The sequence below is a fragment of the Schistocerca serialis genome, chromosome 12 (assembly GCF_023864345.2).
Source record: "Schistocerca serialis cubense isolate TAMUIC-IGC-003099 chromosome 12, iqSchSeri2.2, whole genome shotgun sequence".
NCBI lineage: Eukaryota > Metazoa > Arthropoda > Insecta > Orthoptera > Acrididae > Schistocerca > Schistocerca serialis.
In genome coordinates, this window is record NC_064649.1 from 169,528,370 (window position 1) to 169,600,458 (window position 72,089).

The window sequence follows — 72,089 nt, forward strand, 5'->3', positions numbered from 1 at the left end:
GATAAGATGCGCCGACAAATCACCCTGCTAAAATCGGACGAAGGGACGCAACAAAAAGCTGTCCGAGGCTGGAGGACCGCAGCCTTGGCCGCGGCATCTGCAGCTTCGTTCCCAGGGATACCGACATGGCCAGGAACCCGCATAAAAGTAACTGGAGAACTGGAGAACCGTCGTCCGCCAGCAGCTGAAGAGAGCGTTGGATCCGGTGCACGAAAGGGTGAACCGGATATGGATCACTGAGGCTCTGGATGGCGCTCAGGGAATCGGAGCAGATGACGTAAGCAGAATGTCGGTCGTGGCAGATTTAAAGAACAGCCTGGTAGAGGGCAAAGAGCTCAGCTGTGAAGACCGAACAATGGCCACGGAGCCGGTATTTGAAACTTTGTGCCCCGACAATAAAAGAACACCTGACGCCGTCATTGGTCTTAGAACCATCTGTATAAATGAAGGTCATATTAATCAACTTCGAAAGAAGTTCGACAAACCGGGAGTGGTATACCGAACGGGGGGTAATCTCCTTTGGGAGCGAGCTGAGGTCAAGGTGAACGCGAACCTGAGCCTGGAGCCAAGGTGGCGTGTGGCTCTCGCCCACTCGAAAGGTTGCAGGGAGTGAAAAATTAAGGTGTTGAAGGAGGCGACGAAAGCGAACTCCAGGGGGTAGCAGGGCAGAGACATACAACCCGTATTGACGGTCGAGAGAGTCGTCAAAAAAGGAACGATAAGACGGGTGGTCGGGCATTGACAGTAGCCGACAGGCATACCGACACAGCAGTATATCGCACCGGTAGGTGAGTGGCAATTCACCGGCTTCAGCAGGAAGACTCTCGACGGGACTAGTATAAAATGCTCCGGTCGCAAGACGTAAACCCCGATGTTGTATGGAGTTCAGGCGGCGTAAGATGGACAGCCGTGCAGAGGAGTATACAAAGCTCCCATAATCCAGCTTTGAGCGGACGATCGACCAATATAGGCGAAGTAGGATGGTTCGATCCGCTCCCCACGACGTACCCGTTCTCTAAATGTCCTCCGTGTTCTCAGTGGCACAACGGGCAGCCAAATATGACATGTGGAGACCAGCTAAGTTTCCTGTCAAATGTAAGACCTAAAAATTTTGTTGTCTCCACGAATGGTAGAGCAAAGGGACCGAGTCGTAAGGACGGTGGGAGAAACTCTTTGTAGCGCCAGAAGTTAATACAGACCGTCTTCTCGGCAGAAAAACGGAAGCCATTGGCGACACTCCAGGAGTAAAGACGGTCAAGAGAACGCTGAAGACAGCACTCCAGGAAACACGTACGCTGCGCGCTGCAATAGATGGTAAAATCGTCCACGAAAAGGGAGCCTGATACATCAGCTGGGAGGCAATCCATTATTGGATTGATCGCTATGGCGAAGAGAGCGACGCTCAAAACTGAGCCCTGTGGCACCCCATTCTCCTGGCGAAAGGTGTCTGACAGGACAGAACCCACACGTACCCTGAACTGTCGATCCATTAAAAAGGAACGAATAAAAAGAGGAAGGCGACCGCGAAGGCCCCATGTATGCATGGTGCGGAGAATGCCCGCCCTCCAACGGGTGTCGTAAGCCTTCTCCAAATCAAAGAACAAAGCAGCGGTCGGGCGCTTCCGCAAGAAGTTATTCATAATGAAGGTCGACAAGGTAACCAGATGGCCAACAGAGGGGCGGCTACGAAATCTACATTGTACATTGGTAAGTAGGCGTCGAGATACGAGCAGCCAAACCAAACGAGAGTTAACCATCACCCTACAGACACAGCTGGTAAGCGAGATGGGTCAATAACTGGAAGGCAAGTGCTTGTCCTTCCCCGGCTTAGGAATCGGTACAACAATAGACTCGCGCCAGCATGCGGGAACATGTCCCTCAATCCAGATGCGATTATAAGTACGAAGAAGGAAACCTTTACCCGCAGGAGAAAGGTTCTTCAGCATCTGAATAGAATCTGGCCCTGGAGCAGAGGACCGTGATCGGCCAAGTGCGTTTTCGAGTTCCCGCATGGTGAATGGGGCATTATAACTTTCACGATTCGAGGAGCGGAAGTTAGGTGGCCTAGCCTCCTCTGCCTGTTTGCGGGGGAGGAAGGCAGGGTGGTAATGAGCGGAGCTCGAAACCTCGGCGAAAAAGCGGTCGAAGGCATTGGAGACATCCTCAGGGGCCACAAGGACGTCATTCGCGACCGTCAAGCCAGAAACTGGTGAGTGGACCTTAGTACCAGATAGCCGGCGCAGGCTACCCCAGACAACAGAAGGAGTAAATCTGTTGAAGGTGCTTGTGAAAGCAGCCCAGCTGGCTTTCTTGCTTTCTTTAATAATACGATGACACTGCGCACGTAATCGTTTATAATTGATACAATTTGCCACTGTAGGGTGGCGTTTAAAGGCGCGTAAAGCACGTCGACGAGCACGCGAAGCGTCTCTACATGCTGCAGTCCACCAGGGGACCGGTACGCGACGTGGAGAAGAAGTAGGGTGAGGGATGGAATATTCAGCAGCAGTGAGAATGACTTCCGTGAGGTGTGCGACCTGACGATCGCAGCTTGTATAGGTTTGATCCTGAAAGGTCGCCCTGGAAGAGAAGAGCCCCCAGTCTGCTTTGGAGATGGTCCAACTAGATGAGCACGGAGAGGGGGTATGCTGCAGGAGATGGATAACACACGGGAAGTGGTCGCTCGAATATGTATCAGAAAGTGCATACCACTCAAACCGGCGTGCAAGTTGGGTAGTACATATAGAGGGGTCTAAATGGGAATAGGTGTGAGATGTGTCCGAAAGAAAAGTAGGGGGCGCCAGTATTGAGGCAGACAAGATTGAGCTGGTTGAAAAGGTCTGCTAACAGGGAGCCCCTCGGGCAGGATGCTGGAGAGCCCCAAAGGGGATGGTGGGCATTGAAGTCTCCAGTTAACAAAAATGGTGCAGGTAGCTGAGCAACAAGTTGCATCATGTCTGCCCTGGTAATGGCAGACGATGGAGTGTAAACGGTACAAATGAAAAATATAAAAGTGGGGAGAGTAATTCGAACGGCAACTGCCTACAGGCCGGTGTGTAATGTGATGGGATCATAGTAAATATCATCCCGGACCAGCAACATAACCCCTCCATGAGCCGGAATACCTACCACAGGGGGTAGGTCAAAACGCACAGAGGTGTAGTGTGCCGAGGCAATTTGATCGCATGGGCATAGCTTCGTTTCCTGGAGGGCTACGACGAACGGAGCAGCAACTTCAAGTCCTCTCGGTTGGAGCGAATGCTGCGAATATCCCAGTGAATAAGTGCCATCGTAAGAAGAAAACTAAGATGAAAGAAGGGGTCACCTCTAAGGCCGCTGAGGGCCTGGCTTCGAGCGAGCACTGCCGCCGCTATCAGTAGGCGGACAGTCATCGTCCATTGCTTCTATAGGTGCATCGGCCATCTTGGTAAGATGGCCGGGAGGGGGAGCTTCCTCCGCCGGTGAACGGCCACATGGTCGGCTACCAGCGGTGCGGCCAGGCGAAACGGATGACGGCCTGGGGCGGCAACCGCTGGGTGGCGCAGGAGAAGAAATGCGCCGTGCCGGAGAAGGAGAACTGTGCTTCCTATGCGCCTTTTTGGAAGGACGTGTAGTGGAAGTACCGGTCGAAGGCTGGGAGGTCGAGGTACGGAGGAAGTCTGCACGGGACGGTTCCTTCTTGAAGGCCTGACTTCTGGGTCTTCGTCTTGGCAGAAGCTGATGAAGGTGCTTGTGTCTGAGGGGTGATGGGAGGAAGAGGAGACGTCGACCGCGCGATCTTAGCACTGGCCGAACGGACGACCGTGGTGCTGAAGGTCAGATCGCATGTCTGGGTTGCCACCTCCCTGGTAGTCCGAGGAGAGGCGAGGACACTACTGTATTTCCTCGCTGGGAGCAGCGTGGGCTTCCTACTAGCCAATAGCTTGCGAGCATCCGAGGTGGACACTTTCTCTTTGACCCGAATTTCCTGTATACAGCGTTCTTCCTTGTAGATGGGGCAGTCGCGGGAGGACGCTGCATGGTCACCCTGACAGTTCACACAACGAGGAGACGGAGGTGGACAGTCACCCTCATGGGCATCCCTGCCACGAGTGACACATTTAGACGCATTGGAACAAGACTGGCGAGTGTGATTAAAACAATGACACTGGTAGCAGCGCATAGGTGTCGGGACATAGGGGTGAACAGAAATAACCTCTTAGCCCGTTTTGATGCGCGACGGGGACTGTATACTATCAAAGGTCAAGAAAAGTGTCCGGGTCACTACAAGGTCATTGGTGACCTTTTTCATGACCCTATGGACAGCCGTCGCGCCCTGCTCAGCGAGAAAAGACTGAATCTCCTCGTCAGTCAATCCGTCGAGTGATCTAGTGTATACCACACCACGAGACGAATTCAAAGTGCGGTGAGCCTCCACCCGGACAGGGAACGTGTACAGGAGTGTGGCCCGAAGCAGTTTTTGTGCCTGAAAGGCGCTCTCAGTTTCTATTAACAAGGTACCATTACGCAACCTGGTACAAGACTTGACAAATCCGGGTATGGCATCTACGCCCTTCTGGATAACGAAAGGGTTGACAGAAGAAAAATCCTTTCTGTCCTCAGATCGAGAAACTGTGAGGAACGGTGGGGCAGGCGGTAGTACTTTTGTCACTGGTGGCTGGTCAAGTTTCCGTTTGTGGGCGGACGTCGAGAGAGGAGAAGAGAAATCCACTGCGGAGGAATCCCCCATGATTGCCAGCGTCTCCGATAGCGCGCTCCTTCCTTGTGGGGACCCTATCAGAGGGCGCTCCCGCCTTAGGTGAATGTTTACACCTCAGGTCACACCTCCCGAGAAACAGACGGAGGGACCAATCGGCATGGTCAGAAGGTATCAGCTCAGGCAATCACCCCTCCCTGGGCCTGGCCTTTACCAGGGGGTACGTGCGTGCCTTACATGTCTACCCAGGGCGGGGAATTACGTGTTACCCCGTCACCGGCTACACATGGAAGTGCGTGGGTCGGCCTTCAGGCACGCACAGGGAGGAAGGAAGAAGAGGAAAAAGAAGAGAGAGAGGGAGAGGGAGAGAGAGGACAGACTGTCTCAAACGCCGAGGCGGAGACCAGAGAAGGCAAGGAGGAGGCAAGGAGAAGGAGGCAAGTAAGACAGTGAGATGGAGAAGAACAAAGAAAGGAACCAACCAAAGGAAGGAAGAAACCAGAAGTGAAAAACCAAATTGTCCGCAAATATAGGTCGTGGAACCGTCCGTCTCCGGACGCAGGCGCTAACTACCCCTTGAGGGGGAGGGACTCCTTTTAGTCGCCTCTAACGACAGGCAGGAATACCTCGGGCCTATTCTAACCCCCGGACCCGCAGGGGGGGGGGGGGGATAGAGCGGCAAGTCAAATAATCTGATGGGGTCTGTACCGAAGGTCTTACAGTACGCACACCACATCCATACAATTGGCGTCGTCCATGTGTTGCATAATTATATTTTGCTTTTATGTATTCAAGTATTTATGTGAAGGGACCGGTTGGTAGGACATGTTCTGAGGCATCAAGGGATCACCAATTTAGTATTGGAGGGCAGCGTGGAGGGTAAAAATCGTACAGGGAGACCAAGAAATGAATACACTAAGCAGATTCAGAAGGATGTAGGCTGCAGTAAGTACTGGGAGATGAAGCTTGCACAGGATAGAGTAGCGTGCAGAGCTGCATCAAACCAGTGTCAAGACTGAAGACAACAACAACATAATGGTAATAAAATAATAATTACAGTGATAATACTCAGGATTTCGTAGTTTTGTACATGCACTGAATGCCGCTTATGAAATACCGAGTAGAAGGACTGTAACAAACGTGATGTTGCCAGCAGCACATGCATCTTTTTTTGTACTTTCTCATTTGCTTCTGCAAGGCATAAAGACAATCTGTCTCATTAGAAGCTGACATCCAGAAATCTGTCAAGTCACAGCCGAGTAACTTTAACAACACTTCATAAATGAACAATTCAGATTATAGTCTGAGCTGGTATCGGCACCACTGAAATGACTGCATTCCAGCAGTACAAATTTGTACACAGCTTTAAAATTACAAATTTAATCAGTCTTGGTGACAAAATTTTAATGGTGGTCACAGCATTTTTCATATTTGGTGCATTGTCTGTTTCCACCATTCTCAAATGGAAACATTTTGGTTGTTATGCTCGTACTCTTAATTTAGTTGTGCAGGATGCACTTACAAATGTTCAGAAAGTCACAACAGTTGTTTTTTTTTTTTAAAGGAGGAGCAGCAGTGCAACAGCACGGCTCTTAACATGCCGACAGAACAGTGGCAAAGTAAACATCAAGAAACTGATCCAGGACTTGCCCACAAGGTGGAATTCAACCCTGTTATGTTGGAACGTATTGTTGAATTGTCAGAGGCAGTGAAAAATACAGTTGCCCTTAGTGACGGAAGTTCTGTGGGCCTGTTACAGTCAAATGATGAGTGGGAAATCTGCTCCGCACTCTGTTCGATTTTGAAACCGTTTGAGCAGGTTTCGAGGCAGCTCAGTGCAGAGGAGTACCCAACTGGCAGCTTGGTAAGTTAATAATTTACTTTATTTGGCTCATGTACGTTCAATGTCATTTTATTGTGTACTTTTCTTATGTGTTGTGTAGTTAGCATATTTGTCTAAATTTTCAGGTTATAGTCCTGACACGTGGCCTTCTGGCAGTGTGTGACGAAATAGCCGAAATGCAGTTGCATGAAGTTTCAATGAAAGATGTTGATGCACTGAAAGAGGGCCTTACAAACCGGTTTTCGAATCTTGAGCAGAGCAAATCCATTGCCCTTGCTACCCTGGTTCTGAAATGCCAGCAATTTGAAACGTGGATCCAGCAGACAACACGAAGAAACAGTTAATATTGTTGCCCAGAAACTGGAAAAATGTAGGCCAGTAGGTATTCAGCGTTCACAATCTGTTGAGCCAAATAATTTGGCAACTGAGTCCTCTGTGTGGGGCATATTTGATAAGTTAGTGAAACATGCACAGTCATGTGCTATTGTAGAGGTTCAAAGGCATGTTGACAGCTCAGTCACCAGTAGAAATGAAGATCCTTGGGCATATTTACTGATTTTGTTACCACCACGCCAAACCATTGCAAAAGTAGTCCAAGAGAGATTTAATGTTGTAGCAACTTCAGTTTTTGCGAAGACCCTCTCACAAGGCACAGGACATTTAATAAAAGACAGAAGAACCCACCTCAAGCCATCGAATACAGAAAAACTAATATTTCTGAATGCCAATGGTACCTGTGATTAGACACTGTTGCTGGTAAGTGATACATCATTAGAACGCAGTACATTGTTAAACTGCTCATAATCAGAATAGTTGTACATGAACAAGAATAATTATCCTCTTCAATATGTTTCTTACATGCGTACACTCTGTTGCAGAAAATTCTGGACCTGTGTGAGGTTTGGTTGTGTTGAAAGTGCCTAGTTACCTCTATGAAAGCAAACAAGACCACGTAACTTTATGATGATTATGAAACACCAAAATGCTCACATATTTTACATTTTGCTAAATTCATGCTAAGAATAATTTTGCCAGAATAAGTTATTTAGGACGTATGGGATATGACTAGGAACATGAATCGGAGCCCAAACATTTTATTTCATTCACTTTGTAACTGTGCAAAGTTAAGTGTTATAGTATATGTTGATCTGTCAAAACAATATTGAAGAATGATATGTTAGTGCAATACATTATAACAGAGCATAATCCTTACTAAAATTTACTTTTTTTGTGAGCCTTTATAGTGTAAGCCCACAGTGTATGACAAACAAGTCATTTATCTTTTGTTGCAGATACTTTTCACTTACTGCAAGTATTTCACTGTGTTTTCTTTGTCAATCTTTTGATGCTAGAGATGTAACTCACATTTATGCCAGTCTTGGAAGTGATATCAATGGTCTTTGTTATCATGTTAGTTTCTGTTTGTTGGAAACACAGATTTAGTTTTGTTGATACATGCACAGTAATTAACAATTTAATGCTTCAGAGACCACATTTTTAACCAGAATTTCATCATCACCCACTACTACATTTAAATCTTATAGATCGTCAACTATTTGTTCATTCATTTGTCTACAGAAAGGTGACAGAGGAACAGGTCATACTGGTAGCAATATGTCTGTGACTTGGATGGAGCACAGTTACTGATTTGATACCATTAAGGCACAAAGCTTTGTAATGATTAAAATGGTGAGTGAATGTAAGTTATTTCTGAAACATAGCATTTCTTTATACTAAAACCTACTTTAAATACTGGAAGTATTATCTTTATCACCTCGACTTGGATTATCATTGACTGACTGTCCTCACTTGAAAAATAACAGGCATACTATCTAGAATATTACATGAGCTTAGGCTGAAGGAAAAAAAAATGCTATGTATGTAATAACAGTTGATTATGTGTGATGATGTAGACATACTATAATCTGTTGTGTGATATCTTTTACATAATAAACTTTGTGAAAACATGTTGATCAAAACTGGAATGAGCAAAGAATACCAACCAAATTTAAGACCAAAAAACCAGAAAGAGCCATGACCAGCGGTGGAACCCATGCAAGTTTGGTAGTTTGAAAAATTTGTTCCAAATGCAGTGATTATTTTCGTTTTTTGTTGTTGATTGTAGATATATGTACATGTACGTTCCTGTCTCCTGCTAAAAATGAACCATCCCAACTAGCAAATTTTGCTCTGTTATTTAGAACTTTTAATTAATGCAATTAAAAGAGCCACCTGCACTTTGAGAGGACTAAAACTGTTGAGAATTTATTACTCATCCAATAGTATGTGGGGCATGTGAAATGTTGTACAAGTATGAGCAAAACAAACATGTACAAATGTTTCATGTAACCTGACGAGGCGAACCCAAGATTCAAGGAGGAGGGGAAGGATCCCTCAAGACTGCAACATAAAATATTTTACATGTAGCAAAACAACTGCACACAGTTTTGAGGAGCTGGTTTTCGTTCAGACCGTGGGCCAATGCCAGAATGCAAGAGAAGTTTCCAGCTCAGCAAATGCTCATTTTTATGAATTTGTCAGTAAAATATTGTAGATAAATACCAAAAGGAAAATGCTTCCTATAACACAGATCTTTTATTAAAAATGTGTCGTAATAATGCAAGTTGTAACTTTTTTAAATATTTGCAGTCTGTGTAACTTTAAACACTGAATTAAGTATGTGGAAGAAACAGCTTGTCTACATAACAATGTAACTGTATTTACACCAACATTATATGATTTAATATTTACTGGCAATGCCACATGTAAAACCATAGATAAATCTATTTGAATTTCAACAGAATACAGTAGCTTCCACCACATATTTGCACACTTATAATTTACTGAATTCAGAAGGATGTAGGCTTTAGTAGGTACTGGGAGATGAAGCAGCTTGCACAGGATAGAGTAGCATGGAGAGCTGCATCAAACCAGTCTCAGGACTGAAGACCACAACAACAATTTACTGAACAGCTTCAGGAAATGCCATCTGACTGTGACCATGAGCACATATCCCCTGCAATAGCCACTCACTGCTCACTGTACGCACTAGCATTTCCCGAGACCACTTGCTAAGGCTCTTACAAAGCTAAAACTGAAGAATTTAATGAAGTTTGTTCCTGCAGTTGCAGGTAAGTTCACAGGGTGAGAATGTACCTTTCCAACACCCAGTGTCTTTCTTTGAACCAAATTAAGAGCAAGGGCTGCAGACAAGTTTATTAGAAAGATTAAATTTGGAGATGAAGTTTAACATTTCAACTTGGGTAAAGACTCCCATTTCAATGTGAAAAAATTTAATATCTGTTTTATGCATATGTTATTCCCTAAATGTAGCTGTATTTTGAAGGAGGTGGTGACACAAAACCGCTGTGAATTGTTCAACTTGCTTGCTCCAATCCAGTCACTTGTTACATAGGGCCTATACATTTTAAACTTAGTTGCAATTCCTTTTCCAGTGCCTGAGACTTCATACTGGCCTCACGATCTAGGTGTTCGCCCTTAAACTTTATCTCGGCAGGATTACTGAAGTATTAGTTGGTCTTTATGTTAACTACACTATATTTAAAACCAACTCCAATAACCTCACACTCAAAGTTATTAGCAACTTACTTTACGTATTAAAAAATAAATCTGCCTGAGTGGTTTTAACACTTGTAATATGCCTCAGCTTGGGACTTTTTTTTGGTGGTTTTAGGGCGCAAAACTATGGTCATTAGCGCCCAGCCCGTGACTTAGGAAACAGGAAAAAACCGAAATTTAAAACCTGCAGCAATGGGAACAGTCATAAAATTTGAGAAACTAAAAGCAGAAGGAATGCTTAAAAATCCACTACAGAAAGGGGTTGGTTGTCCCCAAAAAAAAAAGCTTCAAATGACTGACGTCATTTCACTGTCACTAATAAACTGGAGAACGCGGTCGGCTGAGCGCGTGTCATCTGCTAAAATCGACGATGGATCAGGCGATAGCTGTAGACGGGAGCGTAACGGATTAAAATAGGGGCATTCAATTAAAAGGTGTCTGACCGTCCACAGCTGAGAGCAGTGGGGACAGAGTGGGGTAGGATCGCCGCTTAAAAGATGTCGATGGCTAAAAAGACAGTGCCCTATCCGGAGTCTAGCTAAAATTACCTCCTCCCGACGACGCGTTCGGGAGGAAGAGGTCCAAGCGCAAGGAAGGGCTTTCACTTCCCGCACTTTATTATGGGGAAGTGTTGACCAATGCGCATGCCATAAATGAGCAACTTGGCGACATAAACCGCTCCATAGGTCGGTGAAGGGAAGCGACTGAGTAGCTGGCCGAGGAAGAGAGACTGCAGCCTTGGCCGCTATATCGGCCGCCTCATTCCCACAGATACCAGCGTGTCCCGGGAGCCAGAGGAACGCCACCGAACCGCGCGACCACTACGGATGCAGGTTCGACTCCTGCCTCGGGCATGGATGTGTGTGATGTCTTTAGGTTAGAACTAGTTAAATCTAAGTTCTAGGGGACTGATGACCTCAGAAGTTAAGTACCATAGTGCTCAGAGACCTTTGAACCATTTTTGAACTTAATGCTTTATTAAGATAGACTACCGTCGTGATGTTTCTGTAGTAAGCTGAATTTAATTTGTATTGGAAAATGCAAATAAAATATTCACTTTACTATTAGTTTAATTTCTCTTTGACGATTACTGTTGCGTTTAGTAATCAGCAGCTGAATTTTCTTTCACGATATCTACAACAATCTGACAATGCAACGGTTCACAAATTCTACGCCAGTAGAAACCTACTTGTTTTAACGATGTCATTAAACCATAGTAGTTGCAAGGAATTGTCGTCTAGAAATGAATTGCCTTGACGGTTGATCGATCAAGAGCGGGAAAGGTAATATTTTACGAATGTATGACGAGAGTGACAAGTGCTTGAGAGAGGACTTCCGTATCAATACAAGTGTCTGATAGCAAAGTAGTCTCTCGATCTCCTGGATAGTTTTGTTTCTCAAGTCAACAGAATGAGTTATCATGCAGTAGCACAGGTGATGTAGTTTTGTTGCTCGACTTTCTTACACTGCGACCAAAAGGTGTCTCAGTTGTTGACAACAAATTCCAGCTGTGTTGCGCACACCCCTTGGGGCAGAATTCGTAGTCCATAACACACTTATGGAGCTCTGAAATGTAAAATATTATGTTCACAATACTCTTTGCTCTAGTCTACGTCTTTTGGTGGGGCTCAGCCTTTCATTTCTTCGTAGGAAGTCAGCGATAAAGGCATCATAACGCGTCACCAGTAACAGTACTGCGTAGGAATGCTCAATGAGCGACCTGATGACGTTCAATAATAGGCACTACGTTGATTTTTGTTGTTTCGAATTAGAGCATGCAGTACTCGTACACCAGACTTCTGAACTTTGCCTGTTGAATGCAAATGTCGCATGATGGTAAATTGGTAATCTGTCACATACATCAGTAGTCGAGACTTCCTTAATGTGGAAAATCATTCATGCCAGAACGATCTTTGGGAAAAATACGCCAGAAAAAGATATTCTTGTTTCAACAAAGGCACTCGCTCCACGCACAGTTCACATCTTTCTAGCTGCCTCCTCTACATTCACCCCTCTGTTACACCAAAAGTAAGCATTGTAAAATTGAGTTGCAAGTGGAAAAAGGAGTAACATCTGCAACACAACGTTTAACTGTAGTTCATGATTTTCAGGTATGCAAAATCCTATGCTTAACTGCAAGATGATAACTAGAACTTCAAATTCGAAAATGACAGTTGATATATACACTGAGAGCGTGGCGCCGCGTTCACCTGGGCGGCGCCGAATTTCGGGCGGCGGGTGGCGTCTGGCCGGTGGCCGCTGCAGCGCCAGGAAACGCCCGAGCGTAAGCTGTTGTGATCGCGACGCAGCCACGAGCTGTACTGCGGAATTGTTTCTGGAATACTTGTTACTGCGGGTGGTAGAATCTTAAGCGAATTGTCTTCGATGTTCAATCACTCATAACTTTAGACCGAAATGTGATTAAAAAAAATCAGTTGGACGCGAACATGCGACCCTGAAGTTTACAATGCACGACGGTTAGCGCAAGACCACGGGCTTACTCCAGCCGTATCGACTCGGAAGTAGACAACACTTCCTCCCAACTCTTCCTCATCTTACAGTGTTGCCAGATTGTGCAGATGGCCGGACTTGGTTGTCAGGGGCGGTCAGTTTTATTGGCCACCTTAACTGAACGACTCGGACTTAGTCTCTGTGGCGGGCGGCTGGCGGTCAGTTTTTATGTCAGACTGTACATAGAACTTAATGAATCCATTTCCTAATACCAGTTGGAAGAACGCAGTAGCGCGCGAATACCAGAAGACTGTATTCCGTGCAGAGCGAAGAAGACTTCGTTCAATGCTGGAAGGTTTGTGTTATCAGCAAAGATCGAGGCATCCCACTCTTATCATAGCCAGGACTCTCACGGACACTGAATTCAATCCCGTCGATTAATAGGAACACTGTTGGCAACGAAACTGTCCTCCACAATACTTGAAACTTCCCTACACCCAGAGCAAATCCCGTGGATATGGTCACCCTCAGGCAATTTGGATTACCCTCTGTTGTGGCTTACCAACAGAAGTACAAGGATAGCGTACCAATAGCGACAAGAAAGGACGATTATTATTTCTGTTTTTGGCGCCCTTCATGCCTCCATTTATTGCACCATTACACACGCACATCATGATATATGAGACATTATAATTGCCATATTGAAATTGTTATGACAATATGTATCACAAAGGGCACACACAATGGAGTTTAAGAAATTACAATGGCACATCAACTCCGCTATGACAAACGGTGTGCACAATGAAGGCCGCATAATGCTACCAATGTAAGAAATTAATATACTAGCATAAAATTAACTAAAAAGCCTAGAAGGAAATGTTTATGAGAAGAACACAATGGGGCCGCAAGGGAGGAGGCAACACAATACTTAACTCAGGTGCACCAAAACAAACAACGGACACCAGGCCGCGCCAGCAACGGACACGTAACGCACGCAACTACTCTCTCCGGTGCGGTTCCGCGTGTTCCACCCAAGTAACAGCTACCTGAAACATTTTAATACTTTGAACACTACACCAGTGACCGGCAAATTAAAAAACAATAACATGACAAAAATACAGTAATTTAAGAAAATCACATATGACAACGAGCTTAAGGTCTTTCGGTAATTAACAGACTACGAAACAGGTAAAGGGGAATGTGCTACTATTAAATCTTCCGTAATTACACTACTAAATTTGTCAGTACCCAAGTTGCAATTAACGCAACAAGAATTAAATCATTTAAGTGATAATGGTACTTCAAAATAATAAAATCATTGCATGATACAGAGGACCTAGAATGGCCCGATTAGTGCTCCCCAGTGAAGCAGTTCACACAAACGGTGTACTACCAGAACCACCAGGCAGTCAACCAAAATCGTACTAAGCCAAAACAAGGACAGACTTTTAAAATAACGAGACCTAGCCCGGGCCGGACAACAGACCAAATGCCGGGAAATCCATAAGAAACCTCAGCCAACTTAATACCAAAAGAACAATTTATGAACAATATGCAAAACACGAGACCTCTCAGTCCAAAGGCTTCCCTTTAGTCGCGAAGGTGGCTCCGACCCGCCTGCTGAGGTGCCAAGCGTCGTACGGAGTGCCGAAACGAGCTTAACCTTCGTTAACGGAAAGCGGAAGCACCGCAAGACAAAATAAACCCCAATGTAACTGAACAAGGCAAACTAAGGAGTGCCACTTTAAGAGTATGCATTTGAAGATCAAACATTAAGCACCCAGACTAACGTGCCACTGAACGACGCACTTCCATCACCGGCGTCTCGTAGAGTACGGAGAGCAGCGTAGCCCATCGATATACATCCGTGGGACGGTCAACGAGGATAGCAATCCCAGCGACGGAGAGAGAGGAGGACGAAATGACATCCCGCCGCACATAGAAGGTATTTCAAACTCAGGCTCGACAAAGTACAACAGGCGAGATTTTGCTCCCCTTGCGAATCAAGTTAAACGGCTCACCACGCTGCTGTCCACACTGTTAACCGCAAAATCACGGTCCGGCCTTCCCACTCTGCGTCCAGACGCAAACAACCCCAGCCGAGCCGAACTGTCTCCACGCCAAGGCAGCCACCTCTTCCCTCCTCACACGCCTCCAGCTAAGATCCGACCACAAAACACACCCAGGGGGATGTGTCCAGAAACGTATATATATATATATATATATATATATATATATATATATATATATATATATATATATATATATATATATATATATATATATATGGGATATCACCCTCAACAGCATCGCAACAGGCCGAGGAAGATGTGGTGTCTGCTCAAGTGGGGCAAATCTGTGACTGGTGCGGAAACACAGACAGGCATATGTGGCACCTGTTGATACGACGTGTGCAAGTATCAGCGTCCCTTCGAAACACAACAGTTACCAAATACACTCTGGAGAGATGACGTAGATGGCAATACATATACGAAGGTTACAAAACTACTACACATCTACACACGTAAGTGCCTGGCAGAGGGGTCATCGAACCACCTCCACAATAATTCGTGTTTTCGGTGCTCTGTTCGAGATTGCAGTAGTAAAGAACACCTATATCTTGCCGTGCGAGCTCTGATTTCCCTTATTTCATTCTAACGACCTTTTTCTCCCAATGCTGACGTAGTGGCTGCGAGGTTAGAGGCGCCATGACACGAATCGCGTGGCCCTTTCCGCCGGAGGTTCGGGTGTTTGTTGTCCATACTGATCCGAGCACGGGGTTCACAACCCGAACCACACGCCACTGTTAAGCACTAATGAAGGACTGGGTCCCTTACTTCGACTGCACGTAATTCATTAAGGTCAATCCAACACATTTATGTCAAACAACATAAATGAAGTTACATCTGAATCTGTCTTTTTTTAATCTGTTTGATATCAATTTCAATATCAGCTGATTTAGTGCGCGAAGCGCGAGTTAAGCCAGTAACCAGATAAACTAAACAATTCTCCATAATTCAAAAGAAACAAACAAAATGAATCAATACACCCCACTGACAAATATCCAAAAAACCTTACAATACTACTAAAAAGAATATACACTGAAGTGGGGAGCAGTCTTCACCTGACAGAACACTTCAAAATGAGTTCAATAACATGCGTGCCCCAGAAAACAGCGAGACATTAAATAAACTTCATTTCATGAATAACAAATACTCATTAACATTACGCCACTCCTGTTTGAACTGCAGTGTCCCAAAGAAACAGGTGCTAATTCTGAAAGAATATATAAAAAAGAAATTGTTTAAATTACAGCATTAAGGAATTCCAAAAGATGTCCAATCGAACACAGCCCCCTTTACAGTTGAGCTACAAATCTTCCCCCTTTCTAGGCTGAGCCAGAAACACAGAATGCCACAGAAATCTTACAGGACACCCGGAAGCAGTAACAGACAAGGGGGTCGGCACCCACAAATAACACAGGCTAAGAGTCGGGCTGGGAGCACATCCTACGAGTACTCGTCCACACTACGCTCACCACAAACTGCAGACATTCCGGCCGAACATCCGCTCGCGGTGGCTGCCAGAAGGAAGAAGCAACCTACCTTACGCCCGAGCCTCCACTCCGCCAGTCTCACCGGCCGCCCCAAACCGACTGCCTCTCGCCGACTGCCTCTCGCCGTCCCGCGCGCCCCAGCCGAAAAACCAAAGATGCTCATACCCGGGGACGCGCCAAAGATAAGCCGATCGCTGATCGACCAGCCATCAGGCTCACGTACACAAAATTACGCTAAGTAGTGTGTAAGACTAGCGACCCATGACCTCAGCAGTTTGTGTGTGAATTCCTAAGGGACGACATTGATCAATATAGGGATGTTCAAGAGTCAACACAACATCCCAGTGGAACTCTGAAATTGACACTAACACATTTTCAATCAGCAGATGACTACATTTGGTTACAGAGTATTATCCAACTCGTTCTCCCCCAGACATTCGCCTTACTGGTGTGACACTTCCTATTACAACAGATAAAAGTATTTGTGCATTATGTGTTTGTATCATGACTGTCATCCAATTTCACTGACATCCCTCAGTTATGAAATTATACGATGCACTCTGCCATAGGTCTTGAGCTGGACAGACTACATCATTGTATGCATACTCTATGCTAGGCAACCAACGATTCAAACTCCCTGCGTGTGCACTGTGTACTCATTGACGATTTAAAGCAACACCTTTGTTGGCACATGGCCGCTAAACCTAACGAGAACTAGATCAAGATGAAATGCTTGTGTGAAAAACCAGCGTACTGTGAGTCGCCTATTGGCTTGAGGGAGATACGCACTGAATTTGTTGCATGTCAAAAAGCTGTATTTGGTAAATACTGTACACGTAATTAGAAGAACGGAATCCTTTTGCTTATTCAGGGGGAGGGATATCACATACACGACATTCAGTGAAAGCGGTAGCACCGTCTTCATATTTGACGATGTTACCGTGGAAAACAAAGACCAGATTCGAAAATATTTCTGTTTCGGTCGTCATATGGGTGCTGATTTATTTTCTCTAAGTCATATTCCAGAATCACCAAACAGCTTTTTAGGGATAACACAAACCTCATTATAGCCTTCAAATAAGACAACTTCAATTTAAAACACATTTACCTAGCACATGTCGGAACGAACGTGTCGTTCAATGACTTTGTAAAGATATGCTCAGATTACTGGAACCATTTACAGTATGGGTGTCTCACTGATAAAACAAGAAAACCTGAGTGACAGTAGAACAGGTGAAACTTTCAAAAGAACAGGGAATCAGCGATCATAAATCGGTTACTGCATCGATGATTTCAGCCGTAAATAGAAATATTAAGAAAGGTAGGAAGATTTTTCCGTTTAGCAAAAGTGACAAAAAGCAGATTTCAGAGTACGTGATGTCTCAACACAAAAGTTTTGTCTCAAGTACAGATAGTGTTGAGGATCTGTGGACAAAGTTCAAAACCATCGTACAATATGCATTAGATGAGTATGTGCCAAGCAAGATCGTAATAGATGGAAAAGAGCCACCGTGGTACAATAACCGAGTTAGAAAACTGGAACTTCACACCAAACAAACATAGCCAAAGCCTTGCAGACAAACGAAAATTACGCGAAACGAAATTTAGTGTGAGCAGGGCTATGCGAGAGGCGTTCAATGAATTCGAAAGTTCTATGTGCTGACTTGGCAGAAAATCCTAAGAAATTTTGGTCTTCTATCAAAGCGGTAGGTGGATCAAAACAAAATGTCCAGACACCGTGACCAAAATGCTACTGAATCAGAGGATGACAGACTAAAGGCCGAAATACTAAATGTCTTTTTCCAAAGCTGTTTCACAGAGGAAGATTGCACTGTAGTTCCTTCTCTAGATTGTCGCACACATGACAAAATGGTAGATATCTAAATACACGACAGAGGGATAGAGAAACAAACTCGCTCAAAAGAGGAAAGGCCGCTGGACCTTATGGGATACCAGTTCGATTTTACACAGAGTACGCGAAGCAACTTGCCCCCCTTCTTGCAGCGGTGTACCGTGGGTCTCTAGAAGAGCGTAGCGTTCCAGAGGATTGGAAAAGGGCATAGGTCATCCCCGTTTTGAAGAAGGGACGTCGAACAGATGTGCAGAACTGTAGACCTATATCTCTAACGTCGATCTGTTGTAGAATTTTGGAACACGTATTATGTTCGAGTATAATGACTTTTCTGGAGATTAGAAATCTACTCTGTAGGAATCAGCATGGGTTTCGAAAAAGACGATCGTGTGAAACCCAGCTCGCACTATTCGTCCACGAGACTCAGAGGGCCATATAAACGGGTTCACAGGTAGATGCCGTTTTTCTTGACTTCCGCAAGGTGTTCGATAGTTCCCCACAGTCGTTTAATGAACAAAATAAGAGCTTATGGGCTATTAGACCAATAGTGTGATTGGAGTGAAGAGTTCCTAGACAACAGAACGCAGCATGTCATTCTTACTTCGGAAGATTTCTCTCAATTGAGAGTGATTTTAGGTGTGCCACAGGGGAGTGTCGTAGGACCGTTGCTATTCACAATATACATAAATGACCTTGTGGATAACATCGGAAGTTCACTGAGGCTTTTGCGGATGATACTGTAATATATCGAGAGGCTGTAACAATGGAAAATTGTACTGAAATGCAGGAGGATCTGCAGCGAATTGACGCACGGTGCAGGGAATGGCAATTGAATCTCAATGTAAACAAGTGTAATGTGCTGCAAATAGATAGAAAGATAGATCCCTTATCATTTAGCTACGAAATAGTAGGCCAGCAACTGGAAGCAGTTAATTCCATAAATTATCTGGGCGTAGGCATTAGGAGTGCTTTAAAATGCAATGACCGTATAAAATTAATCGATGGTAAAGACGAAAACAAAGGAAGTGGGTTACAGTACACTTGTTCGCCCTCTACTTGAATACTGTTCAGCAGTGTGGGATCCGTACCAGATAGGGTTGATAGAGGGGGGGAGAGAGAGAGAGAGAGAGAGAGAGAGCCAACAGAGAGCAGCGCGCATCGTTACAGGATCATTTGGTAATCGCGAAAGTGTTACGGAGATGATGGATAAACTCCAGTGGAAGACTCTGCAGGAGAGACGCTTAGTTGCTCGGTACGGGCTTCTGTTGACTCTTCGGTGAAGGTATGTTCTCGAAACTTTAAGCAGTATATTGTTCCCTCCTACGTAGGTCTCGTGAAGAGACCGTGAGGACAAAAACCAGGGATTAGAGCCCACACAGAGGCATACCGACAATCTTTCTTTCCACAAACAATAGGAGACTGGAATAGAAGGGAGGACCGATAGAGGTACTCAAGGTACCCTCCCCCACACACCGTCAGGTGGCTTGCAGCGTATGGATGCAGATAACCATTGCCCGACTCCAGATGTCCAGGGTGACTTGCCTCCCCACGTATGCCAGGGAATAGATGCATCAGCAGAGTGATCCCTGTGTGGTCAGCGGACCACAACTAAGAGGGTACTTGTGGCCCCACCACAACGGACTGGCTACCTTGCTCGATATCAGGTGCAAGCAAGCAAACAGGTCGATTATCAGAATAGAAAGTGATACCGCACAGGTGATGGAAATGTACACACCCAGGAGGGTGACTGCAAAACAGTTGGAGAACGAGCAGAAGTGCAGATCCACATTGACGAAGGACATGATTGGTCTCAGTGCATGATGGACACAATGCACCTTGAAAGGTCCCCTTCCCCAGTTGGCTCGCTCTTCAGGAAAAATGGAGGTGAGACCATCACACAGACCATCACACAGACCATCACACAGACCATCACACAGACCATCACACAGACCATCACACAGACCATCACACAGACCATCACACAGACCATCACACAGACCATCACACAGACCATCACACAGACCATCACACAGACCATCACACAGACCATCACACAGACCATCACACAGACCATCACACAGACCATCACACAGACCATCACACAGACCATCACACAGACCATCACACAGACCATCACACAGACCATCACACAGACCATCACACAGACCATCACACAGACCATCACACAGACCATCACACAGACCATCACACAGACCATCACACAGACCATCACACAGACCATCACACAGACCATCACACAGACCATCACACAGACCATCACACAGACCATCACACAGACCATCACACAGACCATCACACAGACCATCACACAGACCATCACACAGACCATCACACAGACCATCACACAGACCATCACACAGACCATCACACAGACCATCACACAGACCATCACACAGACCATCACACAGACCATCACACAGACCATCACACAGACCATCACACAGACCATCACACAGACCATCACACAGACCATCACACAGACCATCACACAGACCATCACACAGACCATCACACAGACCATCACACAGACCATCACACAGACCATCACACAGACCATCACACAGACCATCACACAGACCATCACACAGACCATCACACAGACCATCACACAGACCATCACACAGACCAAAATGGGTGAGGCTCCTTTCAGTCGCATCTTAAGACAGGCAGGTATAGCTCAGGCCTATTTTAATCCCTGGACCCACAGGGGGTGCAGTCCATGTTAAACGGCAAGGGGTAGCCATGTGCCAGGATGGAGGAAGGCTGTGGGGATTCCCAGTGTGACAGTCACCAAGAACTGCAGGGACACACCAAGTACTTTGTCACTGTAAGCTCTGTGTCTGGCTCTTGCACTGGGGTACGAGAAAGTTTCTTATCTATTTTAGTGGGCTCTGTGACTTTATTCTTGTAGTGAAAGGGGCCACATTATTACACTAAGTAATGAAATGTGTTTAAATCGACTCTGTTTACAGAATTTAGAGAATGTTAGAGGTGTATTGCGATTTCAGAAATAACTTTCTTAATACAATTGTTTAAACAATGCCGGCCGGGTGTGGCCGAGCGGTTCTAGGCGCTACAGTCTGGAGCCGCGTGACTGCTACGGTCGCAAGTTCGAATCCTGCGTCGGGCATGGATGTGTGTGATGTCCTTAGAACTACTTAAACCTAACTAACCTAAGTTCTAGGGGACTGATGACCACAGATGTTAAGTCCCATAGTGCTCAGAGCCATTTGAACTATTTTTTGTTTAAACAATGTGTGACATACGCTATATTAGCCTACCATTGTGAGACACTCCCACTCCATCAGCTCGACAGACTGAGCGAATTTCGCACCAATTTCAAGATTCGGGAAGGCAGGGGCTGGATGAGGTCGTGGTTGTGTGAACTAGGTTAGTTCGTCTCTGGATCTCAACGTGAGCACGCGAAATCCGATATTTCCACCAATAAATTTGAATTTTCCGCAGTTTTCACGGTTGGGGGACGGTTGGAGTTAAATCTATTGAGCTAACGCTGTTAACCTATTTTCCCACCATGACGTCGGTGTCACATTGCCACTTCTATGGCCTCAATCTTGAATAAATTTGGCAACAACGCAGAAAGGGTGAAGCTGGCATCACAATGTCTGCCATGTTGTCAATTTATTATAAACTTTGTTTCGTTTTTTCGAAAAATGACTTTGTGAAACACAAGAATAATTGTTTTTAAAAGTAATCAAATAGGGTTTTGTATTATTTATAGTATCCATTAATCTCACCAGTACTCTAATTATGAATAGTAATTTCTCTGCTTTTGTATCCAGAATACCTTGGAAGAATACTCAATTGAAAACTCGGGATATATCTGAACTTGGTGGCAGATAAACCTGTGCAAGTACCCTAGTCTGTCACTAAGCCATGTGTCCACAACATCCCTTTTTTTGGGATTTGCGATGTAACAAAATAAAAATGATGTTATTCAATGCAAAAGTTAGAATTTGAGATTTCGCTTACTGTTTCATCAATCACAATGGTCAATCTATGATTCCTATGACAATTGGCGTAAGATATTGGATTATGAAATTTGAATAGTCTTTACTTGCAGTTTCGCGTGGCTTGAAGCAAATTGCATTATCGTCTTTTTAATTACTTCATGATCGTAGACACGATCATACCCGGTCGTGAAGTTATTGCTATGACAAAAAATTTCCTAAGGGATCAGAAAGTTCTTGAGGGCGCAAAAACAACTAACATGACAAAAAAGGGAAATTCAATATTAAAGCTGATGCAAGAAGACGATAAAACAGTTTTTTTTTCAATCTAACACGCACGTTGGACTGCTGATCTTGGTGTCTGTAATCTTAGTATTATTTACATTTTAATTATGCGTTTTGCTGAGGAGATAATAGGAATAAGCGCTGCTAACTGATTCAATATTTCCAGAACATTTATTATAACTAAAACGTATCGTACATTGTGTTTTGACATAAAAATCTACCGTCATTGTAGTACAGTTTCATGTCCATTGAGCGCTCTTTTATGTAGCCATTGTCCTCTTGAGTCACCCGTGAGTCGTCACGATAAGTTGTAACAGTTATTTTTACACTTCACTCAGACGGAACACGTTTTTATACATTTAGTAAAAAATTAGATCAGACCGCCATAAATCTGCGTCCGTCTTACGTAAGAGAAACAGTACAAGTGTTTAGCGCTCAAGGCTTCATTTGTTCCCCAGCCAACAAGGTGCTAATGAGAAATGAGAGACATAGCGTGATGAAATAGGTTTAATAATGAATAAAAAAATAGGAGTGCGGGTTGGCCACAATAATGCGTTCACTATGCTGTTTGTAGTAGCTAAGATAGGCACGAAGCCCATGCCTACTACAGTAGTATAAGTTTATATGGCAACTAGCTCTGCAGATGAAGAAATTGATTAAATGTATGACGAGATAAAGGAAATTATTCAGGTAGTGAAGGGAGACGAAACTTTAATAGTCATGGGTGACGAATTCGTCAGTAGGAAAAGGAAGAGAAGGAAACGTAGTAGGTTTTTTTTTTTTTTTTTGTGGTTTTAGGGCGCACAACTTCAATGGTCATTAGCGCCCTGACTACTCTAAGAATACACCGCGAGGCACAAGTTGACCACAACAACTAAAAGGGAAAACACGATAAAAGACAGACTGACAGGCATAGGATTAAAAAACAGCATCATCAAATGTCCTTAGCGAGGTTTGTCAAATTGATAAAACGAAGAACACGAGCAGCTGCTCGTGGGTCATCCGCTAAAATGGCATCGAAAGTATTTGGCAGGTTAAGATCGAGGCGCAGTGTGTTAAGATCTGGACAGGACAGTAAAATGTGTCTAACCGTCAGCAAGTGCCCACATGGGCAGAACGGCGCCGGCGCAGCCGTCAGCAGATGGCGATGGCTGAACCGGCAGTGTCCAATTCTTAACCGGGCTAAAATGACCTCCTCCCGCCGAGAAGGGCGTGAGGAGGACGTCCAAGCCACGGGAAGAGGTTTTAAGGCCCGAAGCTTGTTGTCGGTAAGTGCAGCCCAATCGGCATGCCACAGAGATAAGATGCGCCGACAAATCACCCTGCTAAAATCGGACGAAGGGACGCAACAAAAAGCTGTCCGAGGCTGGAGGACCACAGCCTTGGCCGCGGCATCTGCAGCTTCGTTCCCAGGGATACCGACATGGCCAGGAACCCACATAAAGCGAACTGGAGAACCGACGTCCACCAGCTGCTGAAGAGAGCGTTGGATCCGGTGTACGAAAGGGTGAACTGGGTACGGATCACTGAGGCTCTGGATGGCGCTCAGGGAATCTGAGCAGATGACATAAGCAGAATGTCGGTGGCGGCAGATGTAAAGAACAGCCTGGTAGAGGGCAAAGAGCTCAGCTGTGAAGACAGAACAATGGTCATGGAGCCGGTATTTGAAACTTTGTGCCTCGACAATAAAGGAACACCCGACCCCGTCATTGGTCTTAGAGCCATCTGTATAAATGAATGTCATGTCGATGAACTTCGAACGAAGTTCCAAAAAACGGGAGTGGTAGACCGAACCGGGGGTGACCTCTTTTGGAAGCGAGCTGAGGTCAAGGTGAACGCGGACCTGAGCCTGGAGCCAAGGTGGCGTGCGGCTCTCGCCCACTCGAAAGGTTGCAGGGAGTGAAAAATTAAGGTGTTGAAGGAGGCGACGAAAGCGAACTCCAGGGGGTAGCAGGGCAGAGACATACAACCCGTATTGACGGTCAAGAGAGTCGTCAAAAAAGGAACGATAAGACGGATGGTCGGGCATTGACAGTAGCCGACAGGCATACCGACAAAGCAGTATATCGCGCCGGTAGGTGAGTGGCAATTCGCCAGCGTCAACATGAAGACTCTCTACGGGACTGGTATAAAATGCTCCGATCGCAAGTCGTAAACCCCGATGTTGTATGGAGTTGAGGCGGCGTAAGATGGATGGCCGTGCAGAGGAGTATACGAAGCTCCCATAATCCAGCTTGGAGCGGACGATCGACCGATATAGACGAAGTAGGACGGTTCGATCCGCTCCCCACGACAGACCACTGAGAACACGGAGGACATTTAAAGAACGGGTACAACGGGCGGCCAAATAGGACATATGTGGAGACCAGCTAAGTTTCCTGTCAAATGTAAGGCCTAAAAATTTGGTTGTCTCCACGATTGGGAGAGCAACGGGACCGAGTCGTAAGGACGGTGGGAGAAACTCTTTGTAGCGCCAGAAGTTAATACAGACCGTCTTCTCGGCAGAAAAACGGAAGCCATTGGCGACACTCCAGGAGTAAAGACGGTCAAGAGAACGCTGAAGACAGCGCTCCAGGACACGTGTACACTGCGCGCTGCAATAGATGGTAAAATCGTCCACGAAAAGGGAGCCTGATACATCAGCTGGGAGGCAATCCATTATTGGATTGATCGCGATGGCGAAGAGAGCGACGCTCAAGACTGAGCCCTGTGGCACCCCATTCTCCTGGCGAAAGGTGTCGGACAGGACAGAACCCACACGTACCCTGAACTGTCGATCCATTAAAAAGGAACGAATAAAAAGAGGGAGGCGACCGCGAAGGCCCCATGTATGCATGGTGCGGAGGATGCCCGCCTTCCAACAGGTGTCGTAAGCCTTCTCCAAATCAAAGAACACAGCCGCGGTCGGGCGCTTCCGCAAGAAGTTATTCATAATGAAGGTCGACAAGGTAACCAGATGGTCAACAGCAGAGCGGCGCCTACGAAATCCACATTGTACAATGGTAAGTAGGCGTCGAGACTCGAGCAGCCAAACCAATCGAGAGTTAACCATTCGCTCCATCACTTTACAGACACAGCTGGTAAGCGAGATAGGTCGATAACTGGAAGGCAAGTGCTTGTCCTTCCCCGGCTTAGGAATCGGGACAATAGACTCGCGCCAGCATGCGGGAACATGTCCCTCAATCCAGATGCGATTGTATGTACGAAGAAGAAAACCTTTACCCGCAGGAGAAAGGTTCTTCAGCATCTGAATATGAATAGAATCTGGCCCTGGAGCAGAGGACCGTGATCGGCCAAGTGCGTTTTCGAGTTCGCGCATGGTGAATGGGGCATTATAACTTTCACAATTCGAGGAGCGGAAGTTAGGAGGCCTAGCCTCCTCTGCCTGTTTGCGGGGGAGGAAGGCAGGGTGGTAATGAGCGGAGCTCGAAACCTCTGCGAAAAAGCGGCCGAAGGCATTGGAGACAGCCTCAGGGGCTACAAGGACGTCATTCGCGACCTTCAAGCCAGAAACTGGTGATTTTTTTTTTTTTTGTTTGTGGTTTTAGGGCGCAAAACTTCTATGGTCATTAGCGCCCAGCCCGTGACGTAGAAAACAGGAAAAAAACGAAATTTAAAATCAGCAGCAATGGAAACATAGTCAGAAAATTGGAGAAACTAAAGGCAGAAGGAATGCTTAAAAGTCCACTATAGAAAGGGGTTGGTTGTCCACAAAAAAAAAAAACTTCAAATGACTGACGTCATTTCACTGTCACTAATAAACTGTAGAACGCGGTCAGCTGAGCGCGTGTCATCTGCTAAAATCGACGATAGATCAGGCGATAGCTGTAGACGGGAGCGTAACGGATTAAAATAGGGGCATTCAATTAAAAGGTGTCTGACCGTCCACAGCTGAGAGCAGTGGGGACAGAGTGGGGCAGGATCACCGCTTAAAAGATGTTGATGACTAAAAAGACAGTGCCCTATCCGGAGTCGAGCTAAAATTACCTCCTCCCGACGACGCGTTCGGGAGGAAGAGGTCCAAGCGCAAGGAAGGGCTTTCACTTCCCGCAATTTATTGTGGGGAAGTGTTGACCAATGCGCATGCCATAAATGAGCAGCTTGGCGGCATAAAACGCTCCGTAGATCGGTAAACGGAAGAGACTGAATAGCTGGCCGAGGAAGAGAGACTGCAGCCTTGGCCGCTATATCGGCCGCCTCATTTCCACAGATACCAGCGTGTCCCGGGAGCCAGAGGAACGCCACTGAGACGCCCCCCAGGTGGAGCAAGCGCAGACAGTCCTGAATCCGGTGGACCAGAGGGTGCACAGGGTAAAGAGCTTCGAGACTTATGAGAGAGCTGAGAGAATCGGAGCAGATTACGTACTGTATCCGCTGATGGCGGCGGATGTAGTGGACAGCCTGGAGAACAGCGTAAAGCTCCGCAGTATAAACCGAACACTGGTCGGGAAGCCGAAAGTGATTTGGGGTGTCGCCAACAATATAGGCACTCCCTACACCTAACGATGTTTTCGAGCCATCGGTGTAAATAAATGTGGCTTCCGTCATTTGTGCACATAGAGCAGCAAATGCCCGACGGTAAACAAGTGGAGGGGTACCATCCTTGGGAAATTGACATAGGTCTCTGAGCAAGTCGATCCGGGGACGGTGCCAAGGCGGTGCTGTACCCCAAGTTGTCAAGAAGGTTTTAGGAAAGCGGAAGGAAAGAGAATGGAGCAGTTGACGGAAGCGGACTCCCGGGGGTAGTAGGGAGGAGGAGCGGCCTGAATACCAGACATCAAAGGAGGCGTCGAAAAAAAGGTTATGGGCTGGATTAGCAGGCATGGAAGACAGATGGCTAGCATAACGACTCAGAAGGACTGCCCGCCGATTGGACAGCGGAGGTTCAGCAGTCTCAGCATAAAGGCTTTCCACAGGGCTGGTGTAAAAAGCTCCAGACACTAAACGTAATCCACGGTGGTGGATAGAGTCGAGTCGCCGAAGAATAGACGGCCGAGCAGAGGAGTAGACTATGCTTCCATAATCCAATTTCGAGCGCACTAAGGCGCGATAGAGGCGGAGAAGGACCACTCGGTCCGCTCCCCAAGAGGTACCATTCAGGACACGGAGGGTGTTAAGGGAACGCAGACAGCGAGCCGAAAGATAGGAAACGTGGGAGGACCAGCACAGTTTTCTGTCAAACATAAGACCCAAGAATTTAGCGACGTCGGAAAACGGAAGGTTGACAGGGCCTAGATGTAAGGAGGGCGGAAGAAACTCCTTACGTCGCCAAAAATTAACACAAACGGTCTTACTGGGTGAGAAACGGAAGCCGGTTTCGATGCTCCACGAGTGGAGGCGATCGAGACATCCTTGAAGACGTCTTTCAAGAAGGCTGGTCCGTTGAGAGCTGTAGTAGATCGCAAAATCGTCCACAAAGAGGGAGCCCGAGACATCAGGAAGGAGACAATCCATAATTGGATTAATGGCGATGGCAAACAGTACAACACTCAGCACGGAGCCCTGGGGTACCCCGTTTTCTTGGGAGAAAGTACGGGAGAGAGTAGTGTTCACCCGCACCCTAAATGTGCGCTCTGCCATAAATTCGCGAAGAAAAAGGGGCAGCCGGCCTCTAAAGCCCCAAGAGAACAGTGTACGGAGGATGCCTGTCCTCCAACAGGTATCGTACGCTCTCTCCAGATCAAAAAATATTGCTACCGTTTGGCGTTTCCGGAGAAAATTGTTCATGATATAAGTGGAGAGAGCAACAAGATGGTCAACAGCAGAACGATGCTTTCGGAATCCGCATTGGGCAGGTGTTAAAAGACTGCGGGACTCCAGCCACCAAGCTAAACGGTAATTCACCATACGCTCCAAAACCTTACAGACACTACTCGTGAGAGAAATGGGGCGATAGCTAGAGGGGAGATGTTTGTCCTTTCCAGGTTTCGGAACGGGAACGACAATAGCTTCCCGCCATCGCCTGGGAAAGGTACTGTCGGTCCAAATTCGATTATAAAGGCGAAGGAGGTAACGCAGGCTATGGGTTGATAAATGCAGCAACATTTGGACATGGATACCATCCGGTCCTGGGGCGGAGGAGCGAGAAGAAGAGAGTGCATGTTGGAGTTCGCGCATGGAGAAAAGAGTATTGTAGCTTTCGCGATTTTGAGAGGAGAAAGCAAGATGTCGCACTTCCGCTGCACGTTTCTTCGGGAGAAACGCCGGCGGGTAATGTGAAGAGCTCGAAATCTCAGCAAAGTGCTGACCCAATGAGTTAGAAATTGCGACGGGGTCCACTAAGGTATCATGCGCGACAGTGAGCCCAGAGACCGGGGAGAAACTAGGCGCTCCTGAGAACCGTCGAAGCCGACTCCAAACTTCCGAGGAGGGAGTGAAGTTGTTAAATGAGCTAGTAAAGAATTTCCAGCTTGCCTTCTTGCTATCGCGGATGACGCGACGGCATCGCGCACGGAGCTGCTTATATCGGATACAGTTGGCCAAAGTTGGATGGTGACGGAAAATGCGAAGAGCACGTCGCCGCTCACGTATTGCGTCACGGCAGGCCTCGTTCCACCAAGGAACTGGAGGGCGCCGGGGCAATTCGGAGGTGCGTGGTATTGAACGTTCCGCAGCTGTGAGAATAACGTCGGTAAAATGTGTGACCTCATCGTCGACGCTGGGAAAGCGACGGTCATCGAATGTCGCTAGAGACGAAAAAAGTGTCCAATCGGCTTGGGCAAACTTCCAGCGTCGCGAGCGCATATATGGCAGTTGAGGCTGCAGTCGAAGAACACATGGAAAGTGGTCACTCGAGTGTGTATCATCAAGGGCGAACCATTCGAAGCGCCGAGCTAGCGGAACAGTACCGACCGCAAGGTCCAAATGGGATAAATTTGCCGTGGAGGCAGACAAAAATGTAGGGACCCCAGTGTTGAGGCAGACTAGATCCACTTGGTGGAAGACGTCTAGCAATAGTGAGCCACGTGGACAAGGATGTGGAGATCCCCAAAGCGGGTGGTGGGCATTGAAGTCCCCAACCAGCAAATAGGGGGGTGGAAGCTGATCAAGAAGATGAAGGAGATCAGCTCGTGCCATTGGTGTAGACGATGGAATGTATACCGTACAAAGAGAGAACGTGTATCCAGAAAGGGAAAGACGGACGGCGACAGCTTGGAAGGAAGTGTTTAAGGGGATTGGGTGATAATGGAGAGTATCATGGAGCAGAATCATGAGTCCTCCATGGGCTGGAGTGCCTTCAACTGAGGGGAGGTCATATCGGACGGACTGAAAATGAGGGAGAACAAAGCGGTCATGGGGACGCAGCTTTGTTTCCTGAAGACAGAAGATGACCGGCGAGTAGGATCGTAAGAGGATCGACAATTCCTCCCGATTGGCGCGAATGCCGCGGATATTCCAGTGGATAATGGACATAGGGTGAACAGAAAATGGAGGAACGGCACCAAGGGTGCTGTCAACTCAACGACTGCTCAGAGCTTGCGACCGACAGCATGGAATGGCATTCAGTCGAAGGCAGAAGATCCTGATCCATAGGTTGGTCAGGAGCAGCTCCTGCCACCAACGATCGGCCAGTTGACCGGCCACCAACAGTGCGCCTCGGCGACACAGAAGATGGCCGAGGGCGATTTCCGCCAGGTGGTACTGTAGATGGGACACGCCTTGGCGGAGAAGGAGAGGACTGTGTTTCTTCGTAGCCTTCTTGGAGGTATGTTTAGATGAAGGAGGAACCGATGGTTGTGAAGTTGCAGTACGTAAAAACTCTTCACGAGAATGCTCTTTTTTTGTAGACTTGGCGTCTGACTTTTGGGCTCGAGATTTAGCAGAACCCGACGAAGGGTGAGCCATAGAGTGGGCAGGCGAAAGAGGTGAGGTTGAACGGGCGATCTTTGCGCTGGCCGATCTGACGACCGTGGTACTAAATGTGAGGTCGCAAGTCTGCGTGGCCGCCTCCTTTGTTGGCCGAGAAGAAGCAAGGACAGCGCTGTATTTTCCTTTCTGAGGCACGGTGGGCTGTCGACTGGCGAGTAACTTTCGAGCAGCAAAGGTCGACACCTTTTCCTTCACTCTTATTTCCTGGATCAGCTTTTCGTCCTTAAAAACAGGGCAATCTCGAGAGGAAGCAGCGTGGTCACCCATACAGTTGATGCAGCGAGGGGATGGAGGTGGACAAGCACCCTCATGGGCATCCCTGCCACACGTAACACATTTGGCCGGATTGGAACAGGACTGGCTGGTGTGATTAAACCGCTGACATCGATAGCAACGCGTAGGGTTTGGGACATAAGGGCGAACGGAAATTATCTCATAGCCTGCTTTGATTTTTGATGGGAGTTGAACTTTGTCAAAAGTCAAGAAGACAGTGCGGGTTGGAATGATGTTCGAGTCAACCCTTTTCATAACCCGATGAACAGCGGTGACGCCCTGGTCAGACAGGTAGTGCTGAATTTCTTCGTCAGACAATCCATCGAGGGAGCGTGTATAAACGACTCCACGCGAGGAATTTAAGGTACGGTGCGGTTCCACCCGGACAGGGAAGGTGTGGAGCAGAGAAGTACGCAGCAATTTTTGAGCCTGGAGGGCACTGTGTGTTTCTAACAACAGGGTACCATTCCGTAATCTGGAACAAGACTTTACAGGACCCGCAATTGCGTCGACACCTTTCTGAATAATGAAAGGGTTGACCGTGGAAAAGTCGTGACCTTCGTCAGACCGAGAAACAAGGAACTGTGGCAACGATGGAAGAACCGTCTGTGGCTGAGACTCAGAGAACTTACGTTTGTGAGCAGACATAGTGGAAGGTGAGGAAACCATTGCGGAAGAATCCCCCATGATTACCGGCGTCTCCGATGGCGCGCTCCTCCCTTGTGGGGGCCCTCACCGAGGGCACACCCGCCTTAGGTGATTGTTCACACCTCAGGTCACACCTCCCGACATACGGACGGAGGGACCAATCGGCACTTTCGGAAGGTATCAGCTCGGGTAATCACCCCTCCCTGGGCCTGGCCTTTACCAGGGGGTACGTACGTGTCCTACCTGTCTACCCGGGGCGGGGAATTACGCGTTACCCCGTCACCGGCTACGCATGGAAGTGCGTGGGTCGGCCTTCAGACACGCACAGGGAGGAAGAAAGAGAAAGGGAAAGGAAAGAAGAGGGGGTCTCAAACGCCGCAGCGGAGAAAAGGGTAAAGAGAAGAGGTAAGGAAAGGAGATGGACAAAGGAAGGAAGAAGACATACAAGCAAGGAAGAAGAAGAATGCGGTACATTTACAAGCGTCCGTCTCCGGACGTAGGCGCAAACCATACTCCCAGAGGGGGAGAAAGTGAAGGAAAGAGCAAGAGGTGAGGGGGGGGGGGGGGGGTGAAGACAGGGGATGGGGAAGGATGCGGAAAGGGAAGGTATGCAGCCCGGAAAGGAAGGAAGGCCACATTAGCTCGGGGCCCCGTGCTCGCTACGCACGTATCCACAAAAGAGTTGTGGATCCCCTGGGGGGAGAAACTGGTGAGTGGACCTTAGTGCCAGATAGCCGGCGCAGGCTACCCCAGACAACAGAAGAAGGAGTAAAACTGTTGAAGGTGCTTGTGAAAGCAGCCCAGCTGGCTTTCTTGCTTTCTTTGATAATACGACGACACTGAGCACGTAATCGTTTATAATTGATACAATTCGCCACTGTAGGGTGGCGTTTAAATGTGCGTAAAGCACGTCGACGAGCACGTAAAGCGTCTCTACATGCCGCGGTCCACCAGGTGACCGGTACGCGACGTGGAGAAAAAGGAGGGTGAGGGATGGAATATTCAGCAGCAGCGCGAATGACTTCCGTGAGGTGTGCGACCTGACGATCGCAACTTGTAAAGGTTTGATCCTGAAAGGTCGCCCTGGAAGAGAAGAGCCCCCAGTCTGCCTTGGAGATGGTCCAATTAGAGAAGCACGGAGAGGGGGTATGCTGCAGGAGATGGATAACACACAGGAAGTGGTCGCTCGAATATGTATCAGAAAGTGCATACCACTCAAACCGGCGTGCAAGTTGGGGAGTACATATAGAGAGGTCTAAATGGGAATAGGTGTGAGATGTGTCCGAAAGAAAGGTAGGGGCGCCAGTATTGAGGCAGACAAGATCGAGCTGGTTGAAAAGGTCTGCTAACAAGGAGCCCCTCGGGCAGGATGCTGGAGAGCCCCAAAGGGGATGGTGGGCATTGAAGTCTCCAGTTAACAAAAATGGTGTAGGTAGCTGAGCAATAAGTTGCATCACGTCTGCCCTGGTAACGGCAGATGACGGAGTGTAAACAGTACAAAAGGAAAACGTAAAAGTGGGGAGAGTAATGCGGATGGCAACTGCCTGCAGGCCGGTGTGCAACGTGATGGGATCGTAGTAAATATCATCCCGGACCAGCAACATAACCCCTCCATGAGCTGGGATACCTACCACAGGGGGTAGGTCAAAACGCACAGAGGTGTAGTGTGCCAAGGCAATTTGATCGCATGGGCGTAGCTTCGTTTCCTGGAGGGCTACGACGAGCGGACGGTGCAAGCGGAGCAGCAACTTCAAGTCCTCTCGGTTGGAGCGAATGCTGCGAATATTCCAGTGAATAAGTGCCATCGTAAGAAAAGGAAGATGAGAGAAGTGATCACCTCGAAGGCCGCTTAGGGCCTGGCTTCGAGCGAGCACTGCCGCCGCTATCAGTAGGCGGACAGTCATCGTCCATGTGGTCTATAGGGTCATCGGCCATCTCGGGAGTATGGCCGGGAGGGGGAGCTGCCTCCGCCAGTGAACGGCCAGATGTACGGCTACCAGCGGTGCGGCCAGGCGAAACAGATGACGGCCTGGGGCGGCAACCGCTGGGTGGCGCAGGAGAAGGAATGCGCCGTGGCGGAGAAGGAGAACTGTGCTTCCTATGCGCCTTTTTGGAAGGACGTGTAGTGGAAGTACCGGTCGAAGGCTGGGAGGTCGAGGTACGGAGGAAGTCTGCACGGGATGGTTCCTTCTTGAAGGCCCGTGCATCTGACTTCGATGGCTTCGTCTTAGCAGAAGCTGAGGAAGGTGCTCGTGTCTGTGGGGTGATGGGAGGAAGAGGAGACGTCGACCGCGCGAACGGACGACCGTGGTGCTGAAGGTCAGATCGCATGTCTGGGTTGCTACCTCCCGGGTAGTCCGAGGAGAGGCGAGGACAGTACTGTATTTCCCCGCTGGGAGCAGCGTGGGCTTCCTACTAGCAAATAGCTTGCGAGCAGCCGAGGTGGACACTTTCTCTTTGACCCGAATTTCTTGGATACAGCGTTCTTCCTTATAGACAGGACAGTCGCGGGAGGATGCGGCATGGTCACCCTGACAGTTCACACAACGAGGAGACGGAGGTGGACAGTCACCCTCATGGGCATCCCTGCCACAAGTGACACATTTAGCCGCATTGGAACAAGACTGTCTAGTGTGATTGAAACGCTGACACTGGTAGCAGCGCGTAGGTGTCGGGACATAGGGGCGAACAGAAATAACCTCGTAGCCCGCCTTGATGCGCGATGGCAGCTTAACACTATCGAAGGTCAAGAAAATTGTCCGGGTCGGTACAAGGTCATTGTTGACCTTTTTCATGACCCTATGGACAGCCGTCACGCCCTGCTCAGCGAGGAATGATTGAAGCTCCTCATCAGTCAATCCGTCGAGGGAGCTAGTATACACTACACCACGAGACGAGTTCAAAGTTCGGTGGGCCTCCACCCGGACAGGGAACGTGTACAGGAGGGTGGCCCGAAGCAGTTTTTGTGCCTGAAAGGCACTCTCAGTTTCTAGTAATAAGGTGCCGTTTCGCAACCTGGTACAAGATTTGACAGATCCGGCTATGGCATCTACGCCCTTCTGAATGACGAAAGGGTTGACAGAGGAAAAATCCTTTCCGTCCTCAGATCGAGAAACTACGAGGAACTGTGGGGCAGGCGGTAGTACTTTTGTCACTGTTGGCTGGTCACGTTTCCGTTTTTGAGTCGAAGTCGAAAGAGATGGAGTAGAATCCATTGCGGAGGAATCCCCCATGATTGCCAGCGTCTCCGATGGCGCGCTCCTTCCTTGTGGGGACCCTCTCAGAGGGCACTCCCGCCTTAGGTGAATGTTTACACCTCAGGTCACACCTCCCGAGAAACAGACGGAGGGACCAATCGGCATGGTCAGAAGGTATCAGCTCAGGCAATCACCCCTCCCCGGGCCTGGCCTTTACCAGGGGGTACGCGCGTGCCTTACATGTCTACCCAGGGCGGGGAATTACGCGTTACCCCGTCACCGGCTACGCGTGCGAACGCGTGGGTCGGCCTTCAGGCACGCACAGGGAGGAAGGAAGAAGATGAAAAAGAGAGAGAGGGAGAAAGAGGACAGACTGTCTCAAACGCCGAGGCGGAGACCAGAGAAGGCAAGGAGAAGAAGGCAAGGAGAAAAAGGCAAGGAGAAAAAGGCAAGGAGAAAAAGGCAAGGAGAAAAAGGCAAGGAGAAAAAGGCAAGGAGAAAAAGGCAAGGAGAAAAAGGCAAGGAGAAAAAGGCAAGGAGAAAAAGGCAAGGAGAAAAAGGCAAGGAGAAAAAGGCAAGGAGAAAAAGGCAAGGAGAAAAAGGCAAGGAGAAAAAGGCAAGGAGAAAAAGGCAAGGAGAAAAAGGCAAGGAGAAAAAGGCAAGGAGAAAAAGGCAAGGAGAAAAAGGCAAGGAGAAAAAGGCAAGGAGAAAAAGGCAAGGAGAAAAAGGCAAGGAGAAAAAGGCAAGGAGAAAAAGGCAAGGAGAAAAAGGCAAGGAGAAAAAGGCAAGGAGAAAAAGGCAAGGAGAAAAAGGCAAGGAGAAAAAGGCAAGGAGAAAAAGGCAAGGAGAAAAAGGCAAGGAGAAAAAGGCAAGGAGAAAAAGGCAAGGAGAAAAAGGCAAGGAGAAAAAGGCAAGGAGAAAAAGGCAAGGAGAAAAAGGCAAGGAGAAAAAGGCAAGGAGAAAAAGGCAAGGAGAAGGCAAGGAAAAAAAGGCAAGGAGAAGGCAAGGAAAAAAAGGCAATGAGAGGGCAAGGAGAAAAAGGCAATGAGAAGGAAAGGAGAAAAAGGCAATGAGAAGGAAAGGAGAAAAAGGCAATGAGAAGGAAAGGAGAAAAAGGCAATGAGAAGGAAAGGAGAAAAAGGCAATGAGAAGGCAAGGAGAAGTCAAGGGAATGAGTAAGGAAGACAGTGAGGTCGAGAAGAGCAAGGAAAGGAACCAACAAAAGGAAGGAAGAAACGAGAAGTGAAAACCAAAAAGACCACGATTATAGGTCGTGGAACCGTCCGTCTCCGGACGCAGGCGCTAACTACCCCCGTGAGGGGGATGGACTCCTTTTAGTCGCCTCTTACGACAGGCAGGAATACCGTGGGCCTATTCTAATCCCCGGACCCGCAGGGGGGACGTAGTAGGTGAATATGGATTGGCGGAAAGAAATGAAAGAGGAAGCCATCTGGTACAATTTTGCACAGAGCATAACTTAATCATAGCTAACACTTGGTTCAGGAATCATAAAAGAAGGTTGTATACATGGAAGAATCCTGGAGATACTAAAAGGTGTCAGATAGATTATATAATGGTAAGACAGATTTAGGAACCAGGTTTTAAATCTTAAGACATTTCCAGGGGCAGATGTGGATTCTGACCACAATATATTGGTTATGAACTGCAGATTGAAACTGAAGAAACTGCAAAAAGGCGGGAATTTAAGGAGATGGGACCTGGATAAACTGAAAGAACCAGAGGTTGTACAGAGTTTCAGGGAAAGCATAAGGGAACAATTGACAGGAATGGGGGAAAGACATACAGTAGAAGAAGAATGGGTAGCTCTGAGGGATGAAGTAGTGAAGGCAGCAGACGATCAAGTAGGTAAAAAGGCGAGGGCTAATAGAAATCCTTGGCTAACAGAAATATTGAATTTAATTGATGAAAGAAAATATAAAAATGCAGTAAATGAAGCAGGCAAAAATGAATACAAACGTCTCAAAAATGACATCGACAGGAAGTGCAAAATGGCTAAGCAGGGATGGCTAGAGGACAAATGTAAGGATGTAGAGGCTTGTCTCACTAGGGGTAAGATAGATACTGCCTACAGGAAAATTAAAGAGATCTTTGGAGAGAAGAGAACCACTTGTATGAATATCAAGAGCTCAGATGGCAACCCAGTTCTAAGTAAAGAACGGAAGGCAGAAAGGTGGAAGGAGTATATAGAGGGTTTATACAAGGGCGATGTACTTGATGACAGTATTATGGAAATGGAAGAGGATTTAGATGAAGATGAAATGGGAGATATAATGCGTGAAGAGTTTGACAGCACTGAAAGACCTGAGTCGAAACAAGGCCCCGGGAGTAGACAACATTCCATTAGAACTACTGATGGCCTTGGGAGAGCCATTCCTGACAAAACTCTACCATCTGGTGAGCAAAATGTACGAGACAGGCGAAATACCCACAGACTTCAAGAAGAATATAATAATTCCAATCCCAAAGAAAGCAGGAGTTGACAGATGTGAAAATTACCGAACTATCAGTTTAATAAGTCACAGCTGCAAAATACTAACGCGAATTCTTTACAGACGAATGGAAAAACTGGTAGAAGCGGACATCGGGGAAGATCAGTTTGCATTCCGTAGAAATGTTGGAACACGTGAGGCAATACTAACTTTACGACTTATCTCAGAAGAAAGATTAAGTCTACAAATGCTAGAAACGTAGGTCTGCCTTTTCTTAGAGTCTTCCAGTTAACGTTGTCAAAAGCTTTCTCTATTTCAAATTTTGAAGGTGGCAGGGGTAAAATACAGGGAGCGAAAGGCTATTTACAATTTGTACAGAAACCAGATGGCAGTTTTAAGAGTCGAGGGCCATGAAAGGGAATCAGTGGTTGGGAAAGGAGTGAGACAGGGTTGTAGCCTCTCCCCGATGTTATTCAATCTGTATATTGAGCAAGCAGTAAAGGAAACAAAAGAAAAATTCGGAGTAGGTATTAAAATTCATGGAGAATAAATAAAAACCTCGAGGTTCGCCGATGACATTGTAATTCTGTGAGAGACAGCGAAGGACTTGGAAGAGCAGTTGAACTGAATGGATAGTGTCTTGAAAGGAGGGTATAAGATGAACATCAACAAAAGCAAAACGAGGATAATGGAATGTAGTCGAATTAAGTCAGGTGATGCTGAGGGACTTAGATTAGGAAATGAGACACTTAAAGTAGTAATGCAGTTTTGCTATTTAGGGAGCAAAATAACTGATGACGGTCGCAGTAGAGAGGATAGAAAATCTAAACTGGCAATGGCAAGGAAAGCGTTTCTGAAGCAGAGAAATTTGTTAACATCGAGTATAGATTTAAGTGTCAGGAAGTCTTTTCTGAAAGTATTTGTATGGAGTGTAGCCATGTATGGAAGTGAAACATGGACGATAACCAGTTTGGACAAGAAGAGAATAGAAGCTTTCGTAATGTGGTGCTACAGAAGAATGCTGAAGATATGGTGGGTATATCACGTAACTAATGAGGAGGTATTGAATAGGATTGAGGAGAAGAGAAGTTTGTGGCACAACTTGACTAGAAGAAGGGATCAGTTGGTAGGACATGTTTTGAGGCATCTAGGGATCACAAATTTAGCATTGGAGGGCAGCGTGGAGGGTAAAAATCTTAGAGGGAGACCAAGAGATGAATACACTAAGCAGATTCAGAAGGATGTAGGCTGCAGTAGGTACTGGGAGATGATGCTTGCACAGGATAGAGTAGCATGGAGAGCTGCATCAAACCAGTCTCAGGACTGAAGACCACAACAACAGCATGATGAGCTATGTTTATGCAACCTGTCGATAACAAACATTACCGAAGCTATCCCAGTGAAATGAGGGTAATTCCATTTATGCGAAAAATAGACACATGTTACCCCATTTTTTTTATACAGAGAACGATTGCAGAGTACATGAAGCGAAGAGGGAGACCTATTCTTATCCAGTCTGCCCTCAAATATAAAAATTTTGGCAAGCACCAGCGAAAAGCACCAGCGAAAAGCACCAGCGAAAAGCACCAGCGAAAAGCACCAGCGAAAAGCACCAGCGAAAAGCACCAGCGAAAAGCACCAGCGAAAAGCACCAGCGAAAAGCACCAGCGAAAAGCACCAGCGAAAAGCACCAGCGAAAAGCACCAGCGAAAAGCACCAGCGAAAAGCACCAGCGAAAAGCACCAGCGAAAAGCACCAGCGAAAAGCACCAGCGAAAAGCACCAGCGAAAAGCACCAGCGAAAAGCACCAGCGAAAAGCACCAGCGAAAAGCACCAGCGAAAAGCACCAGCGAAAAGCACCAGCGAAAAGCACCAGCGAAAAGCACCAGCGAAAAGCACCAGCGAAAAGCACCAGCGAAAAGCACCAGCGAAAAGCACCAGCGAAAAGCACCAGCGAAAAGCACCAGCGAAAAGCACCAGCGAAAAGCACCAGCGAAAAGCACCAGCGAAAAGCACCAGCGAAAAGCACCAGCGAAAAGCACCAGCGAAAAGCACCAGCGAAAAGCACCAGCGAAAAGCACCAGCGAAAAGCACCAGCGAAAAGCACCAGCGAAAAGCACCAGCGAAAAGCACCAGCGAAAAGCACCAGCGAAAAGCACCAGCGAAAAGCACCAGCGAAAAGCACCAGCGAAAAGCACCAGCGAAAAGCACCAGCGAAAAGCACCAGCGAAAAGCACCAGCGAAAAGCACCAGCGAAAAGCACCAGCGAAAAGCACCAGCGAAAAGCACCAGCGAAAAGCACCAGCGAAAAGCACCAGCGAAAAGCACCAGCGAAAAGCACCAGCGAAAAGCACCAGCGAAAAGCACCAGCGAAAAGCACCAGCGAAAAGCACCAGCGAAAAGCACCAGCGAAAAGCACCAGCGAAAAGCACCAGCGAAAAGCACCAGCGAAAAGCACCAGCGAAAAGCACCAGCGAAAAGCACCAGCGAAAAGCACCAGCGAAAAGCACCAGCGAAAAGCACCAGCGAAAAGCACCAGCGAAAAGCACCAGCGAAAAGCACCAGCGAAAAGCACCAGCGAAAAGCACCAGCGAAAAGCACCAGCGAAAAGCACCAGCGAAAAGCACCAGCGAAAAGCACCAGCGAAAAGCACCAGCGAAAAGCACCAGCGAAAAGCACCAGCGAAAAGCACCAGCGAAAAGCACCAGCGAAAAGCACCAGCGAAAAGCACCAGCGAAAAGCACCAGCGAAAAGCACCAGCGAAAAGCACCAGCGAAAAGCACCAGCGAAAAGCACCAGCGAAAAGCACCAGCGAAAAGCACCAGCGAAAAGCACCAGCGAAAAGCACCAGCGAAAAGCACCAGCGAAAAGCACCAGCGAAAAGCACCAGCGAAAAGCACCAGCGAAAAGCACCAGCGAAAAGCACCAGCGAAAAGCACCAGCGAAAAGCACCAGCGAAAAGCACCAGCGAAAAGCACCAGCGAAAAGCACCAGCGAAAAGCACCAGCGAAAAGCACCAGCGAAAAGCACCAGCGAAAAGCACCAGCGAAAAGCACCAGCGAAAAGCACCAGCGAAAAGCACCAGCGAAAAGCACCAGCGAAAAGCACCAGCGAAAAGCACCAGCGAAAAGCACCAGCGAAAAGCACCAGCGAAAAGCACCAGCGAAAAGCACCAGCGAAAAGCACCAGCGAAAAGCACCAGCGAAAAGCACCAGCGAAAAGCACCAGCGAAAAGCACCAGCGAAAAGCACCAGCGAAAAGCACCAGCGAAAAGCACCAGCGAAAAGCACCAGCGAAAAGCACCAGCGAAAAGCACCAGCGAAAAGCACCAGCGAAAAGCACCAGCGAAAAGCACCAGCGAAAAGCACCAGCGAAAAGCACCAGCGAAAAGCACCAGCGAAAAGCACCAGCGAAAAGCACCAGCGAAAAGCACCAGCGAAAAGCACCAGCGAAAAGCACCAGCGAAAAGCACCAGCGAAAAGCACCAGCGAAAAGCACCAGCGAAAAGCACCAGCGAAAAGCACCAGCGAAAAGCACCAGCGAAAAGCACCAGCGAAAAGCACCAGCGAAAAGCACCAGCGAAAAGCACCAGCGAAAAGCACCAGCGAAAAGCACCAGCGAAAAGCACCAGCGAAAAGCACCAGCGAAAAGCACCAGCGAAAAGCACCAGCGAAAAGCACCAGCGAAAAGCACCAGCGAAAAGCACCAGCGAAAAGCACCAGCGAAAAGCACCAGCGAAAAGCACCAGCGAAAAGCACCAGCGAAAAGCACCAGCGAAAAGCACCAGCGAAAAGCACCAGCGAAAAGCACCAGCGAAAAGCACCAGCGAAAAGCACCAGCGAAAAGCACCAGCGAAAAGCACCAGCGAAAAGCACCAGCGAAAAGCACCAGCGAAAAGCACCAGCGAAAAGCACCAGCGAAAAGCACCAGCGAAAAGCACCAGCGAAAAGCACCAGCGAAAAGCACCAGCGAAAAGCACCAGCGAAAAGCACCAGCGAAAAGCACCAGCGAAAAGCACCAGCGAAAAGCACCAGCGAAAAGCACCAGCGAAAAGCACCAGCGAAAAGCACCAGCGAAAAGCACCAGCGAAAAGCACCAGCGAAAAGCACCAGCGAAAAGCACCAGCGAAAAGCACCAGCGAAAAGCACCAGCGAAAAGCACCAGCGAAAAGCACCAGCGAAAAGCACCAGCGAAAAGCACCAGCGAAAAGCACCAGCGAAAAGCACCAGCGAAAAGCACCAGCGAAAAGCACCAGCGAAAAGCACCAGCGAAAAGCACCAGCGAAAAGCACCAGCGAAAAGCACCAGCGAAAAGCACCAGCGAAAAGCACCAGCGAAAAGCACCAGCGAAAAGCACCAGCGAAAAGCACCAGCGAAAAGCACCAGCGAAAAGCACCAGCGAAAAGCACCAGCGAAAAGCACCAGCGAAAAGCACCAGCGAAAAGCACCAGCGAAAAGCACCAGCGAAAAGCACCAGCGAAAAGCACCAGCGAAAAGCACCAGCGAAAAGCACCAGCGAAAAGCACCAGCGAAAAGCACCAGCGAAAAGCACCAGCGAAAAGCACCAGCGAAAAGCACCAGCGAAAAGCACCAGCGAAAAGCACCAGCGAAAAGCACCAGCGAAAAGCACCAGCGAAAAGCACCAGCGAAAAGCACCAGCGAAAAGCACCAGCGAAAAGCACCAGCGAAAAGCACCAGCGAAAAGCACCAGCGAAAAGCACCAGCGAAAAGCACCAGCGAAAAGCACCAGCGAAAAGCACCAGCGAAAAGCACCAGCGAAAAGCACCAGCGAAAAGCACCAGCGAAAAGCTTCAGCATTACCTGCGTACTCGTTAAGTAGTAGGATATGCTACGTGGTAGCAGAAAATGATCTTCATGCAGTAAGCAATGAATGCAACGAGTGCTGCGAAATCTATAGTTTTCCTAATGAGGAGAAAGTTTGAAAGAATATGTATCTTTATTTTTAGGTTCACTAGTGAAAGTAGAGTCAATTCATAAAGCAGTTGAGTCCCATAAGATTTCACACACATTTTTGCACACTACTGCTAAGGTCATCAGTCCCTAAGCTTACACACTACCTAACCTAAATTATCCTAAGGACGAACACACACACACCCATGCCCGAGGGAGGACTCTACTACAGTTATGGACTGTGCGGCTGGTCCCGGCGGAGGTTAAAGCAGTTCACTGGACTTGACCAAAGGAGTGACCATTAATTGTAAATATTAGCTCGTAAGTGATCAACTATTTACAAAAGAATACAAGTCTTTCTGCAGGAAACCTGCAAATTTGACTGTTTTGTAAATGAACGCTATCAACGAAGGAACTGAGCACGAATGCTGTGTGAAGATGCACACCAAAGTGCAACGTGCATTATAAGAATATCACTAATACACACTGAACAGTTAGTGTTACACTGCACGTGTAAAAACACGTCAAGGCTACGACAATAGGTGCAACGCAAAGTTCAGTGTTGTTCTAAATGCAGCGACAGCTAAAACATTCGTCGTCACTTACCTGTGAGTCTCACGGGAGGCAGTTGACAGGGAAGTATGGAGGCAGCTCCAGGGGCCGGCTCCTCCGTTGGAAAACGCGTGCGAGGCGTGTGTACCGGTGCACTCGCGTGATACGAAGTTCACAAGGGAAAAACAAAAAAAAAAAAGAAACCGAGCGAGGTGGCGCAGTGGTTAGACACTGGACTCTCATTCGGGAGGACGACGGTTCAATCCCGCGTCCGGCCATCCCGATTTAGGGTTTCCGTGATTTCCCTAAATCACTCTGGGCAAATGCCGGGATGGTTCCCTTCAAAGGGCACGGCCGACTTCCTTCCCCGTCCTTCCCTAATCCGATGAGACCGATGACCTCGCTGTCTGGTCTCCTTTCCCAAACAAACCAACCAACCGGAAAAAAAGGGGGCAATGTACGACCGGCAGCTCTGTTACAGGCTGAGCGCGGACGGATACTGAGTACTGGAGCTCACGCAACACTGTCCAGCCGCTGCGAGTGGCTGACGCGTGGGTGACGAAACAGTCCTAACTTTAAACTGCTAACCGCCATGACTTCCATCGTACATACTGGAGGAAAGACATTTGCACACTTGTGTGACTACATTTTCATACGTAAATTAAGCAAATTTCTTGAGTCAAAGTTAAGATGAGTGAGAAATAGATTGTCAGATTACTCAGACCTTAAATCCATTAATACCGGCACTCGTGAACACTGCTAAAATTAATTATAATCCTGTCTCTCGATGGACAAAGAAAATGGAGTTGTCTTCCATAGTGCACATTCAGACAAGTCCTGATCCTTAATCAATGTATCCAATAGGTTGTAAGTTATACTAATAATTTCCCACTTCTGTTTCAATTGTAAATAAAAACCCGGGAAGGCACTTTAATCCCTGGCACCACAGTGGAAAGGACGATGTACTGCTTGATGAACGCCGCAGACAGCTAACACAGAAAGTGAAAGCATCACGAAGTGTAGTGCTACGTTATTAAACTGTAATTGAACCACAATGAGTCAACAGAGGCTCTAACATTGTCCGCTTCAGTTAAGTTAAAATAAACACTCACTGTACTCATGTATTAGTTGTTAGAATTTACATTCTCTTGAGTATGAGTTCTATCCCCCGAAGTGAGAAATGAACGTTCTCTTATTGTTATAAGCAAATATGTACCAAACTTAACTATGCACATAAATGTGAATCTTGCTATTAAGAAATGAAGTAACTGATGAACAAAGAGTGAAAAACTATTTTGAAAAATGATATCACATATATGTTTATGTAATTTCAATTTATGTACTTCGTACGCCAGTAACATTGTGTCATGTCATGATCCTCATACCAAAAATCGCGAATAGATCGAGTTAATCCTTCGACATTCCCTCTCTCCTCATGGAAGGCGGTGTGATCGCTATTTTTGACTTCATTAATACAACAAATAGATAACACTTTCAGCCAGAAGGCAGATACTTGTTTATAAAAAATGATTAATGTATAGTAGGATGTCGCATAACGACGGTGGAATATCCTAAATAATGGTATTCGTTGTCTTTGGGCGGCAATATAAACAGAAGAATACGGATCGATATGCGATCCTTCACTATTTTTGAAATGGGTTTTCGCGGTTTGTTAATACCACCCAAGGGTGAATGACGGAAGGTGTGGACCAAAGGGATTTGAGGCATTTCATTCACTGTTTCCTTTTAAAAGTATTATCAATGTTATTAATAAAGGAGTGTTGTAAAAAAAAAAATAACTACAGGCCTTGTAAATCGCCTAACTGCATAAGTGAACTACTAAAAATAATCGTTAATATGTTTATTGTGTTCCTAAACTTCAACTCACAAATAGCATTCAGTTATTTACTAATTAATTAAATGTCTGTTCAAAGCAATTTCCCCACATAATCAACAAAACTTGAAACCAGAACTCAGTACAGTTCCTTGCTATTAAATGTCTGCGTAAGTTAATGGCCATACATAGTAACGTCTGAACAACAATTCAATTGTCCCTAAAAAAAACAACCATCTATGCATTTCTTTCCCATAATTCTGTAAACATGTTTATACACCTGTAGCAAATGGCAATTACGGAAGCGTCCGATCCCGCCCATCTGCTTTGATCCATGACGTCACAAATATGGTGGAAACGACCATAAACCACGATTCCAATATGGCGCATATAAAGTCGTTACGTACACATTATGAGGACGAAAATACATCGAAAAACACACACACTTTCCACAAAGCGCCTAATGACACTAACGGGACAAGCGCGGGAAATAGGGTGTTTTTGGGTGGGGCAAACTAAATATAAAATTTAGACATCCACCCCCATACAAAACCACACAAAACGACGAAAAAAAGCGACATCACAAAACTCCCCAAATACCACTAAACACAATATTATCCGGAATCGGACACTTCCCTTGACCTATATTGGATCGGGAGCTGCTGTTGAGCTATAAATTACGATCAAACACTTCCCTTGGCCTATATAGCTCAAAAACATCTCCCGATACCAATACCAACATACACAGCCACACTTTGGGATCGAACACTTCCCTTGACCTGCGCACTGTTTGTTCAGGAATGGATATGACGGATAAAATTAACAAACAACAACCGATTAATTTTACTAAAATTACCAAACGATGTACAGCGAACACTAAATTAACCTTCACACAAAATCGTTAAAACTCACTGAAGCGAATTCCACTACAAACACGGCCGACACTAACAATTCTGGATAACGAGCAAAAGCAAACTGAGCCCATTACACCACACAAATGAAGACCCTGAACATACCACCAGAGAGCACAACAAGTCACAACACGACGACATCTACAAACACGTCACACTCGCATACCAAACTCCGCGCCGTCATGACGCCACACGACAACACCCTTACGTCACGGATCAAAGCCGACGCCTGGGATCGGACGCTTCTGTCGACCCAGCAAATGAACCACTTTCGGCCTGAGCCACCAACAACATAAGTCGTTCTCATTACCCAAAGAGCCACTCCGAGGTACTGGAAGGAAAACGTAAGCCTTCCACGTGTAAACCAAAGGCACGGTTTCCCAGACTGCAAGCCGTAAGAAACCAGTCAACACGCTCCCGCCTCCAAACACAGGAAGGCGGGCTAGTAAACAACGCCCGCTACGGTGGGCAAGCGCGACTACGTAACTGCTTGCCACAGTGGGTCGGTTCCTCCCGCAGCCTCTGCCAAGACCGGTGGCGAAATTAATGAAATTAGCACCACCTGTGGCACAAAGGGCAAGCAACTCAACAACGTAATAAGGACATAAATTATCTGCATATACAACGTGTCCAAAACAGCTGTCTACCCACTACTTTCAGCACCTCAGAGGACACCACTTAGCACACTGCGCGGTATGTTTAGATGACACTGAATTCAATCTGCGCAAAACCACAAACTACCTGTGCATGAGCACACTACGCTTAAACTAAAGAGTATTAACTTAACACAACGTACAACTTGTAAATCTCCTGGTGACCGGCCTGGACTCGTGAAATGGATCTACCAACACATCACGGCCAATAAACCACCTCCGCTCTCCACTTGCGAGGCACAAATAGGATATGTCATGCAACACACTTATTAAAATATCTAAAACAGTGTTCGTTACAAGATTAACACTCAATGTCACAGGGAAAGAATCAGGAACATATCGGTTCGTTACAATAAACGCACAAATTACGTGGCTGAAAAACACAACCAAGTCAGTGGCACACAAGAAGGGTAGTAATAGTTAGGCCCTTTATCATTTTCCCATTCAGAGGGGCGTAAAACAATAACACTGACTTGCTCAAATGCATTCATACTTCTCTGCTTAAGTGACTGACAACTACTAAGTTTTTAAATGCAGAACAAGTCCTCACAGGATAAACGCGGCCTTACGCAATGGACTCCTAATAGCAATGTCAAGCGTCCAAAGCACATTGCTTGCCGTTGTGGTGTATTTATTGAGCACACTCAGTAAACGCCAGAATGATGGACACTGATGTGATGCCATTGCGAGCACAGTTGGTTTGGATATAAGCAGCATTTTGTTCTGTCACAGAGCCATAGAGACGAGAATGTAGTCACAAGAAGCAAACGGTAAATCGATCAAAAGAAGGAAGCAGCATGCTCCAGACAGCATCGGCGCCTCTACCCACCTAGTCCGCCGCAAGCGCCCAAACACAATCAGGTAGCGTGGCGAACTTGCTCTCGCCGCCACCCACGGCTTCACGCTCCGCGCACTAACGCCCATCCCACTGCTTCTGCTCGCCCTCCAAAATCCAACTACTCGACTCTCCCAGGTGCCTCGCCGACTTCCCCCGCGAGGGGGCGCCACTTCTCCCTTTCCTCCGCGATACGGCGATAATATTACACGCGGTACGTTCGATAGATCAAACCCGAGCCGTCACGGCTCAATTTGTTCGCTGGAGAAGAAAAACAGTACAAGTGTTTAGCGCTCAGGGCTTCATTTGTTAACTAAGACCAGATTTATGGCGGTCTGATCTAATTCTTTACTAAAAAATAAAAACGTGTTATGTGTAAGTTTGAGTGAAGTGTAAAAAGAAGAAGAACTGTTATAACTTATCGTGACGAGTCACGGGTGACTCGAGAGGACAATGGCTATCTATATAAAAGAGCGCTCAATGGACATGAAACGGACATAAAAATCTACCGTCATTGTAGTACTAAGCATAAGGTACGATATATGTTTTAGTTATAATAAATGTTCTGGAAATATAGGAATGAGCACCGCTAACTGATCCAATATCTCCTCAGGAAAAAGCATAAGTAAAGTGAAAATAATACTAAGATAACAGACTCCAAGATCAGCAGTCCAATGTGCGTGTTACATTGACAAAAAAAAACTGTTTTATCGTCTTCTTGCGTCAGCTTTAATATTGAATTTCCCTTTTGTGTGATGTTACAGTTGTTTTTGCGCCCTTAAAACAATTTCCTAAGGGACCAGAAAGTTCTTGTCGTAACAAGAACTTCAAGATCGTAGATACGATCACACCCGGTCGTGAAGTAATTAGCTAGCGTGCTATTTATTAACAAATTGCATTATCGTCTTTCTGTGACTACTTCAAGCCACGCGAAACTGCAAGTAAAGACTATTCACATTTCGTAATGCAATATTTTAGGATAATGGTCAACCCATGATTCTTACGCCAATTGTGACTGATGTTCAATGGAAAAGTTGTAACAAAATAAGAGTGATAAAACATTAAGTGAAATCTCAAATTACATCAGAGTGCTGCTTTCGCAAGGTGTGATGGACAATAATGGAAGTTGGGAGATGAAGTACTGGCGGACGTAAACCTCTGAAGGTGGCCCGTGAGTCGTGATGGGATGGCTCAATGGCTGGAGCATTTGCCCACGTAGGGCAAAAGTCCCAGTCTGGCATACAGTGCGCCAATTTAAAACTTGCTGTCAGATTAGAACACTTTGCTACAGAGCGAAAATGCATTCTGGAAACTTAACGAATCGTTTATGGGTGCAATTTCATTTTTGTTTTATTATACATTAGTGGTAGTTGTTGTGGTCTTGAGTCCTGAGACTGGTTTGATGCAGCTCTCCATGCTACTCTATCCTGTGCAAGCTTATTCATCTCCCAGTACCTACTGCGGCCTACATCCTTCTGAATCTGCTCAGTGTATTCATCTCTTGGTCTCCCTCTACAATTTTTACCCTCCACGGTGCCCTCCAGTACTAAATTTGTGATCCGTTGATGCCTCAGAACATGTCCTACCAACCGATCCCTTCTTCTAGCCAAGTTGTGCCACAAACTCCTCCCCAATTCTATTCAATACCTCCTCATTAGTTATGTGACCTACCCAGATATAAATAAAGACATTTGAATATTGTCAATGCAGCTAACACCTGATCGGTGGAAATTTTAGCATAGTTTGGAAATCTAATGATCCCAAAAATTTGCATTTATTCGTACACTCTTAGCAGCGTATTTTCTCGTGTTCTGCAGTAGGAAGTCCTACAATGAGTGAAGCTGAGTTAGTGAAGAGCTCAAACTAACTGACATGAAGTGTTCTGGCACCTGCTTTCAAATTTACAAAGGGTGTAGTAACAATGATAAACAATCGGTCTGTGGAAAACGTTGTCGTTCTGACGTCAGAGTATATACAGAGCAGACCGCTATGACCTAGGCCGCCTTCCAATCTATAAAAAGGGTAGAAAAATCGGACACACATAATTACCAGCATATTTCACTGACATCGATTGGCTGTAGAATCATGGAACATATTTTGGGTTCAGACATTGTGACCTTTCTAGACTCTGCTGTTTCCTGAAACAAACCATGCTGGTTTCTGTAGATGAGCTTCTCAGTCATGCGAGACACAGCTGGCCCTGTTTGTGCATGATATACAACAGGCTCTAGATATTAGTTCCCAGGTTGGTGGCATATTCCTCCACTTTTTGGAGCAAGCGACAGTGCGGAATTGAGTCAAACGCCTTTCAAAAGTGCGCGCTTACAGTGTATCCGATGACATACGTTGTTGGATAGAAAGTTTTTTAACAGACAGAGAGCAGTATGTCGTTCTGAATGGGGTGACTCAAAACAAGCAATCAGGTGAGCCCCAGGGCAGCGTAATAGTTCCGGTGCTTGTTACGATTTACATAAACAATCTGGTTGGTGGTATTGACAGCGGCGTTAGACTGTTTGCCTTTGATGTTTTATTCTACAGGAAAGTAGTATCACACGAAAGTTGTGAACAAATCAATGAGGATTTGCAGAAAATAAGTGTGTGGTGTAATCACTGGCAGTTGTCTCTCGATAAGCGTAACCTACTGCGTATAACAAGGCGAAAACCCACATTGATGTAAGAGTACAAAATAAATGCCCAGTCTTAGGAAGCGGTAACATCTGTCAAGTACCTGGCTGTGACTGTTCGAAATGATCTCAAATGGAATGATCAGATTACACAGGTAATGGGCACAAAGCAGCGCGGAGCAGACGGCACACCACAAGAGAAGCGGTACTTATAAAATTGTCTTAAGAGTATTGTACCTTTATAGTGTAAAGTGTTGACATAGTTAAGATGCCCCAAACTAATGAAGTTGCGTCATCCTCCGCTAATGGTAAGACGTCAGTGAAGGAAGCCTTACGTATTGTTTCAAAAGTGTTCGAAGGGAATAAAAAGGATTTAAGGGAATCTACTAGTTCAAATGCCGCATGTACATTTTCGATAAAGCCAGAGGAACACGAAACGTTACTGAAGTTCGTTAAAGCAAAGATAACCGGTGAGGCCAGGTCGAGACTGCAAGTGCACGAGCGTACCGGGACGTGGCAAGAGGTGAAACGCGTTCTAGAACAAAACTGTGCGAGTAAGCGTACCATAGACTACTTCGCATGTAAGACTTTCCAAGCAAGACAGGGACAGGGGGAATCAATTGCATTTCGTCTATTCGGCTTGCCCAGATTCCAGAGAGATTTTCGAGAAGCAGTAAACAGAGTTACGGCTAGAGAAAACTTGAAGGGTGCGATAGAACTGGTTGATTCCTTAGGAAGAGCCTGCTTTATACAGGGATTAAGCAATGATAGAATACAGACAATAGTGAGAAGCAGAGGCGACGAAATTACGTTGGCAGCAGCAGTGGAGCTGGCACTGCAGGAAGAGAGTGCGATATTGTCCGTGAAAGAGCTGGGACTAGCCCCGAGGGTAACGAACACTCGAAATGAGGAAGCGGTAAAAAACGATAACGGAACAAGTATTACAATTAGCGGCAGTGTTTGGCCAAATCGAAGAGGAATACGAGCAGATGATAAACGTCATTGTAAATGCTCAAAAGGGAATACTGCAGCCTCACATAATTAATCCAGTCCAGATTGTGAAATATCTAAGTTTAATACGAGACGAACTAAAAGACGGGAAGTTTCCTGTTCCTCTCGCCGAGTCGCCTCTTGTTAAGAATAATTGATTTAGATGTTTTCATTTCCGGTAGCATACTAGGGTACCTAATTAAAATTATTATTATCTATTACAGGAATGTTAATCTCCCATTACCAAAAGAGATCCCAGATTTGAAAGGAAGGTACGTATACATACAGCCAGAGAAAGAATTTCTACTGATAGTACGCGAAACTTTCTACGGATGACCTAAAATGTAACGAACTGCCTTTTGGATTCATCTGAGTAAGAATAGGCGACTGTGCAGACAGTCATTCGCATTGCTATCGACATTCGACCATGAGGAATGCGAAGCCAAATTGTTACAACCGGTAAGAGAAATTCCAGAAGATTGATTCAGTGCGACTATTTTTCGCACACAGAGCCTTTGGATCCATCTAAACAGTAACGAATGGCTATATGTAGCTCCGAAGGGAGAAGGACTAACACAAACAGTATTATGTGGAAAGGAACCCCCAAAGGACTTATTAATGAAAGGGGTAGGAAAAATAAGTTTTTATAGTAAATGTAAAGGGCATGGAACGAGAGTGTTCATACAAACAGATAGAGAAATTCATAGCAACGTAACAAAGAAAGATATAATACCTCAAATTAATTTAGAATTTGACTGTTGTGTTGTAAACGAAGAAAATTCTAATGTTAGCATTGAGACATTTTTCTTACCATTGGATCAGGTAGTAACACAATTAGACGATTTGAAAATCGCTGGGAAAAGACTGGATGATGTCCAGCGAATGGCAGAAAGGCAGGAGGAAGAACTAAAATATTCCAGATATTTTACACATTACTCAATAACTGCATATGTTATTATAATAAAAATGACTATCGCTTAGCTACATGTTTCTGTAAAAACTGTAGATGCTGTAAAGAATGCTTGAAAAGCTTATGGAAGTACTTTGACGATAGTAACTGTTGTGGTAAAGTATGTATAAGAAACACCATAGTAAATCAGTACCCAGAGAATAGCTTAAGTAGAAGACAAGCTAATAAAGAAACTGAAGGTGCAGTAATATATGAAAGATGTGCGAAAAACCAAGAAGAGTCAGTTCTGTTCAGAAACAGGCGTTAAGTAAAATCAAAAGATAAAATATATTAAAAGTGTCTTATGGAAAAAACACTAAAATTGATTTCACCTTTTTATGTGTTATGAAACTGTACCTACTATGTAACTGTAATGACCAACGTTGAATGAAAATTGTATTTTGTATCAATGCTTTAACAATGTACGTTGATAAACGTATGTTTGTTAATTGTAATCGTATCAATGATTTGTAAAAAAAGGTACCTTGATAAATGTATGTATAAAATAATTGTGTCTAACAAAGAACTTAATGGAATTAAGTGTACCGAATGTGTATGAAAGAAAAAAAAAACATGTGGAGTGTTGATGTAAGCAAATAACCCAAATAAAATGAGAGAATCACAATTGACGCTACTCTGAGGAGTAACGCCAATTTCCCTGGCGGGGGAGGTGTTGTAATTAGACTTGGCTTGTTCCTGCGGTTACAATCGTTTCAGGCAGTACGCTGAGAATAGTACGTAGGAAGGAGTTAAAATTGTAGCGCTGGACGCCTGGCGTGGCCGAAGGGTCGGCCGAGGCGGAACTCAAACTGTTTGTTGGGCAGCGGCGCTTCATGAGTCAGCAAACAGCCAGCAGATACAAACGAAGGTCTGTGCTTATCACGAGTCCCTACAATCAGTTAAGGAGTATAAACAGAAAGCATTTCTGGCTAGAGAGAGGTCTGGGAGTGGAGAGAGGAAAAAAAAGAGGGCCCTTGGTGGCGACGGCGCTACGTCGTGAGGAGCCAATGAAGGGCTCAGGACGCAGTGCGTGACGTGACCATATAGGGAGAGGCGCCTCTATCCCTCCACCCAGCCTCTGAAGAACAGTAGCAACAACAATACTTTAAGGATACCAAATACGGACAAGTTGCCTTCGACGCCTCGTCATGCGAAGCGCTGGCGGGGTCGAAGGGGGAACGCTAACAAAACTCGAGAGCACGCAGCTCTGCGGCCGTCTTGTCGGGAGATTGTCGAGGAGTCGGCGTGATAGCAGCAGCCGACTTGGGCTGGGGAACGGGCTGTAGGCAGGCAGCCGGAGATAGTCGCTGGAGCGCGTCAGGGCGTAGCTGCGGGACTCGAGCGTAGGGCGCTGGGAAATATTGCTGAGCTTCTAGTGGGCAGTCGGAACGGTGGAGTCAGTCACCGTCTCTGTGTCAGACTTGGCCTTCCTGTGAATACAGCTCACCCTGACTGCGTGGTGGTTGCAATCATTCAGAATAAACTGCAATGTATTAAAGTTAGCAAGACTTTAATTCTACCCGCTTCCTGTCTCCCTCTCACTAAGGTCAACCGGCTAAATCCCTTTCACGAACCGTGCCGCTCAATCCCTCGCAATACCCACGCTTGGGAAGCGACAGTGGGCTCATGAACTAACAGCTCGAAATAATTTTCAGAGAATGCGTTTAGCACAATTTTGGAAGATATTTTATGCGTACCTCCGGAATTGAACATTAATTTACCCTCGATATGTTGGCGAAAATACGTCACCAACTATTATTGTACGTGTTTGAAATTAAAGATTTCTTTGAACCTTTCAGCAACTGTATCATTTGCACTGGGAGGTCGGTAAAAGGATCCAATTATTAATTTATTCCGGTTGCCAACAATGGCCCATACTAACTAACAGGAAGTATCTAACTCGACGCTAAATTGAAGTAAACTACTTCTGACAGGCTAAACATGGTTGTCGGTGACGTGTTTGTTGCTATCTTTTCGGAACACCTTTAGGTTCTTCGCAAAAATTTCGGCTGGGCTTATATCCGGCTTTAGCCAGCTTAGAAAGCACTGATGCTCAAAACGTTATATTAGCGCTTGGAGCTCTGGTACTTTCCCAACACAGCTACGACAATTTACGACTGTTATACCGATGGTTCCTGTATCTACGTTCTTCCTGTGTTCAGCCTGCACTCCTTGTGACTGAAGCACTTCTTGTGTTTTCCCTAGTTCTCTAACCTAAACAACCGCCCAGTCCATGCCACACAGACTCTGCTACCCGTGTAACTGCCTCCTGCGTATAGTAGACACCTGACATATTCAGCAGAACCCGAAACCCAACCACCCTTTGGCACAAGTCGGGGAATCTGCAGCCTACACGGTCGCAGAACCGTCTGAGCCTACGATTCAGACCCTCCACTTGGCTCTGTACCAGAGGTCCGCAATCGGTCCTGTCGACTATGCTGCAAATGGTCAGCTCTACTTTCATCTTACAAGCGAGACAGGCAGCCTTTACCACTTCTGTTAGCCGCACGAAACCAGAGAGAATGTCTTCTGATCCTAAGTGACAGATTAGAGATTAGATTAATACTAGTTCGATGGATCATGAATACGATATTTCGTAATGATGTGGAACGAGTCAAATTTTCCAATACATGTCATAATTAAGTTATATTAACTTAATTATGTTGTTAAATTAACAACTTTTTTGTTTTTTTAATTTTTTTATAATTTTTTGTTTTTTTCTTTTTTTCTTAATTTATATCTAAAAATTCCTCTATGGAGTAAAAGGAGTTGTCATTCAGAAATTCTTTTAATTTCTTCTTAAATACTTGCTGGTTATCTGTCAGACTTTTGATACTATTTGGTAAGTGACCAAAGGCTTTAGTGGCAGTATAATTCACCCCTTTCTGTGCCAAAGTTAGATTTAATCTTGAATAGTGAGGATCATCCTTTCTCCTAGTATTGTAGTTATGCACACTGCTATTACTTTTGAATTGGGTTTGGTTGTTAATAACAAATTTCATAAGAGAGTATATATACTGAGAAGCTACTGTGAATATCACTAGATCATTAAATAAATGTCTGCAGGATGATGTTGGGTGGACAACTATTATTCTGATTACACGCTTTTGTGCAATAAATACTTTATTCCTCAGTGATGAATTGCTTGCATATGGCATCATATTTTGGGGTAATGAGAGTAAATTAGCTTACTACGCCTATTTTCAAACATGCAATAGGGTCATTGCAAATTTTGGTGATAAACATAAGTAGCTGAACTCAAATGTTTCAGCAGATCATCAATGTGTTTCTTCCAATTTAGTCTCTCATCAATGGACACACCTAAAAATTGTGAATATTCTACCTTAGCTATATGCTTCTGATTGAGGTCTATATTTATGAATGGTTTTGTGGCGACGTCATTTATCCACTGCGCCAAAAACAGCAGGTGAAAGCTGCAGTTGATAGATATTTATCTTTGCCGTAGTCAGCTTGGTTACGAGTTGTTTATTCTTGTTAGTTTTTGATCTGTGCTTGGAAAATAAAATGTTTTCTCATATTATGAAAAAAGCTGTTACTTCATAAAATATAAAGGCTCCCAAAGTTTCACTGAATTTTGATAAGTCACAGTACATACAGTTCTGTACAGTAAATGGTATGAGAGTCCGTTTACAAGGAACCACTTAGTAATTTTCTGAAAGACATTATTGACAATTTCATCAGTTAATTCTTGTTTGTCAGGTGTGATTACTATACTTGTATCATCAGCAAAGAGAACTAACTTTGTTGTTGTTAATATATAGTAATGACTTGCCGTTCTATATTCATGAAGAGGCAAAGGACCCAAGACCAACCCTTGTGGAACCCCATTCCTGACAGTTCCCCAGTTTGAGGAATGTGCTGATCTTTGCATATTATGAGAACTGCTCATTTCAACTTTTTGCACTCTTCCAGTTTGCGACAGTGCACAAATGGTTTAATTCGTACCTCTCATGCCACAATACTCGAGCTTGTCTAGCAGAATTTCACGATTTACACAATCAAAAGCCTTTGGGATTTTTTGTGATCTCTCAATGGGTGGTGTTCGGTTATTCAGATCATTCAAAATTTGATTGGTGAAAGCGTATATGGCATTTTCTGATGAAAAACCTCTCTGGAAACCAAACTGTAAAAATGAAGTACTAACAAAATGTCAGATATGTGAAGCTACTCTTGAATACATTACTTTCTCAAAAATATTGGATAAAGCTGTTATAAGGGAGATTGGACGGTAATTGTTGGCATCAGATCTACCCCATTTTTTATGCATAGATATAACAATAGCATATTTCAGTGTATCAGGGAAAATGCCCTGTTCCAGAGAGCTATTACACATCATTAGTACCGATGTGACCAACCACCTGCAGTTGGCTGCACCCTGTGCTCTTCATGGCATCTGGGAGGACCCTTTCCACATCTGGAATGACTCCAGTGCTAGCAGTAACTGGGTTTGCCACCGGTGAGGAATGATTGGAGGACTCTGACATGCTGAACTTGCGTCAGATCCCCACGGCTGGCCCACAACAGTGGCGCCAATCCACTGCAGCCTCAAGCTGTGAAACCGAAGCCATCACAACCTGAAGCTGAGAGCGAAGTGTCACCAACTCGCCTCGCATCAGCACACAACACTCGCAGTCCCTGACCGTGGAAAACTAAACTATTCACATAAACGGACTATCGGTACGTCCTGCGCAACTCTACTGTAGACCCTGACTAAAACGCACGAACTGTGTCTAGTAATAGGCAGATATTCAAAAACCTAATTACCGAAGCACTCAAGTGAAACTAATAGATATAAAATTTACACGCAGAAACTCATGAAACAAAACTAATACCCACAGTTCTCGCATCTTCGTTTGCGTCAGAAAGTAAAACGATAATGTGACATATTACCAGTTCCTTATCAGGGGCAAATTATTTAAAGCACACAGATGGTACAATAAAATTCGCTCCTGGTTAGGAACTCTTAAATGACACAAAAGTGGTTTACTTACCTTTTGCTGCGTCTGTCTCGATCAGCTACCGCTGCCTGACACACTGGTTGTAGCGTTAACTCCGAAGAATGGTATGATGTATCATGCAGTGTAACTTGCTGTGACAGTGCGAGAGAGAGAGAGAGAGAGAGAGAGAGAGAGAGAGACAAAGATATTGTTTATTACTCTGTGGCGGTCAGTGCTCACATAATTATTCTTAGGAGATAGAACTTTTGTTCTTCTTAAGAGTAAAAATTTTAGGAGAGGAGAGCCATTCTTGTGATGTAAAAATCGACACCATTGCGAGTTTTTTATTCACATTGTAAAATATACGTGTATATGGAAGGAAATCAGCTAATAGAACAAATAAAATATTGTTCATTTCAAGAAGGTACGTGTTATTATACACCCAGCGATATACTGCTATTGTGATTTACTAATAAACACCAGCTTGAGAACAGTTCCGACGGGAGCGTTCAGTTCTAGTGAAATAGTTCGATGTTTTCTTCGGAAAAGAAGTCACTTCATGGATCATTCAAATCCACAATAGATTGTTACATAGCAATCAGTACCTGGACATTTCTCAGAACTGAAAGCAGAGCCCCGAAGAATATTTCTCCGTACTTTGGTTACCACTTTCAGCTCGACACGGTATCTACAGCATCTGGAGCAGATTTCTACAACAGCGGAAGCGTGTAATCGCTATCAGTTTCACACACCGCCCTGTATGTATTTACCCACAACAGTGAACATACAGTTACTCACACACATAGAAAGACAATACAAGGTGGTGTGGGGAAACACCTGTAGAGCTAAACAGTAGTTAGCCTAGTAGTAGTAGTGGCAAACAAAAAAATTTTTCTTTTTTTCAGAGGCGTCTTTATAATGGCTAGTAGAGAGAAGCATTCTGTATGATCTCACGAATGTGTTAGATGATGTTCCTGGCAACCCCTACTCATGTCACTAGCTGCTTAACACAAACTAACAAGTGTTGCAATTAGACGAGAAGCTTTTTATAGCTTATTTCGTAATTATTTTACTTACTCAGAAGAGTTGTGTAAGATGAGTAACAACTGGCTGTAACCTTAACTGTTAGGATTAGGACTTGAAATTACGGCAACGACACGTGTTTAACGAACAACTTTGTTCTCTGTCTGTGTGTGTTCCTTGTTCAGTGTGCGGTCCTTTTATGAATAAACACTGGTAGGACAACTGTGTACATAACATCATCTGTGGACACCAACGATATTATTTGGTGGTAAAATGTGAGTCTCCACACGCCCCCTCAATTTATACGCACCGGTATAAATCGATGAACTCGAGTCCTTAAGTTTGTGGTTCTAGGTTCGCAGTCAGGGTCCAACAACACACATCTCATGCTTCGGCGCAGGAAGGGCCTTCGTCAGCACGTCTGCTACCACGTTTTCTGTTGACCGATATTCCAGTTTCAGTGGATAAACTTGCAGGGCCTGGCGAATGAAGTCGTACTTTATGTGAATGTGTTTCGTCTTTGAGTGGGAAACTGTACTGTTCAATGACAACCAGTCAGCTGGAAAATTGGCAAATAATCCAATGCATGGCAGCTCCGCTAAAGCCAACTCCTTCACGAAGGTTGATAGGTGAACTGCCTCCTTTGCTGCTTTAGAGATACTCATATGCTCAGCCTCACTTGATGAGAGAGCGACTATCCTCTGCTTGTGCGAACACCATGAGATTGCTGACTTGCTGACAGGAAGTCGTATACTGGTTACAACTTCATCTTGTGCATCAGAATTTCCCCAGTCAGCATCTGCAAAACCGAATATTCCCTCTTTATCCTTGATGTAGGTTAGATACCTCAAGGGAACAATTGGCAAGAAACTAAGGATTCGTTTTGCTGCCTGCCAGTGAACAAGATTATGGCTGTTGTTGTATTGGCTTAGCTTGTTGACCGCATGGCATATATCAGGGCGAGTGCCAATGGCGATGTACATGAGTATCCGTTCAGGGAACTGCTCGGAGCGTTGAGTCCTATCTGATGTACTTGCAGCTGCAACATCCAGTTTGATCCTGGTCGCCAACGGGGTTCTTACGGGCTTGCAGTCATCCATTCGGAATCGGTGTAAAACTTCTCTGATGTAGCCACTTTGACGCAGCGTGAGTTTGTTAACAGACTGATTTACGTCAGTGCCCAGGTAGCATTTCACAGGACCAAGATCCTTGACGTCGAATCTGGCAGATAACTTGTCCTGGCTCTGCCTTGTCCTTTCCGGGTCTGATGACGAAATTATGATGTCGTTAATATAAGTGAGCAGGAAGACTTGAGAATTTCCCACACTGTCCACATATACACAAGGATCTGCACTACTGCAATCCGATTGACATCAATGTGGCGTTTAATTTGGCATGACACTGTCTGCCAGCTTGGCACAACCTGTAGATGGTTTTTGTAAGCTTGCACACTTTGTCACCAGATTATAACTTCTGGAGCATATCATGTCCCTTTTTGGCTATGTGATGGTCCTCCTCTACATCTCTCATCTTCTGTAAGAACTTGGCTAATGAGTCCGGCTGTTCCATGAAGATTTCAGTATCAATTTCACCGTTGAGGAATGCAGTGGTGATATCCAGCTGTGAGACATGCAAGTTAAACCTCACTGCCAGAGCCATGAGGAGTCTGAATGATTCGATTCTTGCAACTGGAGAGAATGTTTCCACAAAGTCAACTCCAGGTCTCTGGTTAAATCCTCGTGCAACTATTCTGACCTTTCATCGTAGCAAGGATCCATCACTGCCGTATTTGTTTCTTAAGACAGAAAAATAATTGACTGCAGAACTGTTTGCTGGTCTGTCCACGAGTCCCAGGTTTCATTCTTGACTAGCGACTTGACTTCATCGTATATAGCGCAAAACCATTCTTGACTATCTGTACCGTTCAATGCATCCTCAACATTGCTGCTAATGCAACAGAAATCAGTATTGATGTCATGACTTGAAACTTCTGGTGCAAGCTGTGGAGCAGATCTGACACTTGAGGAATTGCTGTCCTCGTCACATGATAAGTTATCATCTGAAATGATATCGTGTGGTAGCGAGGTGACTTCTTCTTCAAAACCGTAAAGTGGCTCTTCATCAGAGAATGATTCTGACTCGCAGCTTCTGTTGTCACTCAGGTCACCTGGTGAAAACTCCGTGCAGATGCTTCTTCTTTGGCAATAATGTTGTTCATCTACGGAGAGGTCTACATAGGTTTGCTTGGGTTCAAAACTGTTATGATCAAGGAACCTGACATCTTGTGATGTGTGTATCTTGTGGTCTTTTGGCACCCACACAAGATAGGTACTTGAACAATCTGATCCGAGAGGCAAGCAAGGAATCTTCGTAGGCTACTCAAACTTCCCCTTGTTTGGCGATTTGTCCAGGATGACGACACTTTCACCGAATATACGAATGTGTGACAGGTCTGGTTTCTTCTTCATCCACTTTTCATATGGACTTCCCCCTGAAAGTCCTTTGGTTAGCCAGCGACTTCGGATGTGGGCCGAAGCTACTAACACAGCCAACCAAAGTGATGTTGGCTGTCCAGACTCCAGCATCATGCAGAGAGCCACTTCAACCACGGATCGGTTCCTTCGTTCAGCAACACCATTCTGTTGTCGTGTATAAGGAACTGTTCGACGTCGCTGTATTCCTGCCGCTCGGAAGATGGAGTCCATTATTCCTTGCCGTTACCTGACTGCTGAAAATCAGACTGGAATTCAAAAACTTTGGATGTAGAATCAAATCTTTCAACAAATCTGTCCATAACTTCCCCCTTGCGTCGAAGAAAGTTGACGTGACACCATCTGCTGTGCTCATATATGAAGGTTACAAAATATCTTGAACCACCTAGAGATTTTTCTCTCATTGGCCCACAGACATCTGAATGTACAAACTACAGAAGGTCACTTTTTTCATCCCGCCTGGTGAAGGGGGTGGATGCGATCTTTCCTTCAAGACATATGGTGCACTTGGTGAAATCTGAATTTTAAGCGTGTCACATACTCAGCCTTGAGCATTCTAATCATATCTCCAGTGATGCAGAGTTCAGGTGTCCTAATCGAGCATGCCAGATTTGCGTGTCACTTTTCGTAATTTTTGTCTCGCCAACTGTACAGGCCTTTGGGCTGTTTTCATGCAAGTGAAACAGGTTACCAACTCTGAGAAAAATCGTGCAGTTATAAGGGACATTAACCTTTGTTTGCAACCACCTTAACTTTATCGTTACAGTGTATGCTGTCCACAACCTTTGTGATTGCGACTGAGATTAGACTGGTTCCGAGTTTTGTCACAAAGTGTTTTTCAGCGTAATGAAGTTGGTATCACTGGCTGAGGTTTTGATGCGTACGTCACCTTCAGTTGTCACTTGCGTAGCACTGTTGTCTGCAAGCGTTAAACTTTCTTGTGCTTTGGTTACGCTTGTGAACACTTCAGGGTCGTTACACATGCGTGATGTGCAACCACTGTCTATACACGACAAAACGTTTGGTTCACGAGACTTCGGAGTACGTTCGTTAATGGAAAAATAGCAATGAGCTTCATCAACTTTGTTTCTTCAAAAGCAAGCTAATTTAGCAAGCTGCAAATACTCTTCTGCTTTGTGGCCTTTCTTGTTGCGAAAACTGCACCTCAATGATGATTTTCCCGCCCTTGTTCCAAATCGGAACAAAAATCAAAACAAAAGCAGTCACTTAATGCACCTTTTGGTTTGTTTACGACATGTTTAGGCCTGACCGGTCTGACAAACGTCGCAGCACTCGCATTTTCACTATCTTTCTGAACTCTCGCGTTGTTTTCTTCCAAGATTTTCACTTTTAGTGTCTCGACATTGGGTAGGTTATCACGAGATTCGACTGCACACCTAAAATTACCGTAACTGTCTGGCAAACTTTAGAGCAACATTATCGACAATAAATCACCGTTTATATCGGCGTCCATTGCTTGTAATTTGTCCGCTGCATCGAAGAATTGATTAAGATGCCGTGTTACATCGTCACTAGGCTGCGCCCTGTGGAGAGTAAGACGTTAGGGTAGCGCTGCCCTGCGAGCACGTCCTTTGGACGCGGAAAGTGAGTCAAGTTTGAGCCCTGCCTGGCGCGTCGTGCTGCAGTTCTTCACTCGCTTCAGTTCCGTGGCGCTGATGGACACAGAGAGGACTGCCTTCGCCCTCCTGTCTGCAGCGCCTTCACCAGTCACTGCAGGTTGCGGCATGTCTCCAGATACATTTATTTATTTTGTTTATTTATTTATTTATTTCGTGTTCCACAGATCCATATGCGAACATATCCCTGAATATAGAACGAGTCAAGGTTTTTACAGATTATTGTTTTGTGCACAGATACATTGATCTTATCATTAGATTAAAGAAAGTGTGAAGTTTAGCATATACCCTTACATATTAGTTAAGAACAATACCCAAATTTATATATGACTGTATATTCTGTCAGATGTCCTGTATCTTAAGTTATACAGGTGTCATATACAGACATACATTAATTTGGGTATTGTATTAAGTTACACTGTACTTACTGTGTGACCTCTACAATTGATTAATCATACTCTGTAAGGTTTAAGCACACACAAGAGATTCTATGCATTTTTGGTTAGAAATTCATCAATACTGTAAAGAAAATCTGAAGCAGTTCCTTTCAGATGAATCATGTTAAAGAACTGGTTGGAAACATGCCAAAGTTTAATGTGCAATGGGAGGGCATTAACACTCTTGGTGCCACTGTACAAAACCCACTTCTGGACCATGCTTCTCGCATTTAGCTCATAATGGATATCCAGTTTCCTTTGGGTGGTATAACTGTAGTATGAGCTATTGAGTTTGAATAAGTTGCTATTTTTTGAAACAAAGCACATCAGGGAAAAAATATATTGGGCAGGTGTTGTAAGGATTTGTAGAGCTCTAAACAGATCCCTGCACGAGTGCCTAGGGTGTACTCCACACATAATTCTGATTGGTCGCTTCTGTGCATGGAACATTTTTTTTGCTATTGGTTGATTTTCCCAAAATATTATACCATAGGCCATAAGTTGGTGAAAATAGCTAAAATATGCAGTTTTTATTGTGCTCATTTCCCTAGTGTCTGAAATTATTTTTAAGGCAAATGTTGCTGAGCTTAGCCTTTTGCACAGATCTTGAATATGGTGGTGCCACTTTGCTATCTATATGCAGACCCAAGAATTTGGAGGACTCAACCTTCAAAATCTCGTGCTCACCCATTTTTAGGTTCATTTCATTAGTAACATTTGTGTTAGAAGAGAAGTGAATGTAATTTGTCATTTTTAGGTTGACTGTAAGGCCACTGGTTTCAAACCAGTTTGTCAAGTCTGCAAAAGCTTTATTTGCAACCTCATTTGACACATTCCCTGAGAGATTATTAACTGATAACATGGTATCGTCAGCAAACATGAGTATTTTCCCATATTCTGTATATAGTGCTAAGTTATTTATAAATATTAGAAAGAGCAGTGGGCCAAATACTGAGCCTTGAGGTACTCCTGCAGTAACGGAGCCCCATTCTGAAGATACCTGGCCACCATGCAGTCCTTCCACGATTACTTTCTGCTTTCTACCACACAGATAGGATTCAAGCCTCGTGCCTAAAGTTCCACCCATTCCTAGGGTGAATATGGTGACTTACACTGTCAAAAGCTTTTGACAGGTCACAAAATATTCCAACCGTCATCATATTATTATTTATGGCTTTCAAACATTGTCAACAAAGGCATGTATTGCATCCACGGTTGATACCCCTTTCCGAAAGTAAATATAACATCCTCAGCGGTAGCCAGTTTGGCTAAGATGCTCAACCATTCTGCTATGCATCAATTTCTCTATTACCTTGGAGAAAACGGAGAGTAATGAAATTGGTCGATAGTCTGTAGCCTCAGTCTTTTCTCCCTTTTTATAAATTGGTCGTACAAGCCCATATTTTAGCCTATCGGGAAAAACACCTTCTTCCAATGATGTAAAGAAATAAGTACAGTCCTCTCCCATATTAGTAATACAATAGTATTTCAGTAACTTACTGGAAATGTTGTCAACTCCAGCAGAATTTTTACATTTTAAAGACATAATTATTTTTTTCTAGTTCTATCACTGTAGTTTTTCGAAGATGCATGTCATCTATTTTGTTAGTGAAGGTGTTATGCAAGTATTTTGTAGCTTTCTTTACAGAACCCTGGCATCCCATTTGGTTGGTGACTTTTAGGAAATGATTGTTAAAGATATTAGCCACCATTTCGGGAGCATCCACCGAAAGGCTCCCAGTTCTTATGCTAATCACTTCTTTGGCAGACAGGCTTTTCCCTGTCTCGCTTTTAACATATTTCCATATGGTTTTCATTTTGTTATTTGATTTGTCAATTTCCTTTTTTAGATACATACTTAAGATTTCTGGACCACCTTCCTTAATATCTTAAGAGTACACTTTATATCGCCCCATCACTGCAGTATTGTTAGACTGTCTGGCTGAGGCACACAACTCTCTTTTTGTTTTTCATGAAATTTTGATGTCCTGGGTAATCAATGGCTTAAATGCAGAGATACATTGATTTTCTCTGACTCTTTTATTTGGAAACACCTCCTCAAAAAGATTTGATGTTAAATTAATAAATACATTAAATTTTGTGTTGACATCTACTGAGCTGAATACTTTAGAACAGTCAACTAACTGTAGCTTCTGCCCGTATGTCGCCATTGTTTCTTTATTCATTGGTCTCACATTTTTCCAGGTAGCCTTTGGTTTTCTGTTAAGAATTAAATGGGGGATTGTCAGAAGTATGACAGTCAGTCAAGTCCTAAATGGGCTGTCAGACCATGATGCTAACCTACTGTGCCTAGACTTATCAACAAACACATTATCAATTAGAGGACTGCAGTGGTCAGTTACCCTAGTGGGAAATTCAACTACTTGCATTGGAATGGAGCTGGAGCAACTAATGAGCTCTTACAATCTGTCATAACTTTCATCCAGGAAATTTACATTAAAGTCGCCTAGTATTATGACTGAAGCAATGTTATCAAAATTGTACAGAAAAAACATTTCAATCTGCTTGAGAGAGATTCCAAGATTCCCTGCAGGTGCTCTATAAATTGATAATATAACTACTGATACACTATTTGTTGCCAGTTGTATATCACACACTTCAAAGTGCTGCTCAACGCAAAATTTGCTTACATCAAGAGTACTAAATACTACATTATTTCTAACATAAATCAATGTTCCGCCCTTCTCCATGTTGGATCTGCAATATTGAGATGCTAAACTGAATCTGTCTAAGCACATCTGATTACCACAAGTGACATGATGCTCGGTGAAGCATAGTATATCTGGTTGCTTTACTAATAAACATAAAAAATTCACCAGACCAGCTTCTCTTTCAATATCATTTAAGTTCTCTTAGAAAATTGTGAGTGGTATAGTCTATCAGAACATTGGCCTTTCTCAAATCTGCACCATTTTTACGATTATGCTTACTTGGTATCAGGGTATTTTCACTGTGGACATGTAGGCCTACTGTTGGTTTTTGGTAGCCTTAAATGCAGAGGAAGAGGATATAGCAGTAGTTCCGATGCTCAAACCAAGTACCCCCACGTGTCGGTCTTGATGAGTACTGCCTCGACTTGAATTCTCCATGTGTCGCAGTTATCGCGTGATAAAGTTTCCACTCAAACTGCGTCTGCAGCAGCCACGTGCTCTATATTGGTCGCGTTAACAGACTCCGTTTATACAAAAACGGAAATTCGTAAGCTGAAGTGCGGGAATAAGCTAAGAGTATCGCTTTTACCGATCGCGTGATCTGGGCCCATAACCTGTTAGGATTAGGACTTGAAATTACGGCAATGACACGTGTTTAACGAACAACTTTATTCATAAAAGGGTAATTTCCAAGAATGATTGCCTATCGAAGTCGCTGTGTCCAAACGGTACATACCGAACGTGCGATCGGAAATCGATCATGCGACTCCGGTGGCGAGCGCTATGAGTATGTTTATGTTAGTCACTACAGCAACGTCATGTACCGTTTGAACCGAGCGACTTCGGTAGGCATTCATTCTTGGAAATTACCCAAAAAAGGACCGCACACTATCTGTGTGCGTTCCTTGTTCAGAGAACACACACTGCTAGGACAACTGTGTACATAACATTTGTGGACACCAACGATATTATGTGGCGGTAAAATTTGAATCTCAACATTAACTACGAAGAGTGAGTAGTAGACAGAAGCATTCTTTATGCTCTCACATAAATTTGTTAATTAGTGTTAAGATGCTTTTGTTGATGTTCATCTTATAGCCTCCTTTCAAGACACTGTCCATTTCGTTCAGCTGCTCTTCCAGGTCCTTTGCTGGTGTGTGTATGGTGCCATTGCACATTGGCAGCTATATTGGAACATCAAGCCTCACAGAGAAAAATAATTATTTGAATATTATATTTATCTTTCTTTACTGTTACACGATAAGCAAATTAATTTTTTTTACCCATCGTGAGTGAGACTGACATCTTCATGTTCGAATACGTATGATGTGTTTGGCAATAGCGCCCTGAGAAATGAAATTTAGCCATGGCTCTTAATGAAAGTAAAAGAGATTTTCTTTAACCAAGCACTCTTTTTGAAAGAGAGAAAAAATGTTCCATTTATTTGAAATGAAAGTAAGTTATGCGATAATATATGTGAGGGAAATAATTTGTCTAATGGTCTAAAAGCCCTGTTGCCATAGTTAATAAATATTCAAAAGTAAAGGTCACAGTCCAACCAATTTTAGAGTATCGTGCAAAAATCTAAATTTGTCAAGAATTTTTCAATATTTTTGCAAAATATTCGTCCCTATTACATGTTATGTGTATATTATATTCTGTACAGTTTTAATATATATTATGTGTCTTTTAGTTCCAATTTTTACATGATACTCAACGATTCAAGAGCTTTTTGAGACACTGGCTAAAAATATTTTCTCTGTATATAATTCTATATATGTACTTATACAGGGTGTTACAAAAAGGTACGCCCAAACTTTCAGGAAATATTCCTCACACACAAAGAAAGAAAAGATGTTATGTGGACATGTGTCTGGAAACGCTTACTTTCCATGTTAGAGCTCATTTTATTACTTCTCTCCAAATCACATTAATCATGGAATGGAAACACACACCAACAGAACGTACCAGCGTGACTGCAACCACTTTGCTACAGGAAATGTTCAAAATGTTCTCTGTTAGCGAGGATACATGCATCCACCCTCCGTCGCATGGAATCACTGATGCGCTGATGAAGCCCTGGAGAATGGCGTATTGTATCACATCTGTCCACAATACAAGCACGATGAGTCTCTACATTTGGTACCGGGGTTGCGTAGACAAGAGCTTTCATTTATGGGGGCATTTAAAAATCAAGAGGGTTGAAGTCAGGAGAGCGTGAAGGCCACGGAATTCGTACGCTTCTCAACAACAGATTCGGTGACCGACGGATTGGTAGAGGCGGACCAACACTTCGAGTGAAATGTTGTGCCTTTACAAGTATGACACATGTTCTAGCAGCACAGGTGGAGTATCCCGTATGAAATCATGATAACGTGCTCCATTGAGCGTAGGTGGAAGAACATGGGGCCCAATCGAGACATCACCAACAATGCCTGCCCAAACGTTCACAGAAAATCTGTGTTGATGACGTGATTGCACAATTGCGTGCGGATTCTCGTCAGCCCACACATGAGGATTGTGAAAATTTGCAATTTGATCACGTTGGAATGAAGCCTCATCCGTAAAGAGAACATTTGCACTGAAATGAGGACTGACACATTGTTGGATGAACCATTCGCACAAGTGTACCCGTGGAGGCCAATTAGCTGCTGATAGTGCCTGCACACGCTGTACATGGTACGGAAACAACTGGTTCTCCCGTAGCACTCTCCATACAGTGACGTGGTCAACGTTACCTTGTACAGCAGCAACTTCTCTGATGCTGACATTAGGGTTATCGTCAACTGCACGAAGAATTGCCTCGTCCACTGCAGGTGTTCTCGTCGTTCTAGGTCTTCCCCAGTCGCAAGTCATAGGCTGGAATGTTCCGTGCTCCCTAAGACGCCGATCAATAGATTTTCAGAACGAAGGTGTCCCGACAGGAAGACGTTCGAAGCAGTCTCGATACAAACGTACCGCGCCACGGCTATTGCCCCGTGATAATCCGTAAATCAAAGGGGCATCTGCCAACTCCGCGTTTGTAAACATTGCACTGACTGCAAAACCACGTTCGTGATGAACACTAACCTGTTCATGCTACGTACTGATTGCTCTACAGTACTAGCATCAAGCACATGAGTCGCATGTCAACACAAGCACCGAAGTCAACATTACCTTCCCTCAATTGGGCCAACTGGCGGTGAATCGAGGAAGTACAGTACATACTGACGAAACTAAAATGAGCTCTAACATGGAAATTAAGCGTTTTCGGACACATGTCCACATAACATCTTTTCTTTATTTGTGTGTGAGGAAGGTTTCCTGAAAGTTTGGCCGTACCTTTTTGTAACACCCTGTATACCATATATATTAAAAAATTGCCTATGTTCGTCTAGAAAGTTTCAAAATTTTTGCTGACAGATTCACTTCAAATTTGTAAATGATAGTTTAATAAATGTTCAGACAATGTTTCCCTTTTGTGTACGATCCATAGCTGACATTCATCTGCATGTTTATTAGAGTATCATGTACGAATTTGAAGTAAATCTTTCAAGTACTTTTGCAGATTTTTGCTAACAACATTTTGCGATTATGTAGTATATGTGTATTTACACTGAAGTACGAAAGAAACTGGTACGGGCATGCGTATTCAAATACAGAGATATGTAAACAGGCAGAATACGGCACTGCGGTTGGCAATGTCTATATAAGACAACAAGTGTCTGTGTCAGTTGTTAGATCGGTTACTGCTGCTACAATGGCAGGTTATCAAGATTTTAGTGAGTTTGAACGTGGTGCTATAGACGGCGCACGAGCGATGGGACACAGCATCTACAAGACAGCAATGAAGTGAGGATTTTCCTGTACAACCATTTCACATATGTACTGTGAATAGCAGGAATCTGGTGAAACATCAAATCTCTGACATCGCTGCGGCCGGAAAAAGATCCTGCTAGAAAGGCACCAACGATGACTGAAGAGAATCTTTCAACGTGACAGAAGCGCAAACCTGAATTGATGCAGATTTCAATGCTGGGTCATCGACAGGTGTCAGCTTGTGAACCATTCAATGGGACATCATCAATAAGAGCTTTCAGAGCCAAAGGTCCACTGGTGTACCCACGATGACTGCACAACAAAAAGCTTTATGCCTCACCTGGACCCATCAACACCGACGCTGGACTGTTGGCGAGTGAAAAAATGTTGCCTGGTTGGACGAGTCTTGTTTCAGATTGTATCAAGTGGATGGACGTGTGCAGGTATGGAGACAACCTCATGAATCCATGGACCCTGCATGTCAGCAGGGGACTGACAAACTGGTGGAGGCTCAGTAATGGTGTGGGGCAGGTGCAGATGGAGTGATATGGGACCCCTGAGATGTCTAGATACGACTCTGACAGGAGGCACATAAATAAGCATCCTGTCTGATTATATGCATCCATTAGCATCCGGTGTGCATTCTGATGGACTTGGGCAATTCCAGCAGGACATTGCGAGCCCCCCTCCTCCCACCCCCCGACCCCACCATGTCCATAATTGCTTCAGAGTGGATCCAGGAACACTCTTCTGAGTTTAAACACTTCTGCTGGCTACCAAACTCCCTGAACATGTGCTGTTCAGAAGAGATCTCCATGTCTTCACACTCTTACAGATTTGTGGACAGCCCTGCAGGATTGATGGTCTCAGTCCCCTCCAGCACTACTTCAGACATTAGTCGACTCCATGCCACGTCGTATTGGAGCACTTCTGCAGGAGCCCTACACAATATTAGGTAGTGGTAACAGTTTCTTTGGCTCTTCATTGTATATAGCATGTATATTTTAAGAAATTATGTAGTGTATGGCCATAGACCCCCCCATGAACCATGGACCTTGCCGTTGGTGGGGAGGCTTGCGTGCCTCAGCGATACAGATAGCCATACCGTAGGTGCAGCCACAACGGAGGGGTATTTGTTGAGAGGCCAGACAAACGTGTGGTTCCTGAAGAGGGGCAGCAGCCTTTTCAGTAGTTGCAAGGGCAACAGTCTGGATGATTGACTGATCTGGCCTTGTAACAATAACCAAAACGGCCTTGCTGTGCTGGTACTGCGAACGGCTGAAAGCAAGGGGAAACTACAGCCGTAATTTTTCCCGAGGGCATGCAGCTTTACTGTATGATTACATGATGATGGCGTCCTCTTGGGTAAAATATTCCGGAGGTAAAATAGTCCCCCATTCGGATCTCCGGGCGGGGACTACTCAAGAGGATGTCGTTATCAGGAGAAAGAAAACTGGCGTTCTACGGATCGGAGCGTGGAATGTCAGATCCCTTAATCGTGCAGGTAGGTTAGAAAATTTAAAAAGGGAAATGGATAGGTTGAAGTTAGATATAGTGGGAATTAGTGAAGTTCGGTGGCAGGAGGAACAAGACTTCTGGTCAGGTGACTACAGGGTTATAAACACAAAATCAAATAGGGGTAATGCAGGAGTAGGTTTAATAATGAATAGGAAAATAGGAATACGGGTAAGCTACTACAAACAGCATAGTGAACGCATTATTGTGGCCAAGATAGATACGAAGCCCACGCCTACTACAGTAGTACAAGTTTATATGCCAACTAGCTCTGCAGATGACGAAGAAATTGAAGAAATGTATGATGAAATAAAAGAAACTATTTAGATTGTGAAGGGAGACGAAAATTTAATAGTCATGGGTGACTGGAATTCGAGTGTAGGAAACGGGAGAGAAGGAAACATAGTAGGTGAATATGGATTGGGGGACAGAAATGAAAGAGGAAGCCGCCTGGTCGAATTTTGCACAAAGCACAACATAATCATAACTAACACTAGGTTTAAGAATCATGAAAGAAGGTTGTATACATGGAAGAACCCTGGAGATACTAAAAGGTATCAGATAGATTATATAATGGTAAGACAGAGATTTAGGAACCAGGTTTTAAATTGTAATACATTTCCAGGGGCAGATGTGGACTCTGACCACAATCTATTGGTTATGACCTGTAGATTAAAACTGAAGAAACTGCAAAAAGGTGGGAATTTAAGGAGATGGGACCTGGATAAACTAAAAGAACCAGAGGTTGTACAGAGATTCAGGGAGAGCATAAGGGAGCAATTGACAGGAATGGGGGAAATAAATACAGTAGAAGAAGAATGGGTAGCTTTGAGGGATGAAGTAGTGAAGGCAGCAGAGGATCAAGTAGGTAAAAAGACGAGGGCTAGTAGAAATCCTTGGGTAACAGAAGAAATATTGAATTTAATTGATGAAAGGAGAAAATATAAAAATGCAGTAAGTGAAACAGGCAAAAAGGAATACAAACGTCTCAAAAATGAGATCGACAGGAAGTGCAAAATGGCTAAGCAGGGATGGCTAGAGGACAAATGTAAGAACGTAGAGGCCAATCTCACTAGGGGTAAGATAGATACCGCCTACAGGAAAATTAAAGAGACCTTTGGAGATAAGAGAACGACTTGTATGAATATCAAGAGCTCAGATGGCAACCCAGTTCTAAGCAAAGAAGGGAAAGCAGAAAGGTGGAAGGAGTATATAGAGGGTCTATACAAGGGCGATGTACTTGAGGACAATATAATGGAAATGGAAGAGGATGTAGATGAAGATGAAATGGGAGATATGATACTGCGTGAAGAGTTTGACAGAGCACTGAAAGACCTGAGTCGAAACAAGGCCCCCGGAGTAGACAATATTCCATTGGAACTACTGACGGCCGTGGGAGAGCCAGTCCTGACAAAACTCTACCATCTGGTGAGCAAGATGTATGAAACAGGCGAAATACCCTCAGACTTCAAGAAGAATATAATAATTCCAATCCCAAAGAAAGCAGGTGTTGACAGATGTGAAAATTACCGAACTATCAGCTTAATAAGTCACAGCTGCAAAATACTAACACGAATTCTTTACAGACGAATGGAAAAACTAGTAGAAGCCAACCTCGGGGTAGATCAGTTTGGATTCCGTAGAAACACTGGAACACGTGAGGCAATACTGACCTTACGACTTATCTTAGAAGAAAGATTAAGGAAAGGCAAACCTACGTTTCTAGCATTTGTAGACTTAGAGAAAGCTTTTGACAATGTTGACTGGAATACTCTCTTTCAAATTCTAAAGGTGGCATGGGTAAAATACATGGAGCGAAAGGCTATTTACAATTTGTACAGAAACCAGATGGCAGTTATAAGAGTCGAGGGACATGAAAGGGAAGCAGTGGTTGGGAAGGGAGTAAGACAGGGTTGTAGCCTCTCCCCGATGTTGTTCAATCTGTATATTGAGCAAGCAGTAAAGGAAACAAAAGAAAAATTCGGAGTAGGCATTAATATTCATGGAGAAGAAATAAAAACTTTGAGGTTCGCCGATGACATTGTAATTCTGTCAGAGACAGCAAACGACTTGGAAGAGCAGTTGAATGGAATGGACAGTGTCTTGAAAGGAGGATATAAGATGAACATCAACAAAAGCAAAACAAGGATAATGGAATGTAGTCTGATTAAGTCGGGTGATGCTGAGGGAATTAGATTAGGAAATGAGGCACTTAAAGTAGTAAAGGAGTTTTGCTATTTGGGGAGCAAAATAACTGATGATGGTCGAAGTAGAGAGGATATAAAATGTAGGCTGGCAATGGCAAGGAAAGCGTTTCTGAAGAAGAGAAATTTGTTAACATCCAGTATTGATTTAAGTGTCAGGAAGTCATTTCTGAAAGTATTCGTATGGAGTGTAGCCATGTATGGAAGTGAAACATGGACGATAAATAGTTTGGACAAGAAGAGAATAGAAGCTTTCGAAATGTGGTGCTACAGAAGAATGCTGAAGATTAGATGGGTAGATCACATAACTAATGAGGAAGTATTGAATAGGATTGGGGAGAAGAGAAGTTTGTGGCACAACTTGACCAGAAGAAGGGATCGGTTGGTAGGACATGTTCTGAGGCATC

The 72,089-nt window shown here is 45.0% G+C and overlaps 1 protein-coding gene across 1 annotated transcript; it reads left to right on the forward strand.

The window, feature by feature from the left end:
• Positions 1 to 6,293: 6,293 nt before the first annotated feature.
• LOC126428029 (protein piccolo-like) lies at positions 6,294 to 56,852 on the forward strand. The gene is made up of 4 exons (XM_050089908.1): positions 6,294 to 6,560; positions 6,665 to 6,777; positions 38,204 to 41,512; positions 56,810 to 56,852. Exons 1-4 carry the CDS (start codon positions 6,294 to 6,296, stop codon positions 56,850 to 56,852), a joined length of 3,732 nt encoding a protein of 1,243 aa, XP_049945865.1.
• Positions 56,853 to 72,089: the final 15,237 nt, after the last annotated feature.

What these genes read in the sequence shown, in the direction of transcription:
- LOC126428029 (XM_050089908.1), top strand. Translation starts at nt 6,294, where the DNA reads ATGCCGACAGAACAGTGGCAAAGTAAACATCAAGAAACTGATCCAGGA. An exon ending in AAAGAGGGCCTTACAAACCG is followed by an intron (nt 6,778 to 38,203) that starts GTTTTCGAATCT and finishes ATTCTTATCCAG; the next exon opens with TCTGCCCTCAAATATAAAAA. An exon ending in AAAGCTTCAGCATTACCTGC is followed by an intron (nt 41,513 to 56,809) that starts GTACTCGTTAAG and finishes TCTTTTTTTCAG; the next exon opens with AGGCGTCTTTATAATGGCTA.